Genomic DNA, 72,089 nt, shown 5'->3' on the forward strand with positions numbered 1-72,089 from the left:
CAGTCCTGAAATATACCCAACATGAATTCATTAAGCTGAATTTATACTTATCTTAAAGTTACAGGTTTATTTGACTTTCGCCCAGGTACTGTGCATAGATATATAAACACTTGAAGCCTTAAATTAATTCCACATCTCCTGATTTTTCCTGAAAATGACCTAATATTTTTTTCACAAGTTCTCCCTATGTGTTGTTTTTCATGGTACATGACATTAGAATTTTGTTGGCATTTTTCTTCCTGGCTTCTTGTTTTAATTCGAAGAACATTTGATCAGCCATTGATAGATTATTATTGAGAAGCATCAGTGAGCCTGGAACTACTTTAAGTAGTTTACATATATTATTCTACATTTTTACAACAACCTTACCAAACAGGTATTAGTAAATTAATTTTATACCTTAGAGTATATATATGAGAATATTGGGACTCAAGTTAAACGACATTCCAGACAACATAGCTATTAAGTAAAAGAACGATTAGAATTAGGTCTGACTGGTTCCAAAGCTTGTGCATTTCTTCTTCTAGAACTGTCCACTCTACCCAGCTAGTTAGTCAGACAAATAATTGGCATTATTTTAGGACACACTGAGGTGACATAACTTTCTCAGCTTGACTACACAGATGAACAAAACCAGCATGAATGTCAGCTCTTGGTTCTGCAATGGGATATTCAAATGGTGACTAAAAGTACGGTGCCTCTTGAAATACTATTTTGGGAAAAACCATGGCTGCCAGCAGGAGCTCCACAGTGGCTTTAAGAACATCATGCCTAGCTACACACTTTATCTTCACGATGGAAGACAGAGGGACAAGATAAAAAAGCAGAAGGCAGCTCACCTCATCCTCTTCCCTGTCCCAGGAAGAGGGTAAGAGAGAATGATTCATTCCTCTCTTGACTATTTTGACCTTGCCTGGACCGTAGTTGCAGGGCTATTGACACCAGGAATAGTCTCAGCCTACTAGTCAAGCAAGCAAGAAAGATATTTTTTGTTATTTTTATATAATTCAACCTACATATTATTTTGACCTCCTCCTAATCTGCAGGAGTGACAAAAACTGGATCGTAGTTATTTTAAGAATTCTGATCTCATTTCCGCCCTTCTCTTAGGGCTGGGTTTAAGTTTCTGGGATATAAATAGTACTGACATTGGGCATGGGCAACCTTATGGTCTATCTCCTCCTCCCTATCTTTCAGCCACATCAGCCCCTGTGACCTGTTCATCTCCTATCTGGTCCTCTGTCAGCAGTGACAGTACAGAAAGCCCCACGGAATCCTTTGGGGTAGAGATCTCCAGGATAACTTTTGCTACTCTTGGATACTTGTGATTTACTCTGCTGCTCACATACCATGCTTCAGGAAACTGCGAGGCTTCCTAGCAACATTATGCAGCCATTTCTCCTCTGGGATCTTGTTATTTCCCCAGGACCATACCTGGGGAAATAACAGGGGATCATACTACTTATTCAAGTTAGTCGCTTACAATCTAGGAAGGACATATATTAAAAAGTCGTTAAACATGTATTGACTCTTAATAAGTTCTAAGAGCTTTCCATGTATTAACTCATTTGATTCTTAAAATATTCTTCGAAGGATGATGCTAGGAAAAGACATTGTACTCATTTTATAAGTGAGGAAACTGAGACAAAAGGAAGTGAAGTAACCCAGGCAGATCTCACTTGAGAATACAGACTCTTTAGCCATTATGATGGATGTTCAGAATGGGGTGGTATAAAATAGGAAAGAGGTAATTCCAACTAGAGAAAGAGGCTGAGGGACAGTGAGAAAAATCCTCCATAGGATAAGAAGCCCTCGAGTGCACTCTTGAAATACGAGTGTGTAAGTATTCCACAGGCTAGCACCATAACATCTGAGAAAGAAATCACTGTTTTAGTTCTCAGAACTTTGGTCTAAGCAACATTTTTGAGCAGTACAGCTGGAAAAAAGGAAAGGCCAAGCAGTAGGAGACAGATCCCAATTCAATTTACCGCTGACTGCTCTGTGTGTCTGCATGAGTCACAGACTCTTTGGTAAATGAAAACGTTCTCGAAGATTAATGAGGCTGACTACAGTGACAGTGAGTCAGGAGCTAGATGTCTAATAATCTCCTTCACTAGAGTTTAAATAATATCAGGGGAAGGATGAGAAGAGGGAAATTATTTAGGCAAATGTGACATGAGATAGGGACTGTCACATTAACTCATCCTAAGGACTGGAAAAGTCCAAAAAGAGGAGGGAATGCAAAGTCATTTCATTAGACTTTGTTAGCTCACGAGCCTTCTCTCCAACATTAGCAGGCGTGGGCTTGGGCTCTATAGAGCACAATGAAGACTGAAGTACCATTTGGACAGGATTCAATTATTTGTTCAGTTCCACAAATTTTTCCCCTGACAACGTGAACAGCATTTAGAGATGTGGAAATTGTGGCGCACAAAAGAAGTTAGTGTGAAGGAACACGAACACAGGAGATATTCACCCCGGTTTCCTCCCTCAGTGATTATCCCATCAATCTTTCCCCAACACTGTAGTTTTAAGGAAGTCTCCTAGCCTTTCCTTCCATCCCCTCCAAATCCGTTGCCGTCTCATTCTTAATACCCTGCTGTTGTCTATTACTGAAGGGTACCAGGGACCTGCAAACCACCGGATGGGACGACCGCTCTCAGACAGGGGTTGCTGGACTCTATTTCTTCTACTTCTATCCTTATTCGATCCCACTCTTCTGTTCTCTAGCTTTCTGTCTCCTCAAATTCAAGGTATCCCCTCAGGAGATGGTCCCCGATTTCACTCTAAAGCAGCCCTCAAGCTCTGTCCCAAGGCTGTATCATGGCTTTTATGAGCCCTGGGCACTTTTGCCTCTGTGGTTCCTTCCCCCATAAAAGTATACTTAAACATTATATTTTACAACTTCATTGGTATAAAGACAAATATAAAACATTGTCTTTGACCTAAAAGTTGTTTTTCTTCTGATTTTAAAATAAATGGGGAATTCCCTGGTGGTCCAGTGGTTAGGACTCCCCACTTTCACTGCCGAGGGCGTGGGTTCAATCCTTGGTCGGGGAGCTAAGATCTCGCAAGCCAAAAAATAAAAAAAAAAGTAAAATAAGATAAAGTACTAGGTGGTCAGTCCCAGCACATCAGGGAGCCCATTACCTTATACACTGCTCTATTCCCAGCATGAGGAAGAATGCCTGGTGCATCAGTCATATACTTTAGCCAAGGGAATGTTTTAGAAAGAAATGTAGCTATTAGAATAGGGAAGGGAAAGACAAGAGACAGTAGAGACTGGTTGGGAGGCTAGTGTGTTTGTACCAGCAACACTTACGGAAGGTCTAGGCCAGGGTAGTGGCCAAGTGGAGGTGAAGCAGATGCTCCTGGAGTGGCACGAGCAGCGTCAGCAAAACTTGGACCCAACTTGGATCTGCTGTAAAGCAGAAGGAGAACCTGAAGGTGACGTCTGTCGCCTAAAAAAATATATTCACAACCTAGAAGCTGTGTTTTCTTCAGTGGGAATTTTTAGGACTTCAAGCCCAGGAGGTAGCAACTCAAGTAACCCTGAGAAAACTGCTCTGAGGAGGCGAGGGGGGCAGCTGAGATATATAGGAGTTTTGCGACAAAGCGCAGGTAGTAGGAACAAAAGACAACCGTCAATAAAAGAAAACCAGACACCTCAAGTTAAGGAACTTAGCGCTTTTCTCTGTATGGGAAGATGCAAGCGTCGGGACTCACTGAAATCACTCCTTTGACATGCATCCCAGCTCTCTGGGGCCAGTATCCCGTGTTTTCACATCCTGAGTTCCCTCAGGGCTCACCTAAGGAGTGGCTGCAGTCTGATGGCTGCTAGATGGCAAGTATTCTTTGTTTCCTTCCTGAGTTCCCTGAGGCTCAACAGCTCACCAACGGAGGTGACTGCAATGGCTGATGACTGTGACATCCTTTGTTTACTGATGTGGCAGGCAATATTCCGTTTCTCACCTCCATTCTTTTTTCAGACTACTCTTTCTCCCTAGAAGACCACCCCCATCTCCCAATATACGTGCATCTGAATGCACCACCTGAGCACAAAGCACTAGCAGGTAGCCATTCCACCTTGACTCCGTGCCCTCTCTGGTACTCCTTGGGCAGTATATAAAGGAGAACATTAGTAGATGTTTATTCAGTTGAACTTAAAATGGACAAAAGGAAAGCGTATATAAAGGGTATCATAGTTTATGTCAAAAGATGACAATTTTAACTTCAGAACAGTAAAAGCAATAACCAAAGAGCAGTAGTCAATTCAGGTAAATCTACTTAGCTCAGTATAATTCTAAGCTTTACAACCATTTAGCATGACAAACTCGCAAAGCTAATTTCAACCTGGATGAATATTTCCATTTCAGAGTTTTAGTCTAATCAAGCAGAGTAAATTAATCAGAAACATCTGCCTTGTCTCAGGAAATGCCTTGATCACTAAACCAGCCTTAATGAGACAAGCAACTAATTATATTATCCTTCTAATACAAGACAAGGAAAGGTTAGGGTAAAGGAGGAATAATGTGCTTTCATGTAAGAAAACACAGATAACGTGCAATGATAATTCAACAATCTAAGGATTTAGAGATGACCTTTGTAATAAAAGGTGTTCCTCTTTTTGTTAAATTTGAGTTTTTCTTATTTTATAAAAAAAAAAAAGCCCTTATGGTTAGCAAGCGGGAAGGTGGGGGGGAGGATGAATTGGGAGATTGGGATTGACATATACACACTACTACATATAAGATAGAAAGAACCTACTGTATAGCACAGGGAACTCTACTCAATACCCTGTCATGACCTAAATAGAATAGAATCTAAAAAAGAGTGGATATATTTATATGTATAACTGATTCACTTTGCTGTACAGCAGAAACACAGCATTGTAAATCAACTGTACTCCAATAAAATTAATTAAAAAACAAAACAAAACAAAACAAAAGCCAGCTTTTTCAGTAGAAATTTTGTATAGCTCAAGCAAGTTAAACTATGAAAATGGAACTAACAGTAATCACACCTCCCAGAGAAAATCACTGTTTACATTTTGTTTTAGAGATTTCCAGTCATGGTTTTTCTTTGCCCTGTGTGTGTGTGTGTGTGTGTGTGTGTAAGGTCATATATTTTTCTGTGTGTATAATAAAATTTCGATCGTAATGCACATAATATTTTTAACTTCTTTATTTTTTGACAATATGCCACACACATGTTCCTATGTCATTAAGTATACTTCTATAACATTTTTAATAGCTTAGTTATCCATTTCATTATTGTGCTATACTCAGAATGTTTTCAGTCCTTCACTGTTATAAATAGTGCTTTGAAAGGAGACTTACACTTAATTTTATATGGACATTATTTTTTTATTCCATTAATGTACATTCCTCTGTGTGGAATTTCAAGACCAGAGACATACAAGATATTAAGTCTTTTAATAAGTATGGTTAAACTCTTCACAAGATCTTTTGATAAAATTACGTTGAGACTGACATTCCATGGGTTGGTCTGCATTCTCACAACCTTATGAATAATGAACAGCAAACATATTTCATAGGTAAGGCTGAGTTATTTAATATGCTCCTCGTCATTTGTTTTTTTCTTTTGTGAACGTGTTTGCATATCATTTGAATATTTTTCAACTGGGAATATTTTTCTTTTCCTCTTTGATGTGAAGAGCTTTTCATATTCTTCTTATCATGAAATACTTCAAATGTTAAGGCACGTTCGTGCCCACCATGTACAGTGAGCCAGACAAACTGAAACGTCGGAGTTTGGATCAGAGAAAGGTTTACTGCAGGGCATGTGAGACTCACGCCTTTACAGTGGCTGATGCCCTGAAAGCTAGTGCTCCCTGAAGGGTTTCCGCAAAGCATTCTCTTTTTTAAAAAATTAATTAATTAATTAATTAATGGCTGTGTTGGGTCTTCGTTTCTGTACGAGGGCTTTCTCTAGTTGCGGCGAGCGGGGACCACTGTTCATCGCGATGCGTGGGCCTGTCACTATCGCGGCCTCTCTTGTTGCGGAGCACAGGCTTCAGACGCACAGGCTCAGTAGTTGTGGCGCACGGGCCCAGTTGCTCCACGGCACGTGGGATCCTCCCAGACCAGGGCTCAAACCCGTGTCCCCTGCATTGGCAGGCAGACTCTCAACCACTGTGCCACCAGGGAAGCCCTCCGCAAAGCATTCTTAAAGGCCAGGTGAGCGGAGTCACAAGGTAAGTGATCAACTTGTGCACAGTTCTCCGATTGTCTGTTGGTGATGTCGCAGGGTGATGTCACAGGCTTTAACATGATCAGTCCTTAGGCTCCAGGAGGCCTGGGGCTCTGTGCTCAGGGTCTCAAGTAGTTAACCTCTTCCACTTGCTGGGGGGTTTTGACCCATAAAGAACTCAGGAAATGTTCATCAGATACTGTTATCCGGGTACTTGAGAGAGGCGCTACAGCAGAAAGGGTCTGTCCCTGGAAGGCCCCATAAGGTCCTGCGCGGTCACACAAATAAAGCATAAAGACTAATATATAACACCTTTAAATCTACCATCCAGCTCTATTAAATCTGAAGAATTCAGAATACTTACTTTCTCCAGTCTTTTTGTTTTTCAAGCTACAATACATTACCCGTAAAGTCAAGCCCTTGTTTACCTCCAATCTGAGATACAAATTTCTTCCCGCCTAAAGGGAGTCATGTTCTTGGACCCAAGTGCTTTTGATACTAATACCACAGTTGTAGGTATTTATATACTTAGAAATTATAAGGTTTAGACAGATAACATATAAATGTACAACCGTTAAAGGATTTGAGTCATTAGTGTCTAATGTAAGATCTTACATCTATATTTGTAAGTGAAATTGTCTTATACAAATCTTTTCTTATGCTTTCATCTTCTGGTTTGGGTATGAAGCTTATACTAACCTCATAATTAACTCAGCTGTGGTTCCTCCCCACTTCTCTATAAAATATTTTATTTAAGAAATGGATTATCTGTTCTTTGAAGCTTTGACAAAAATGGACCTATAACATTGTCTTTGTTTTATGTGTAGCTATATCTGTCCACCATTCAAAATATTATTTATCCTTTTTCTCTCTTTTACCTGATAATAGAAGTTCTTCCAGTTTATCTGGGATATTATCTTTTTATCTGTCCTGTGTGTTACAAATATTTTTTTCTAATTTGTCACTCAAGCATCAATTTTGTTTATGGTGCTTTTTCATATAGAAGAATTTTTCAATTTATATCTTTGTATTTGTTTATTTTTAAACTTTTATATATTCTCTAGCACTATTTATTTAAACATTTAGTATACATAAATATTTTTTAAAAGTTAGTTTATATTGGAAACTACAGACCTCCAATAACTTTTTCCCAGTGTGTTACCAGTATTCTAACATTATTTATTGAATTTTTACTCCACTAATTTGAAAAGCCAGTTTATTATTTCCTAAATTCTATTTATGTTTGACTCACATCTATTTGAATTCATAGATCTGTCCTACTGCTTTATTATTTTATATTTTATAATTTTTTCATATGAGTGAAAGGAAAATGACTGCCTGCCCTATTTTCTTCTTTTTTTAAAATTGTGTGGTCTTTTATTCAGACTCACCTCGTAATCATTTTTATATTCCAACCAACTTATTAGAACTTAATCTAATTTGCCTCAAATATATTGACCTAAAAATGTATTCAGACTAATGTTTTTACAATATTAAGTTTTCACGTTCAGGAAAGTAATGTCTTTTTCATTCATTCAGATTTTCTCTTTTATGTTTGTTAATAAGGTTTCGTTGCTTTTTTCATAAATATCATTTAAGTTTTCTGTAAAATTTATCCATATATATTTATTTGATATTTTCCCAACTATTGGAAATGTAATTGTTTCTTTTGTTTGCTGGTTTATTTGTTTTCACTCATTTTCATACATGGTCCAAGTACTTGTTTTCATTAAGGAAAATTTTAAACAAATTGCAAGTAATTATTGACATATATTCTCACCTGATTAAATTACTTGAAATTGATCTTTTATCTCACATTGCCAAAATTCAGCCATGGCAATTTTTCATTTGCAGGTGGTTTTGTGACTTTACTAAGTGGGTCTTGGGGTGCCTGGTGAGCTTGGCTCTTGGCTGGGGGGATGTCCCATCCTTTTTCAGCCACTCAGTTCAAATCTAGCTTCGTATTCAGTTCTGCTGTGTGCCCAGTACTACGCCTAATGGTTCCATGTCTGCAGTCATCGTATCCTAACAATAGTCCTGTGAGCTGGAAACATTTTTATCACTCTTAGGAGAGCAATCTCTGGTTCAGGAGGGGTAACAGTGTCAGACCAAACTTCTTGTCACATGAAATAATTTGGCAACTTCATCCATTGCTTTAAAGAACCAACAGAAAACATAAAGGGTATCTTGAGTTCTTACATGGGGTTAAGCCTAGCTTAATGCAGCAGATTTACTACCATGAGAAACTTGGGAATTTAAAGTTAGTGAATTTAGAGAATTACATTTAGAGAATTTAAAGTTAGAGTGTGTGCTCAGAAAATATGCAGCACAAATATTGCCACTGAACATCAATTAAAAATTTAAAAAATGTAGCTCCAGCCCATTAAGAAGAGGTCTTTTAGTCACTTCTGAACAACTGGCATTCTGTTCCCAATTATACTACTGGTTTATTGAATAAATAAGCATTAAAGTCTGTTTGTCTTCAATAAGAACTAGTCTTATGTTCATACATGGCAAATTATATTTGTGTATTCTCTTTTTTCTCCAACTCTAATTGCTGGGTGAATGTGGTTTGAATCTATTTTTTTAAGAACACTGCTTTATATGTATCATATTTTAATGAGAATCAATGTGATTTGAATCTGTATTTTTTAAGAACACTGCGTCATGTGTATCATATTTTAATGAGAATCACTAGAGCCTGACCTTTAAGGGCTTGAAGAACTGATCATTCTTTTAGAGAGAATAAAGCTAAAGTGACAAATCCATGAACATGGAAGAAATTGAGTTAGGGAGGGTTATTTAATTTTTTAAATCAATTCCATATCTAAAAATATTATTAATGAAATTTTGAAACATTAAAAAAAACTGGAGCACATAGAAGAATAGGGTCAGCCTACATAATTTAGTTTCGGTGGGTTGAGGGTGGAGACAGCTCTCCAGCTTTGAAAAAGAAAGTTTTATTGTTTTTTCCTTGTCAGGTTCTTTTTTTATTATTAATTTTTATTGCAGTATAGTTGCTTTACAATGTTGTGTTAGTTTCTGCTGTGCAGCAAAGTGAATCACTTATATGTATACATACATCCCCTCTTTTTTAGATTTCCTTCTCATTTAGGTCACCACAGAGCACTGAGTAGATTTCCCTGTGCTCTACAGTAGGTTCTCCTTAGTTATCTATTTTACACATAGCAGTGTATATATGTCAGTCCCAATCTCACAATTCATCCCACCCCCCTTTTCCCCTTGGTAACCATAAGTTTGTTCTCTACATCTGTGACTCTATTCGAAAAAGAAAGTTTTGTCTACTCAGCTGTTTATACCCACTGTTTCTGTCACTATGAAGAAGGAAATTAATATCACTGAGCACCTCTGTGTACCAGAGCCTTTCAACACATCTTTCCTCACTAGATCTTTAGGATCTGAGACTCGCATACCCTGCCCTTGGTGGGGGAGAAGAAGAGGGAAATGGGATACCTTTATGGTCCTGGCAACCAATCAGTCTAAAATAGAGGATGGGGCAGTGTATATAGATAATCTCTACTCTGTGTCCAGCAGTCATGGCCCCTTTTCATACCGTATAGAACCGTATAGGGTCTTCGTTCAAACACAGCTATACTGGACACGAAAGAGAGAAGCCAAGCCCTGAGATGTGAGCCCTGAATTGAAGCCAGGGGCAGGCTGAGCTCACATGGGGAGCCTGAGGACCACCGCACGGAAAGCCCAAAGCTGTGGGGACTCATAAGCTCACCCAAGACCAGAGACTGCCAAGGTCTGGGCCACGCACAGTAGTCCTTCCCATGCTCACCTTCCACAGCCAGTACCCACTCTGAAGGCGTCCTTTGGGAGGGAGCCAAGGAGAGAGGAGAGGTTTGGGGGGGGGTGGAGCCCAAGAGAGCTGCCCACACTTCCTGGGTTTCCCCGGACTCCCAGGGATGAAGGATGAGGCATGAGGGGTTGTTCTAAATGCTTCCCACCAGCCTGAGGCAGTGGGGATGGTGGCTAGAAGCTGACAGTTAGAAACTCATCCAAAAGATATTTGTATACAAGCCAAGTCCCTGAACCAGAAGCCACAGATTTGGGAGTCCCAGGCAGGGTCCAGGTACGGGGCACAGCAGAGCCAGGGAAAGTCAGCACACAGTGTGAGCCAGGCATGCGGCTGAGCCCAGACAGAGACCAGCGACCTTCCCCGAGGGGGCTGGACAGGCCAGAGGCCAGGGGTCCTCCCTTAACCCTGGGTCCCCCACGAAAGGGTGGGGAAGTGGCGAGGGAGACTTTGGACTTACTGGGTATTTATCCAAGAGACACCAGTTTAAACCAGAAGTGACTGAGTTATGTTGAAGTGGCAAGGTTTTGCCGTCCAAGAAATGGAAGCTTCTGGGTTAGATTAAGTTCAGCCACAAAAAAACAACAAAAGCTTTATGTTTGCCCTGATAGGTTTTTAGTCCATGAAATCATACCTGACTGTATCAGATAAGAAAGCTCTTTCCTTAGTAAAGCAGGTTTTCGTGGCATTTCTATCTCATCAAAACCACACAGCAAGCCTCAACTATTTCCTTTATTTCCTCATTCAAGATATTTCTTGAGCAGGGACTTCCCTGGTGGTCCAGTGGGTAAGAATCCACGCTCCCAATGCAGGGGGGCTGGGTTCAATCCCTGGTTGGGGCAAATAGATCCCACATGCTGCAACTAAGAGTTCACATGCCACAACTAAGAAGCCCGAGGACTGAAACTAAGACCTAGTACAGCCAAAATAAATAAATATTTAAAAAAAAGAAAATTTCTTGAGCAGCTAATAAGTGTCATAGTTGGTGTCCTCAAGAAGATCAGTGAAATGAGATTAGTAGAAGATTAAATAGAGGACAGTGGTAGTTCCCACAGAAGAGGGTACGATTTGAGCACAAAGGAAAGGGTAGTTAAACCCTTATTAGCTAAAAGAATAAAGCAGTAGGACAGATGTATGAGTTCAGATAGATAGAGTCAAGCATAAATAGAATTTAGGGATTAATAAACCAGCTTTTCCAATTAGTGGAGTAAAAATTCAATAATTAATGTTGGAACACTGGCAACACATTTGGGAAAAGTTATTGGAGATACCTAGTTTCCAATATAAACTAGAAATTGAAAAATCTTTGCACATATTAAATGTTTAAACAATACAAGGATGTATTGTACAGTATGGGGAATGTAGCCAATATTTTGTAATAACTGTAAATAGAGTGTAACCTTCAAAAATTGTATAAAAAAATAAAAAATTAAAACAATTAAAAAATTAAAAAGAAAAAATACATTTGTAGTATCAAAATAAGTAAAAGAAAATATATAAACAAATAGTACTAGAGAATATATGAACACTTAAAAATGAACAAATATAAACAAAGATATAAATTTTAAAATTCTTCTTCTATATGAAAGAGTAGCATAAACAAAATTGATGCTTGAGTGACAAATTCGAAAAAAAATCTTTGTAACATACAGGACAAACAAAAAGATACTATCCCAAATAAACTGGAAGAACTTCTATTATCAAGGAAAAGAGAGAAAAACGATAAATACTATTTCAAATGATGGACAGATATAGCTGTAGGTAAAACAGAGACAACATTATAGGTCCATTTTTGTCAAAGCTTCGCAGAACAGAGAACCCATTTCTTAAAGAAAAATTTTTATAGAGAGAACGGGAGGAAGGGGAAGAGAAAGAAGGCAGCTAGTAGTGAGCCAGCCAATACAAGAGCAGTGGGGTCCCATTTCCAAAGGAAGAACCAGCGTTTACAGTACTGAGAGGCAGCAAAGGAGCAGCGGAGGCTGGGGTGGAGTGACAGAGGCGGGTCGGGGTCCAGGAAGCAAAGACGGAGTGTGCAGTCTTAGGAGATGCAGGCTTTAAGTAGGCGGCTGAGAAAACCAAACACTGGGCAGTGCAGAGAAGGAAGTGGCACCCTTACACTCCGCTCCACGTCGGGTCCCTGCGGCTGGGCAGGAAGCATCCCCTCTGCAGCAAGCAGCGCTGCCTCCAATGTGCGCTCACCACCCTGCCTTTCACCTCTCTGGGCATAAGTTCTTTGCAGAGAGATCTTGCTCTCCTGTTTTCTCCCCGGCAACCCCCGGAAATGGCCTTTTTAAGGAACATTTAGTTGATTACAATTTATATTGAAAAAATTATGCAGGTTTGTGTGTGTGTGTGTGTGTGTGTGTGTTTTATTTGGTGGTATTTTTTTGTTTTATCTAGTGTTCAGCGTTAAAAGATTTCAACCTACTTCTTAGCCTTGGAGGGGTTTTGAGACTCTAAAGTTTTGCCTTGCTCGTTCTTTACAGAGTAGGGAAAAGATCCCACATATTGGAAACACAGTGGATCGAAATGTCTAGTCTCTAAAATAGAGATGAGTTGGAAAATTGTCAAAAGTGCTGGTGGAAAGTTTGTCCTGTTCTCGCGTCTCGTAAACAAACACTTATGAACTGTGGTGTGTGTGCTTCAAGGTGCTTGGAGACTCTTAGCATGTTTGGAGTTTTCCCTTCGCATCTCTTTCCCTTGAGAAATACACAATATTAGCCAAAGGGAAAGCAGACTAGACCGGATGAGGGTTAAAGAGAAGAGCAAACGTTCTCAACGTACTCAAAGTGGGGAAGAGGTAGTTGACAGAGAGACAGAAGGTATCCCCTCCTGGTTTGGCCCCAAATCCAAATAAAAATGCAACCTCGTTTCTCTTAAGTATGACAGAAGCCCCATTTATTTCTGAGAATCCTCTAAATCAGAATTTGAAATAACTCTAGCTCACAGGGCTGTACCTTTGTACTCTCCGTGAAATAAGAACTTACAAAGCAATCTAAAAATGTGAGCAAGGGTAACGCTTAAAGCTTGAAACTATTTTAGGGAATTTAGAAAACCACTTTATACGCAAATTTTGCTCCTGAACACTAAATATCCTCATAAATTACCCACTTATTAATGTATCCACTTACCCAGAGTTCCCCCTATCCACCCACACGCCGGCATCTTCACAGGGTGCACGTCGCGGATTTCAAAGGAATTGAATAAAATTTCTTAAGTTTCCAAAATCAATTTTTTCCCCTTATCACACTGACGGTGGCCAAACTTCACTCTGCAAAGAATTTTCAGTTGAGGCCATAGAGAGAAAATGGATATCAGGTCAGTAGGTGAAAAAGTGCACAGCTCACCAAAGGTCTCTCCTGTGTGTGGGGGTTAGAGACACACCAACCACAGGACGGCATGTGAGAGGTTTGTAAAAAAATGAATGCAACCCAGAGGTAAGCTATTCTAGTTGTTGAAAATAGTACTTGTTTATTCTGTCAACTATTTTGAACTTGTGTTAAATAATAGTAGAGTTTCCCATGTTGTCAGTCTTTTGGCGATTCATTAAATGTCACCACCGGAAGGGACTGAGGGGATTATTTGGTCTGAGTGTCCACCAGTCCATTGGTAGTGGGTAGAAGGCTGCACCTCAAAAGCTCCATCCATGCCCTAGTCCCCAGAAACTGTGAATATTTCCTGGATATGGTGAAAGCGTGAATATTACCTTCTGGGGTCCAAACTATGTGATTAAGGATTTTGAGAGGGGTCTATCCTGGATCATCAGAGTGGTCCCTAAATTTAGTGACAAGGTGCTTACAAGAGGGAGGCAGAGGAGGTTTTCATGGACACAGGAGGAGGCGGTGATGTGACCACAAAGCAGAGACTGCAGTGGTTCAGACACAAGCCAAGGAAAGCCAGCCACTGCCAGAAGGTGGAGGAGGCAAAGAACAGCTTCTCCTCTGGAGCGTCCGAGGAACCGTGGCCCTGACGACACCTTCATTTTGGACTTCTGGCTTCCAGAGCCATGGGAGAATATGTGTGCTCTTTTAAGTCACACAGTTTGTGGTCCTTTGTTTCAGCAGCCCTGGGAAACTAACACAATGTCTCCCCTCACGGGGGAGAAAACTAAGACCCAGGGAGGATGGCTGCCTCAAGCCAACAAACACCAGAGACAGAGGCAGAGGTGAAAGCAGGCTCCCTCCTCACCTGGAGCTCCAGGTGGGCACGGACGCCACCCCAGTGCCCTCTTGGCCACTATCCTACCTGATCTTTCTACCACGTTGGACACCACTGGTCTTTCCTCCTCCTCCTTTCTTGGATCTCATGGCACCAATACCTCCGATTTCTCTCCTTCCTCTGACCGCGTTTTGTCTCTGTTGTTATTGTTTTGCTTTGGCCTGTTTTGTTTCCTTGTCCACCGTATATACGGTTCACCCGAAAGGTTGGGCTCTCAGCCTCCTGCCCCCCCGCCCAGCGCTTCCCTGGGGACCCCTCCCGGTGCCACGGTTGCGAGGACCTCCCGTAACTGTAACTCTTAGCTGTGTTGTCACAGCCTTGACTTCAGGGTTCCGATGTGAACCCCCCAGCAAATGGAAGAGGTTAACTCTTGAGGACCCTGAGCACACAGCCCCCAGGCCTCCTGGAGCCTAAGGACTGGTCATGTGAACCCCTGTGACCTCACCATCAGCCATTCAGAGGACTGTGCACGGACTGATCACATACCCCATGACCCCTCCTCCCTCACCCGGCATTTGAAAGTGCTTTAAGGAACCCCTGGGGGGAGCTCAGGGTTTTCTCGGCATGAGCAACCCTTGCGTGGCCCTGCAATAAACATCCCCCTGCTCCAAACTCTGACGTTTCATTTTGTTTGGCCTCACGGTGCGTTGGGCACACGGCCTTGTGCTCATAGCCACAGCATTAACCTGGAAGCAGCGCCTTCGTGGCGTCCCAGGTCGGCAGTGGCATTTATGGGTCCGGAGCTCAGAAGCTGAGTCAGGGCTGGACTAATGAACCCGGGAAGGAAACGAGGCATTCATGGATTTACCTGCTGACAACCGCATGCCACAGGGCCCTCGGGCGGCATAGCACCTCCCGACTTGTCTCTGCGATCGCTCTTGTGGGCTGGGTCTGCGCTTTCACCCGTGTTGTAGGGCTGAGGTTGCCTTGCCCAGCCCCATATCCTGAGGCCAGGTCAGGCGGTGTGGTGAGTTAACATACCCCTCAACCCACAGGGCATCTTCACAGCAACTCAGGGACTATAGCATCTGCTGGAAAAATCCTCCTCGTGTCCAACCTTCCAGCCTAAAGAAGGAGAGGAGGAATGAGATGCAGGAAGAACTCATGTCGTCCTTTAGCATTTAGCCATTTCCGTGTGACGTGAGGCCACACAGCTGCAGGACAGAATACTGACCCTGCATGCGTGTGTGTCTTACAGAATTTCAAATCGTCACACTTTTGCCTCATTTTCCACATGAGAACACAGATGAATAAGATTTTGTCAGTTTGCACAGAGACAAAATAGAAGCATGTCCCAAACTTCATGCCTTCAAAGGCTAACCTCACAACACCAAGTAAAGAATGAAAATAAATCCTGTCACCTTCTGGAACAGCTGGTGTTCTAGGTACAGGCTCAAGTGATCTGAATGGTCTCCAAAATGATTCTTCAAGAGAATGTTTTTCTTTGTAAAGTGATTCTTTCAGACAGCCTTCTGCTTTAGCTCTTGGATGCAGCATTCATCCAAATCAGTTTTCTTCCTTCAAAGGCTTCTTGTCTTTTTTCTTCCCCTGCCTACTCTATATTCTGCTAGAAGCCGTGGTCATCGTGATATCCTGGCATCTCCACCCTCTTAACTACCCACTCCGGCAAGGCTTGTAGGACCAGATGAAAAGAGATGAGCAGTTTCCTTTAACAATACAGCTTACTCAAAACAGGATTCTTCAAATGAACTTTTAAGTTAGAAGGTTATACCTGCGGAATTTCAACCAGCAGCAGAGGTTTATTACATTCTGTTATTTTCAATTCTAACCTCAAGGTTTTGAAATTCACCCCCAAACTCAAAGCAGCGCTTGTCTACTTGAGCACAGACAGCGGTGCTCTGCTGCCCTCGTGTGGCGAAGTTCGGTATTTCACCCCAAAGAAACCAGATTTATAGCCAAAACAAAAGGAGGAAGAAGCAAGCACTGCCAAGAGGCTTTTTTTTTTTTAATTACCCATATCTTGATTTTCTTTTACGAACAAAAGGCTAGAGTCAAAAAGCAAACAGCTATTTTATAATATGCTTATAGAATTTTTTTTTAGTTCTAAATTTCAAAAGCCTTCTACGACTGTAGAAATAGAGAACATTATTTAAGGTTGCTTTTTAGTTCATGCAAACTGACGTGGGAAGCAACAAGAGATATAATTAAAATAATAATATCTATGTGACTAAAGTGAAATTCCTATTCATCAGAAAATGATGTACGCAGCCTGCAGAAAATTGAAGTTTAGATAAGATCCTGGGTGTAGGGACAGCGTCACCTCCCTGGGAAGTCTTTGTCTGGAGCCCCCGAGGCCGAGGGTGGGTGACAGGGCCTCTTGGATGCTCTAACCTGAGGTACAGGCGCTGTGGCTGGAACAGCACTCATGGCGGAGACCCAGGGAGAACCACACAGAGAGATAGACCCTTTTCTGGGACCTCGCTCCTCTGAGCGTGTTTCCTGCACCAGGAGTCCCCTGGGACCTTCTGTGTCTCAGCCGCACCCCGGACCCTATGGCGCCAGGGGCTGCATTTTTAACAGCATCCCGGGGGAGTTCATGCACATTAATGTTCGAGACCCACGAGGTTAGAACAACTGAAATGACCAGGACCCGCCAACTGGGAGGGAGGTGTGGTGGTCAGAGGGGGCAACCGTGGGGACGACGTGAGCCCCAGACTAGAAGCGCCAGAGGCAGGGACCCGAACGGCAGGTGGCGGCTTGCATCGGTTTCCTAGGGCCAATGTGGTGACTTCCCGGGGAGTAGAAGCAGGGCTTTGTCACTTAGTGGTGGTCACTGGTGCTCCTGAGGCACCCCACAGGGCAACCTGGAGGCGTCACCATTAAGAACAGCCGCCGTGGTAACAACAACAATGGAAATTCTGACGGTGACAAACCCAGTGACACTTTGAGTCGCCAGGCCCTGTGCTGAGGCCTTCGTGCATTGTTTAACGGGATATTCAACAACGATAGAGGTAGAGAAATGTGTGCCAGGACATAGGTTAAGCTAACGAAGCAACGCTTATACTTTAGTGTATACGCGAAATATCCTTAGGAGTGTGTGAACATGCAGATTCATGGGCCTCGAGGCTAAACCTCTGAATCGGGGAGTCTACTGTAGGTCCCCGAATCTACCTCTTAAACTGTGATTTCTGGGTGGTTCTGAGGCAAGGGGTACAAGGATAATATTCAAAGGAAAACTTCCCAATGACAGGGAAGGATGTTGGCTTTAATCTGTTTTGTAGATTGAGTTTACATTGTAAGATACTATTTGCACGAAAGGTCCTGCAGTTCAAAGATGTTGAAAACTGACTCAGCTCCTGCCGGGCTCAGCTCAGGACACGGAATTCCACGGGGCAGCGCTTGTCTTTCCTAACAAGTTGGGGGAAGAGGCAGGAACATGTGAGAGTTGAAGGACCCTGCAGATCTGAGTGTTTGCTGTGGCTTCCTGTCCACAGATGCGTTCACATCGGGCTTTCGTAAAGAGGAACACTCACTACTATTTTTCTAATATTCAGTCTCTCATTTTAAATTAATTGATATTCATCTAAATATGCCAGTATGACTTACCCCCAAAAAATACAGCAAAGTCCATTCATTTAATAAATAGGCTATCTCAGAGCATTTAAACACTAATTGAAAACATAGCCTTTTCAAAAGTCAAACGCGTCACACGCTCTTAAATAATTGTAATTCCTTAAAAAGCAAACAAAACACTCATTAAGTCTTACAAAAGTTAAAAAATGCTTTAGTTGCACTGAAAATGCTACTATCATGGATTTAAAAGTACTTTTTCATGATCTCTATTCCATTTCATCTCTTTATTCTATTTCTTCCTAGGTGTATTATTGAGTCACGTTGTTTTCCCCCCAAATTTCTATGTCCTAACCCGCAGTCTCTCATAATGTGACCTTGTTTGGAAATAAGGTCTTTGTAGGTGTAATTAGTTATGATGAGGTCAGAGTGGTGAAGGGTGGACCCCTAATCCAACATGACTGATGTCCTTATAAAGGGGGAAATTTGGACACACACAGAGAACACCATTTGGAGATGAAGGCAGAGGTCAGTGATGTACCACAAGCCAAGGAAAGCCGAAGTTTGCCAGAAAACACCAGAAACTAGGGAGCACCATAGAATAGAGTCCTCTTCACAGCCCTCGGGAGAAAGCAATCCTGATGACACATTGGTTTTGGAACTCTGCTCCGGAACTGGGAGACAGTACATTTCTGTTATGAAGATACCCAGTCTGTGGTACTTTGTTACAGCAGCCAAAGCCAACTAATGTAGGTGTAATTTTACTCACTTTAACCAGAGAAGTCAGGGCAAAGACTCAGACCAGCCAGGGCTGTGGGTACAGGTTGGCCTATGACTGAGGCCAGGAAACTGAACAAGATACTCATTTCTAAGCAACAGAGGATAAGGGGAACCTCCCTGGAATTTTTGGTCCTAGATGTGAAATAATTTTGTGATCCTAAAAATTGCTGATGCAGAGGTCAAGGATGTTAAATAAACAAATTCATCACCAGGTTTTTTAAAATGCTTTTTTACTTGCTCATTATAATAGAAAATTCTTAGGATTAGACAATTTTTTTAAAAAATCATTTCTAAATGTTAGTACTCTGAAAGCACAGAAGCTTTTTATTTTATTTTTTAAATTTATTTATTTATTTATTTTTATTTTGGGCTGTTTTTGGGTCTTTGTTGCTGCAGGCAGGCTTTCTCTAGTTGCAGCGAGCAGGGGCTACTCTTCATCACAGTGCACAGGCTTCTCATTGCAGTGGCTCCTCTTGTTGTGCAGCACGGGCTGTAGGCGCTCAGGCTTCAGTAGTTGTGGCACGCAGGCTCAGTAGTTGTGGCGTGCAGGCTCAGTAGTTGTGGCTCGTGGGCTCAGTAGTTGTGGCTAGCGAGCTCTATAGCGCAGGCTCAATAGTTGTGGTGCACAGGCTTAGTTGCTCCGCTGCATGTGGGATCTTCCCGGACCAGGGCTCGAACCCGTGTCCCCTGCATTAGCAGTCAGATTCTTCCCAGGCCACCAGGGAAGTCCACAGAAGCTTTTCAAATACCAAGGACACCCAGTAGGGAGCAGGCCATCTGCCCCTCACGCTACCAGAGTAGTGATGGCTTTAGCCTGGACTCCTGGAAATCTACAGAAGAAGAAGGATCAGGGAACTAGATAGGGATATGAGTTTTAAGCATCAAAACAGGGTGCAGTCCAATCTGTGGCCCACCTGCCCCTCGCCGACCCAACACCCCCAGAAGAGCAAGGTGCCGGGAAGAGTGGCCGGCTGGGCTTCAGGCAATGGAGGAGGTGCCTGTGGCTGCCGAGCTCCATCTTGTTGAGACCCGGGCCCCCGACCAGGAGACAACAGTGAGAAACCCAAGGACACGACAGTTGTCAGCGCCCTTGACAGCCGGGCAGTGACCTGGGATGGGTCCCCTCACCCCATTCTCACAGATAAATCTTGTTGATTGGATTTTTTTTTTTTTTTTGGTCGACCCTAGTTCCCCGACCAGGGATCGAACCCAGGCCCCCTGCAGTGGAAGTGCAGAGTCTTAACCACTGGACCTCCAGGGAAGTCCTTATTGACTGGATTTTAGTAGCTATGCTTTCCTCTGCCTAACCTCCTTCCTTCTTTTCTTCACAGATCCTGTCTTGCGCCTTGGACAGGAGAGTTTGGGACAGGTGAGGACATATGACCCAACCAAATCAATCACATTTCTTTCCGGGACTTTCTGTACGGTGAGTATGGAAGATCGTTCCATGCATGTGGGCACTGCTGGAAGAATGTGAGTCTGGGCTCCCCATTTTGTGGAGAAAGAAGGTCTATCAAAGGAGAGAAGGAAATAGCACACCAGCAGAGAGGAAGAGGGGTTGAAGGGGAGAGGGAGGGATTGAGAGAGAGAGATATGACCACATCATTTCAACAGCTGACCTTCTCAGCCCTAACCTTCTTTCTTGGGCCCTTGAACCAATGAATTGTTTTCTGTTTAGGTGAATTTGAGTTAATTTCTGTCTCTAGAAAGTCCTGTCTAATAAATACAGCATGGAGTAAAAGCCTTCAGATCAGACAGACATAAACAGGGGCTCAGAGCGGAGATGTTAATCCTTAGGCGCTGTGTGACTGTTCTAAAATCCTCCCATATTTTATCTCATTTCATCCTCATGACAACCCCATGGTTGGTACCTTGCCCCAAATCACGCAGCTAATAAGCAGAGGGGTATTCAAATGCAGGCACTGCTGCACCCGAGTTCTGGGGGCAAATTTTCATACTCATCACCCTTCTCTCTGGAGATTCCTAACTCCTGTCTCTGACTTGCCTCTATGGTCAACTATTCTTGAACTTTTGCGTTAAACACAGACCACTGGTTTAGTACATCCACCCTGCCACTCTCCAGGAGTCCAGGGCTGATGGTGACCTGTCACTACTGGAAATTCACTTCTTGCTGTTAGTGCGGTATCCTTTTGTTGTCTGACAGACCTTCCCATTGTCAGTGTTTCCTCTTGTTGGTGTATTTAATCCTCTGAGGTTTTCCAAGACTATTTGGCTTGAGGTCCAAAACAACTGTTTGAAGAATGTTTTATCTTTTCCCCAGAGAATAAAAAGTGTATTGGAGAAAGATCCTTTGTCCTCCTGTCCCATGGCACTCCACTGCTTACCTACCAAGAGCAGCTTTGGGAAAAACTATATCCACTATTGAAAACATTTTCCATGACAATGTTCTCTTTGAAAAATTAGGTCTGGTCCTCTGCCAGTTGGAGATTGGATGTAACCAAAGATCTTAATCCAGCTAGAGAACTGAATTCACTGAAAACAGAAAAACTTTCAAATGTGAGCTGTTTGCATTCCTGCTGTGAAATAAAACGTGACCCAGGACGTATCTGGGAAGATCTCCCGTCAGAGCTGTGGAAATCGTGTTTCACAATCGGAAATCTGGTTTGAGAAAGAAACCACTCTGCTCTCTGTTCAACAAGATGTGATCCATTGTTTCCTGATGTTCTCATGTTAATCCCCAAGGCATGATTGGCGGGCCAACAGCACTGGCTGGGAGGAAGGCCCAGAAGTTCTAGAGAGTAGATGGAGACCACGGGAGGTACTGGACTCCACCAGTGAATTCACTGTGAATCATGTTTCCTCTTCGTTTGCTCCAAGCTTCAAAGTGTTCCAGCAAGACAAATTCATATTTGTGCAAGCGGCAAAAAATAAAAAATCAGATGTGACCTCTGAAATGTCACTTGGTCACAGGATCACCCCTCTTTCAGGAAAACTTGAATCCATGTTGAAGCACTTTGGAAACTCTGAAATGATATTCTTGATAAGAGCCACCCAAAAGACTTAAAAGGGAGGAAGAAAATAGTCCTTGCCGTTATTAAGCGCTGAGACTTTTAAAAATGGTTCTGTGCTTTCAAAATACTCAAATTCTAGAAGTCTTTTTAAAAATAATGGTCTACATCTCAATTTTTAAATTAGGATGTAGAATAGAGCTCTCTATTATTTACTTATATGAATAAATAAAAAGCATTAAAAAAATTCAATTATGAAGGGTGGTGGTGGTATGATGAATTGGAGATTAGGATTGACATATATACACTAATATGTATAAAACGAATAACTAATAAGAACCTGCTGTATAAAAAAATAAATAAAATAAAATTCAAAAATTCAAAAACAAAAGAAGAAGGTAAGAGGACTTCCCTGGTGGCGCAGTGGTTAAGAATACACCTACCAATGCAGGGGACACGGGTTCGAGCCCTGGTCCGGGAAGATCCCACATGCTGTGGAGCAACTAAGCCCGTGCACCACAACTACTAATCCCACGTGCCACAACTACTGAAGCCCATGTACCTAGAGCCCGTGCTCTGCAACTAGAGAAAGCCCATGTGCAGCAACGAAGACCCGACGCAGCCTAAAATAAATAAATAAATTTATTTTTAAAAAATCTAGTTATGAATTTGCTTATTTAATGTCTTTGACTTCTGTATCAGCTGTTTCTAAGAACATAAATCTCCAAAATGCAAAAGCATATTACATTGAGTTTCATGTCCATAACCAATAAATTCTTGGAGACATCCTTTATTATCTGTTGCTTAGGAATTAATATTTTTTTCATTTGGAGAGATACCTTTGTGGCCTTTTTTGTCAACCTGTGGAGAGACTAGTCACCTGGCTTCGTATCAGTGTCATATGGCAGCCATGCACTGCTGAGAGAGGAAAGTCCTCTGAATATTTTCTCCCTGACATCTGGCATCCCCTTCAGGTATATATGTCTTAGTTCAGAATTCCCTGTCCACCTGTAAGGCACATACGTCTCCTGCCCACAATCTTCAAATCCCCTTGTTGACACGCTACTGAACAGGGGAGTCGGCCATGACCTTATTGCACTATTTGAGTCAAACATTTGGGGCCACAATGTCTCAAGAACTTCCAGTGTGTCGTGAAAGATCAGGAATCCCAAGGCCTGGAAAGGTGACATGCAAGCTCTCCATACGTGAGACTGGCCCAGGACCCAGAGCTGAGTACCAGCTGGACACCAGCCCCCAGCACCCATGGGGCTACCCCTGCTGATGGCCACAGCGGGAAACTCAGAAAACTAGCATCAGATTAAATACCACACATTCAATTCATTTCTATTTTGGTGGCAGTGATAGTAGCACTAAGAATAGCCTTACAAACTCTAAATCCGTCAGGGGAGAAAGCTGTGCAGTTAGAGCCTTCATAAATACTTGTGGCCCACTTGGTACTGAAATATTAATTCAAAATACTAATGTGTGTACATACAAAATTGTCACGTGTAGATATTTTTCCATGAGGAGAGGAAGAGCTTGCACTACAGAGTTTTAATATAAAACCAAATTAAAACCCAAATATGCATCAGCTGAGGAATGGATAACGAAAATGTGGCATATCCATACAATGGAATATTATTCAGTCATAAGAAGGAATGAATTACTGATACATCCACAGCATGGATAGATCTTGAAAACATTATGCTAAGTGAAAAAAAGCTAATCACAAGACTGTGAATTGTATGATCTCATTTATACGAAATGTTCAGAACAGGCAAATCCACAGAGATTAAAAAATCAGTGGCATTGCCTCGAGCTGAGAGAGCTGGGGGTTGAAGGGAAAATGGGGGAGGATCCACTAGAGGGTTTCTTTTGGGGGTGATGGTAATGTTTTAAAGGCGATTGTATTGATGGTTGTACGACTACGTGGATACACTAAAATCCACTGCATTATGTACTCTAAATGGGCGGTCTGTATGGCATGTAAATAGTAGCTCAATGAAGCTGTTATATTAAAGAGAAAAAAAGATGACCTAGGGGTTTATATTTAACGTGGACTCCAAACCGGTGCTTCTCAGATGTGAGTAGGCATCAGCATGAAACACAGATCGCTGGACCACTCCACCACCACTGCTTCTGATGCATACTCAAGTTCCCAGCGGATCCTGATGCCCTGCTTGGCAACCACTGCCCTAAAACGGTGAACTTATGAGGCCAGAGAAGCGCTTGCCACAGACAAATCCTTACCTCCTGTTTCTACATGGCTCTGGATGAGGATAGGCTGACATCTGAGGGGATAAGAGAACTTGTAGAGCATCAGCAAAATCAAATAATACTGCAGGTGCACTAAAACCCATCCAGTCACATATATACAATGGAATACTACCCAGCCATAAAAAGGAACGAAATTGAGTTATTTGTAGTGAGGTGGATGGACCTAGAGTCTATCATACAGAGTGAAGTAAGTCAGAAACAGAAAAACAAATACCGATGCTAACGCATATATATGGAATCTAAAAAAATAAATGGTTCTGACTAACGTAGGGGCAGGACAGGGATAAAGACGCAGGCGCAGAGAATGGACTTGAGGACACGGGGAGGGGGAAGGGTAAGCTGGGACGAAGTGAGAGAGTGGCATGGACATGTATACACTACCAAATGTAAAATAGATAGCTAGTTGGAAGCAGCCACATAGCACAGGGAGATCAGCTCAGTGCTTTGTGACTACCTAGAGGGGTGGGAGGGAGACGCAAGAGGGAGGGAATATGGGAACATACGTATATGTACAGCTGATCCACTTTGTTATACAGCAGAAACTAACACATCATTGTAAAGCAATTATACTCCAAGAAAGATGTTTAGGAAAAAAAAAAAAAAGCAGACGCATTCAGAGACAGAAAACAGTATAGTTTTTACCAGGAGGGGGGAATGGGGAGTGACTGTCCAAAGGGCACAGGGTTTCTGTTTGGGCTGAACGGGTTCTTCAAATGGATAGTGGTGATATTTGCACAACACTGTGAATGTAAATGCCACCCAATTGTACACTTAAAAATGGTTGAAATGGTAAATTTGTTACGTATATTCCATCACAGCAAAAATTTTTTTAAAAAAGGAAAAAAAGTAGATGCAGCACACCATCTTTCAGACATGACCAATTTATTCAGAAAATTCAAATTTCAGTTTGGCAAAGTATATCCAGGGGCAAAGTTTGGGATGATCATTTCATCGGAGGCAACCACATTTTCTAGAGCTATTTGGCCATGGGGTAGTATCCGAAGGAAAGAAGACAAAACTTTAAAAAATAATTTAGGGTGTGAGGGTGATAAAACATAAATATTTGCGGAGGAAACCAAACAAGCAGCTTACACAACTGAGGCATGAGAAATGCTGATGCTAGTAGAAACCCTTTTTTCCATTTAGTTCGACAGACAGTAAGCACCTAATTTGTTCCAGACACTGGGGTAGCTGCCGAGGCTGAGGTGGAAGTACAAAAATCACCAAGACGTCATCCCTGTCCTTAAGAAGTTTACAAGAGCACATGTAGAAGTCAGGGCTACAGGTGAGGTGCCCAAAAGCGTGCTCAAAAACCTGGAGGGAGGAGAGTTTACCTTTACTTCTCAGTAGAGGCTGAAGTCGGGACCCTCTTAAATTAGGCGGTGTGGGTGAGGCAGGGGATAGTAGGCCGAGCAAAGAAAACTCTGGTGTCTGAGCATGTCTTGGCAACAGGAAATGGTCTAGTTCCTCCACAGCCTTCAGTGTGTGAGAGGGGAAGGGGTCTTCAATGTAGTTTTATTTTAATCCCTCTCATCATTAGCCCATTATAAGAGACTGACTAAGACGTGAAAATGATTACAAAACACCACATCCAAGTTTGAAGAGGCAGGGACATAGATGGGAAGTACCATTTCATAGTGTTAGTGTAGACTCAACTGCTTGTGTATACCCATTTGGTAGCTTAAGTAAAACCATCAAACGAGGAAGAAAACCCAGTGGCGGCATCACAGTTCATCATGGCGGAACAGCCTCCCCCGTTAAGACTATAAAGCTCGTTGTGGCTACTGCCAAGGGTGGATGCGAGGGCACAATGGAAACTGAAGTCCATAGTTTACACACAAAGTAAAGTCTATAAACATTTCCAACGTAACTGAACATAGATGACGAACAGGGCTTAAGAGGTGATTTGGGGAGACAGATGAACTCTTTGCAGGCTGATCTCAAGATGACTTGGGGTGCTGTATCTCCTATTTTAAAAAAATACAGGATGAACAAGCCTGAACAATAGTTTACCATATGTATAAGATACACCGCAAAAAGAATTCTAATGCAACATACTACTCATCAAACATCACAGTTTCTGCTTTTGCAATTTACACAAATTACCTGAATTTTAATACTTTAGGGAACCCTTACGAACACAATGCACAACAAGTTGTAATATTATTCATCATCCTTAACTTCTGAAAGTTTGGGTGGTATTATTTTATTGTAAAGGAAAACTAATATTTATAAATCTCATTTTCCCACAGAATTAATTCATATATCATTTTAAAAAATAATTTTTAAAAAAGAAGCTTCCCTGTAAGCCTTTATCAATGGTAAATTGGAATGCAAACACCTGCCAGGCTTTGATGAAATAAAAATAAACGACTTACTATGACCAGCACCTCATAAAACCAAAACCTCCTTTTGAAGTACAAAGTTCAGTTCTTCTTGCCCTCTTACTAAATGCTAATCCGAACCCTCCCCGATCTAGGAACCATCCTGGTTCACGTCACATACATACAGTATTTTTTAACATTAAGAAAGTCTTGACGTGATACCATAAATACTTGTTAGAACCAAAGTGACTCAGAGTACTAGAACAGATATAACAGCACACTGAAATAGTTTAAGGGTAAACTTAAAAAAAAAATCTATCATGGTCTTATTAATTCAAATTAAAAACCAAAGGATGGGGCTTCCCTGGTGGCGCAGTGGTTGAGAGTCCGCCTGCCGATGCAGGGGACACGGGTTCGTGCCCCGGTTCGGGAAGATCCCACATGCTGTGGAGCGGCTGGGCCCGTGAGCCATGGCCGCTGAGCCTGGCGTCCGGAGCCTGTGCTCCACAAGGGGAGAGGCCACAACAGTGAGAGGCCCACATACAGCCAAAAAAAAAAAAAAAAACCAAAGGATGAAGTATCATTTCAGACCTATATACATCAAGATGCCAGTTCTTATAAAAATGCACTTTAGTTGTATCTGCAAAAATAATTTTATATTAATTTTAACTTTAATGAATTTTCCCCAACTCTAACATTAAAAACATTAAAAGAACTTAAATCTTAAGGGCAAAAGTTCCTGTTTTCCCCATCTATTAAAAAAAAATTTGTTTTCCCTTATTAACATACAATGCCCTGTTGTTAAGGCACAACTTTGTTTAGGATAAAAATGAAACCATAGGTTTATTTTACACAACAGTTACAAGGCAGACTTTTGCAGGCATATGCTGAAAATAATTAAATAAGTCTTACATTCAAACCAAGATCTAAACTGAAAAATCACTGCTTCTATCCACAAGCAGTCAACACATAGCCAAGAGAAGTAGTTGCAACTAGATTCCAAACAGTTCCTGTTTTAAACCTGCCAGAGCTTGTCTCCAGAAGGCCATTTTCAAGCTGTTATCAAGGAGAGGCAAGCTGGATATTTTCTTTTCTGAGGAATAGGGGGTGGCACTCCAGCTTTCTTTACTTATGTTTAAGCTATGAGAGACAGCTGTCACCTTCAAAGCCCGAGTAAAATCCAACTTTTGAATTAAACATCTGAGACGGGGCAGATGCTTGCTTGGCATCCTCCCTTGGCCACCCTTCCCCTGGGCTTTCTCCTCCCCTAGTCTCTTCTTAGCCACTGCCCCTCCCACTGCCTCTGACTCAATTTGCACAACAGTCAAAGGAAGCACCCAGAAAACAGGAAGAATTTGCACAATAACTCCTTAAAACACACAGACCAGGACGCTTGTTACTTCATTATACAGCCATAAACAATTCAATATTTAGAATCAAAGAAAAACTCTAAAATCGGGGAAAGGGGACAATTGAATGACAAAGACAAATATGACCCATCTTGTAGGCTCTGATATTCTCAACTGAAATAAGGATACAATATGAAAACTAATAGAGAAAGCAAGCTTTCTCCAGCAGGCATAGCCAGCCACCTCTCGTTATTTTCTGCATTTTCATTCTTTGAAGGATGTATCAGAAGAAACGCTCTGTAAAGACAGAGGACTTGCGTCATACTTGACAGTTACTTTGTGGTTTTGACGGTGATCTTCCTTTACTTTCTGAGGAGTCTTTGAGAAGTAACAGTCCGCTAGGACTATGCCAGGACGACCCTCTCCATCGGAACTTTATTAGAGTCTCCATTCTGCCCTAAGATTTCAGCAACCAATCGTGGAGATGTAGGTCTACTAGAGAATTCGGGGAGTAAGTGCTGGGGAAGAGGATACTGGTGAAGAAAGAGAAACAGAAATAAAAGGAGGACATTAATCAACAGGCTAGGGTGATAGGGAACAAGGTAGAGACAAAGAGGGGCTGAGGAAGGGGACAGTTGATGGATCCTGAGGTTATCAATGTCAAGATGAGGGAAAGGGATACAAGGAACTGGGGAGGTGAGGATCACTAAAAGTAAACATTTTAGAAATAATTGTATTTATGTCATTCTTGGGAGATATTATGTCTCACTTATTCATGAAGGTGTTTTACTGGTATGTCCTAGCACAATAATGTCTTACATAAATAAATATAAATACTGTTCTTTGTACTTACATTAGTTCTATAATGTATACTGACTTTTAGAAACAAAATGTTTTAAAATGAAATTTTTATAAAAGCACTTAAAAATCATTAGTACTATACTATACCCAACAAATCACAAACATAATGCATTTAACTGTCGGCCAATATCTTAACTTTTGCACACAACAAAGCCCTTCACAAAGTCATTATCTACATGTGGTTTAATAAAATTAAAAATAAAACCAAAGCACCATGCTTGCTAATATGAACTAGTCCCATTTCCTAATATGCTAGTCCCTTTTCCCTAAGTTTGACACATTACAATGAAAACAAATGCTTGTACTATAGGACTCTGGAAACAGCATATGCCTTTGCCATCCTTCCTGAGAAAAAGGATTTCCTCATCTCGTTGCAAAAAAAGATGCAGTCTCTAATATTCTGCTCAGAATTCCTAAGTCCTGTTTAAATATCAAGTGTTCCAACTACCAAAACTTTGAATGAATTTTCATGAACAAAACCCTACCTATCAAGGCCCATTACCCTACCAGATTGGTGACCAGTTGCTAGAGACCGGGTGGCAATGTGTGTATCACACTAGGTCCAATTCCCCAATGAGGAATAAGGACCTTGGACAGTGTAATTTGCAAACCTAAAGTTGTAAGCACATTCCACCAGGTGAGGATGCCCATCTTTTGGTCAACTTTACCTCCAAGATAGGAAAATAAATGGAAAGTTGATTTAGGGTTAAAAAATTTAAAGAGAAAAAGAAAGAGAGAGAGAAAGAGAGAGAGAGAAAGGAAGAAAGATATAAAGAAAAGAAACCATGAAACCATAAGAAATCCCTCTCCTTATCAGTGTGTTATGGAATAAAACCATAGCAAAGTCACGTGAAATAACGCTACCGTTTACCTGAAATTTCCAGCTATCACATTGAGAGAAATCAGACATCCCAATGAAAGATATCCTACAAAGCAAGGTTCAAATTACAGTGACACAGTGAATATGTCACAACCTTTCTTCAAACCAGATTCTGCACACTTGAATAGGAAAAAAATTCAACAAAAAGTAACTTCAATCTTCATTTTTTTAATCTGAAGGAAAGACACAAAGTATCTCAAAAGTTAATACTTAGTTTGGTTAGGTTAGATCCATTTATTAATGGTAAAACTAACCACGGCAAAAGCAACCTTAACTTATTCTTGATAATGAGAGAATCTCTATATACAAACCTGGCAAATTTTTTAAAAAGTACTATAACAAGGCTTTTGAATAAAAGCTAGCTCAATTCACGTAATGTCAAATAACTTTCAGTTAATAAGAGGATCATTTATATTTTTATAATGCCTTATACAGCATATTTTATCCCTAATGAGAAAATATACCAAATTCTAATGCTAACCCTGAAACCTTAATCCAAACCTTACAAGTTAAAGACTAAATGCTGGTCAAGAGGGAAAGGATGGAACCATGCACCACCGTCCATAGGGCAAATGAAAATTACCAGCAAGATGGCAGAAATGTTGAACCCATAGGTACAAACACACTTTTCTTTATAAAAACAAAACAAAACACACACACACAGAAATTACAGCTACAACGCAACCATCATATATCTATATTCGCTACTAGCTGGTGAACCTGTTATTAAAATTTCAAAGAAAAAAACAATTTAAGCTTTTTCTATTTTAATCCATAAGAAATATATTCGGTAAGCGATAGAGAATTTGTGCATATTAATGAATTTGTAGCTTCTTGTGCTTTCCATCTGAACTAGGGGTAAAAACCCCCAATTATTTTATTTTCAATGAGATATAATTGTAAAGTAATATTAAACATCTACACAAATCAATCCTTTCTTCAGCCCAATTCTACATGAAAGTACTAACAAACAGTGAAGATTCATGATATTGTGTGAAAACGGTGACTCATAACAATGTAGACTCGACTATAGATTTTAATTCACAAATATATATATATGCGCCTTGTGTATGACAACTGTACGAAAATAGTCTCAAAAATAAAGACAGTACTTGAGACAGGAAGCAACCCATTCTCCCTGATCTTGCATCCTATTACAGGGAAAATAAGTCTCTGATGCTTCATAAATACTTTAAAAAGTTCGGGATGGCCTTAACCATGCAGTCTCCACCGATGCTTTGAAGCCTCCAGCGTTCCAGGCTGACCGTTCAGCTCTGGAGTAGTGGTGACCTGTCACCAGCGTGGCTTATTTATGTCCTGTCTTCTCTAGGCTGGGGAGTTTTCTGACCAGAGCTTGGTGGTTCATCCTGATGCTGGCGAGAAGCCCTCCTTCAATGCCGTCAGAACCCGTGTAACTGATTTCTTCCCCACTCAGGGTAGTCATATGCCCCCCAAGGGCTTTTAAGATGGCATTGCCAGCACATATATCCCACTTTTTGATATATGTCACATGGATATATAGATCAGCTTTTTCTTGACTCTTATCAGGCACATCCAAGAGTGCTAACACTTTATAACCTAGAAGATAAACATAGAATTTAGGTTATTGTCTGAAAGATTTGAAGAAAGGAGCTTACTGTTTTGAGTACATTGTTAAAATAACAGCACAGGGTGTGCAGGAGCTCTCTGTACTATCTTTGCAACTGCTAAGTCTAAACTTATTTTTTAAAAGTTTTTTTTTTAAGTAATAGTGCAGACATTAAACCCAAATAAGCCAAAAAAAGTAGTGCAAAGTAATTTATTAAGCTGTTCTTAAATATAAACAAATAGATGTCTATAATTTTTTAAATTTAAATCTACTTTGTGCTTGTCTTCTACGGGGTGATACCTTCAACATGAATCGTTTCCTATGGACTATTACACTAAAGCTAAACACCCACAGGTTTCCCTTGAGTCTCCAGGAAGGCTGGATTTGAAAGAAGGAAGCACAAAATAATGCTACTATCTTAAGTCTTTTTTGTAATGAGGCAGAATTTTAAAAATAAAATAATAAAACAAACCCAGAAGAAACTGGGTCTAAAATCTAGCTTATCCCATTCCTACTGGGCATTTTGGATATCACCTTTCCTAACCAAACTGAGAGCCTGTAAGAAAACAATAAAGCCATGTTAAGAAAGACACGTATAGGTCAGCAGTAAACTAAAACTATTAGGCTTAAAGGTTAAAAACACTACTTTTCCCTTTATTACTTTGCTGAAAAGGTTTTCAAACACAAACGTTTCTGACTATAATCTGCTATTTGTTTGAATTAAAACACTTCTGTCATATTAAACAACACTCAAAACAAGGGTGGGCAAATGACCCATGAGCTAAATCTGGGCCATGGCCTGCTTTTGTACAGCCCTCAAGCTATAGATTTTTTTGGGGGGGGGGCTATTTTTAAAGCACAGTTAAAAAAAAATCAAATAATAGTATGCAAAAGAGATCATATGTGACTCACAAAGCCTAAAATATTTACTCTCGGGCCTTTCAGAGAAAGTCAGCTGACCCTGAGCTAGAACATAGGGAATGCAATAATACAGAATCTACATTAAGCTGGATGGGCACTAGACTCTGTGGCTCCTCCCAGACATGAAAGCTGAGGAGTTCAGGGGCGTGAACAGTGACCAAGGGGTTAGGCATTCTAATAACACTCCTGATGATTCCTGGCATCCTGCTGCTAAATAAAGCATTCTGATGTGCTGGATCTTTCTTTCTCTCCTTGCTATTCTTACAGTTAAACTAATAGCACAATTATTTCACAATCAGATCATACATATAACAACCATCAATGTCAGAAATACATTTTTGTAGTATTAGAGGAACAGAAATCACCATTGTGAGACTGTTTCTATTGTGAGACTGTCTCTACCAAGGAGGCACGTGTGACTGAATCCCACTCTTGAGATCACCAAGTAGGAGACCACGTCTGTCTTGAAAGCCCACTGTCCATTCTCACTTTCTTCCCAAGGAGGGGACAACCAAATCTGCCTCCTGACATGGCCTTGGCCATGCAGGGAACACTGCACAGGCACCGCAGGGGAGTAGGAACATACCAGCACCGCCCGCCGGGATGATTGTAGTCTGGTTTCCGAAAGTCTGAAGAGCAACCTGCTTGACCATTCCTGAATGGGAGCGAGACACAACGATCCTCGGGGTCTTCTCATTGTAAGAAGTGCGGGCTTTCACATTTGACCCACGGTCTACCATCGCCCAAGCTGGAAAGAAAATGTAATAGCCAGTAATGGCACTGAAGCTTTTAAAACCAGAACTCAAAGTACCAAGAGTGATTGAAAAAAAACTTCTTCCAAAGAATTACTCATACATTTTTCCAAAACAGGAAGCTTTCTTTTTCTGAGCACAAGAGTAATGTGTTTATTTTTTTATAATAGTCACATATTAAGACAAAACTAAAAGAGGCTATGCAATCCTGCCCAACCAGAAACAGTGACTATTAACTCCTTGGTTTAAGAAAGCCCAGGCTCCAGAGCTCCCTGTAGGGTAGCTGCCGAGTCTTCACTGGGACCATGCTGCAACTCAACTTCTCCTACTTCCTTCCCTCCCTTCCACAAATCTGATCCCAAGAGCACTCTCTAGTAAACATCCTGCACTCTAATCGCCACCCCAAAGTCTGATTCCTGGGCAACACAACCTGCGGCAACCTACGACATAATTCAAAATTTAAAAATGCCTTTTCTTCTATACTACCTTTTCGTCTAATATATTCACGGTTTCAATTATTTGTATATTGGCTCAATTTCCTAATGAGCTTTATAAATATAAAACAGTCAAAGAGGTGAGTTAGGTTTACATACCTCCTACGTCAGAGTATAAAAAGAAAAAGCACTAGATTTCAAAGTAGACCAGAAATTTTTAAGAAGGTGAGGAGACTGCAGAGATGGCTTGAAATGCTTTTCTTGGTTTCGAAGTTTTCTTTACTGACTACCAAACTATACAAGAAAACAAACTTACTCAGAAATATCCCAATGAGATTACTGTTCTAGTAGTCACTCACTGTGAGATAAAATATAGTCCACCACAGCTAGCAATGTAGGCAGCTACGTTACCACTCACTCCTGGCAGCAGAAAAAAATTTTATAAATGAACTGAGTCTAGGTTTCTGAGTTCCCCCAGCTGATGGCTGTCTCTCAGATTCTTCTCACACGTCTTTCCAAAACCACACACAGCAACAAAGAGAAAAACAGAGTTAACTAATACCTAAAGAATAAGTAGGAGACAGAGGATAGCTATAAACACAAATTTATCCGAAAGAACGGGAGTAAATACCAAAGACCAGCAGAGTAAGTACTGTGGCTGACCCTGTACAGGGAACATGGCAGGAGCTTCGTGGAAGTGCCAAGACGTCAGTGGTGGCCAACTCAGACAGCAATAGCCAGAATCTCTGCCCAGAAGGAAAGGTCCCATCTAAAATGAGAACTACTGAAAGGAGGCCTGAGACTTGGCAACAAAGCAGTGAGTAAAGGAGGCCTGGAGAAGACACGGAAAGAAAAGGGACGTCTCAAGAGCATACTGGAAGAAGTACAACATCTCTTAGGACGTTTCTCTATGAGAGACAATTTGGAAGACAGCAAAGAGGACTAAAAAGAAGGAAGGGGTTGAATGTAAGGGCCCTACTGAAACAAGAAGGGGTCAAACACGAAAGAAAAAATGTGAAAACAACAAAAACAGATGCCTACTAATAAAGACAACGCCTTCCTCACACTAACATTCAAGAAAGCTCGGGAACCAAGAATCACCCAAACCTCTGTCCTGCTACCGCCCTTCCCCCAATTCCACAGAAACTGGGTCAAACAGAAATAAGAAACATAGAACCGCAATGTCTATTGAGAAAGAAGAAAACATAAGGAACGATGATTAAAACATTTCAGGCTACTTGAAAAGTTCTACAAAGCAGAGTTGAGACTATAAGGCAACACTGCAGCATAGTTAAAAATAAACAAGCAACAAAAAAATAAAAAGAATGCTATGGAACAAATAAAAAAGAACAAATCATAAGAGATAAACAATAGGAAGACATGAAATGGGAACTCATATAACACAGGAAAGAAACTGAAGGAAAAAAAAAAGGACAAAATCATTAAAGGCTTAGGGCTAAATCACAGGATACACGAGGGACAACAGAATTGCCCCAAAGCACAGAAAGCAATAAGAAAAACAAAAAATAAATGAAACGAGTAAACACATAAAAGGGACCAGAGTAAAACTGATCCATATGGAAGCCAATGAAAGAAGAGTCAGCATACATACATTAGGAGTCCGTGAAACAGAAAAACAAAGTGAAGCAGAACTAATCTTTAAAATGTCCTTGAAATAAAGAGAACCTAAATGTCCACATTGAGACATAATATGGAGACAACTGCCCAGAATGCCAACTCTGAATCTGAGATAAGTCATAGTTCTTTTATGAGACTCTAAAGATAACGTTCGTTGGCATTCCAGGCAAAAAGACCAAGCTACTTACAAAGAACAGAAAATCAGGCTATAAGCCTTTCTGTCAAGATTCAACACATGCCTACACAGATGTCACACCAGTTCAAGAGTTTATACCATTTAACCAAGAAAAAACGGGGTATAGTGGGTTGAATAACGTCCTACCAAAGTTCAGGTCTACCCTGAGCCGTCAGAATGTGACCTCATTTGGAAATAGGGTCTTTGCAGATGTAAAGCTGAGGTCGTAATGGATTAGAGTGGACCCTAAATTTAATGACTAGTATCCTTATAAGAAGAGGAAATGCAGAAATACAGAGACAAAGAGAATGTGAAGAAGGAGACATGAATTGGAGGGAAATGTCTACAAACCAAGGCACGCCAAGGAATGCCTGGAGCCACCAGAAGCTGGAAGAGGCAAGGAGTCTTCTCTTGAGCGTGACACTGTCAACCACTTGATATCAGAAGAGGCAAGGAAGGAGTCTTCTCTTGAGCGTGACACTGTCAACCACTTGATATCAGACTTCTGGCCTCCAGAAATATGAGAATACAGTTCTATTGTTTTAAGCCACCCAGTCTGTGGTAATTTGTTATAACTGCCCTAGGAAACAAATACAGTTTTAAAATACATATGTTTTATAACTAGCCAAGTGGTCTTTCCAAGTATCAACACTATAGAAAAAGCTTTTCCCATGTAAGAACTCAGGTAATTTGGCATTCATGAGCTAGCTCTTCTAAAGTAATCTATTAGAGGACAGGCTTTATCCAACCAAAGGATGACTGAGGAACTCTCAGCGGAAGTACTGCTGGTAAGCACTGAATAAGTGTAACTGTGGATTTAAGAGAAAGACAAAGATAGGAAAAAAGGTGTAGAAATGTCACCTCATAGTTGATTACTGATAGTTGAAGGACACCATTTAAATCTGAAGATTTGAATAGTGGAGTAGAAAGATAAACATCAAAAAAATATGATTGACTAAAATGGGATAGTTGGTCAAGAAGGCTAAACTAAGCTAATTTAATTGCTGCTGCTAGGAGAGAACCAATAGGTAATACCTGAAGAAGATGACTATATAGTGGTATTTAAAGAGAAAAGTATATATTAAAGTGTTAGTAAAAAATGCAACAGAAGAACAAATTAAACTTAAAAATAATAACTGTAGTTTGAAACACATTGAATATATAAAAATCCAGGAGACAGGATATTAAAGAGAGAGAATGCCTACTCTTGCCCCAGAATAACATCTGTTTGCACCGGAGGTGGTTTTTACCCTAACCCTAACCTGAAAATTGGTAAAGGAAAAAAGTATGGTGTCTTTGAGTAGACACCATGTTTTACGGTAAACAAGTAACCCCAAGTTGATGGAGAACTTTCTCTACAGAACTTCAGCTAACATATGTAGAAGAAAACAACAGAATTGAAAATCCCATTTTACATCTTAAATAGATCTTAAAACTATTATATGGAAGGTTTAATGGAATCCTGATTTCAAATGATGCCAAAATCTCTCTCTAGATTATCTGCTGATACCAAGAGAATCACTATAATTTTATAACTGAGAAGTCTGGTCATGAACACCTTAACCATCTTATTAACACCATTAATAGCGAGATGAGACATATGTAACGTAATGTGATGCAGTAGGAAGTACATGAAGAGTACCTAAAATGTGTTCTTAAGAAAAATATTTAACCTTAATCCAATCAGGCCTCCAGATCTGTTACCCTTCATAAGAAAAAGAAGATGAAAAATAAACAAGTTAAATAACAGCCTGGGAAAATAATCAGAAAAATCCAAAAGGCAGGACATTCTATGACAAGGGACCTGATCTCCTCAACAAGTCAATGTCTGGAGATAAAGGGGACTGGGGGCTGTTCTAGGATCTAGATTAGAAGAATTTAACACAGCAACCTAACAACCAAAAGACTTGCTTGTCCTTGACTGGATTTTGGTCTGAGGTAACAGGTTGTAAAATCCAATTTAGGAACAACTGGGAGAAATGTGACTATTGGATCAATTATGGAATAATTCTTAATTTTATTATTATATTAATAGTACTGTTCTTGTTTAGAAACGTGTTCTTTTTAGACATGCATATTGAAATATACAGGGGTAAAATGTCACGTTCCTTGTAATTTTCTCTAAAGTACGTAGGCAAATAAATAAATAAATGAATAAATAAAAGCAAATATATAAAAATGTTATCAACTGTTAAATCTGGATGGAGTACAGGAAAATTCATTATAATTGGTTTTTTTAATTATTCATAATAAAAGTAAAATAAGAAATGAGAAGCAAAACAATCCTCTAAATTGTTTTTAGAGGTGATCAAAAAAAGTTTTATTAAGAAGTGAATTTACAATGCTGTATCTCTAGAGGTCAGTATTGTGTAAGGGAATAAAGACTATATCTCAGTAGATAGTACCAGAGTAATTTTAGATAAGGATTATTCATTTAATATTAAAAATATATATTTCAGATCACATAAACTCAAGACATTCAGTCATAACATTTATATGGACAAAATTATTTCAAGCCCCTTAAAAACATACAGTAGGTGCTTAAATAAATGATTGATGTTGATGATAAGGTAGTAGTGATAAGCTAAAGTAGCAGCCAACAGAATATGTTTAGTCTCTCTATCAGACATGCTAACAAGAAGTCCAGTAGGAAATAAAAAGTGGTTGGCACTTTTCGACACATACTTCAGACATTATAACTTCTTTTTAATAGCCACAAAATTCCACTGAGTGGATATGCTACACCCACTTATATATTACTTCATTAAAATATGTACTATTCTAGTATCTCTTGCTTTTTAAAGTATTTCACTCAGTGAATTAATTCTACTTAAGTCTGAGAAGAATTTTGATCAGCTTTGTTCTACCGGTTGCCAGCAACAATCATATCTAGCTCCCATTATAGTCAAGTGTAGCTAAATTCCGGTAAATACCCAATACTTGACAGTGTGTGCTCTGCCAACATCGGTATACAGTCTGGATGTGAAAACAACAGTCCCAAGGAGGGCACAAGCCAAACACACCTTCCACCGGGAATGGAAGGTCAACCCACTCCTAATGAAGGGCCTACTGAGTCTTCTGGGATGTTTGCTGACCAGCAAGCGCCTTATGTTCCTAAGCCTATGAGGGGGGCAGATCATATATTCTGATGGAATGAAGGTTTTGAAAAATGGAGGTTTTATTATCGCCCTTCTCCCTCCTAACATGAACAGATGTGGAGACCTGGACCTATCGGCCTCTCTGATACCAACTTTCTCTGCATTTCCGCTATCCCAGTTCTAATTCTCTTTGGGCAGCAGGCTCTGTTGGCAGCTAAGCGTGCCACGTGACATTTGGTCAATGAGACGAAGCAGAGGGCTTCAAAGTCAGTCCTTCCAAATAGAAAGAAAATCTACGATAGATCTTTTGTCCCTCTTCTTTGCCCTTTCTTCCTGCCTGGAATAGAGCCATGGTACCCGGAATCGCCCATTTTTGTGAGCACGCAAACAAAATGCCACCTTCTAAGGAGAAAAAACAAAAAGAGAGGAGTCAGGCATTTAAGAGAATCAGAAAGACACTGAATCACTCCTACCCTGTGGCCGTCTTAATTAGGTGAGAAAAATAAAGCCCTTACTTGTTTAATCACTGCAAAGACGGTTTATTTTATACGCAGCTAAAGGCAGTCCTAACTGACAGAAACAGGCATGAGGGACGTTGTCAGAAGAATGAGAGGATCTCAAAGACCTCAGCCCTGTACATAACCTTTATGTGCCTGTTTTTATTAAAAGAAAGTCGCCTATTTCCTATTTTATATTCTTTCCAGAGTTACTTCGAGACTGAAATGAATTTATGTCAATACACTTCACTAACTGTGAAAATACTAAACAAATGTAAGATACTAATAAGGAGTGGTTAGCTCTTACAGTAACATTTTAAACTGTATGGTTTTCTCGATGAGAGCTGCCTAAGGCCCTTTTCTCATCTACAAAAAAGACAACATTGAGCTGCTAAAGCCCTTTTCTCATCTATAAAAAAGACAACATTTTTCTTTGTCACCCAGAGTTATCGAAAGGTTCAAATGAGGTAACATAAATTTCTAAGCACTATACACGTTGGGAATCATGGCGTTATAATTACACAAGTGGTGTGTGACACACCATTTGCATGAAACCCCTGGGGCTGACTCCTCGACTTCAGCTGGATGACCTTGAGGAACATACCAAATTTCTGGGTCTCATTTTCTCACCTGTAAGTGCCATGCTAGTAGTAACCGCGTCCCTCCCTCAGGAGCCGGACGAGGTGTAGCAGTACTGCTACATTACACTCCAATATCTACTCTCCCTGTGTTCCCTGAGGGACGGAGCCCCTGAATTTCAGCTTGGATGGCCACTGAAAGTAAAGACTACATTTCTTCACCTCCCTTGTGGCTGGATTCCAGCTATGTTTTGATCAATGGATGTGAGCTGAAGTGATGTGTACAACTTACAGGTCAAACCCTTAGTGGGAAACATCTTCCGCGTCTGCCTTCTAGCCCTCTCCACTGCTGGAAAGTGGATGCAGCAGTGAGCCATCCTCAGTCATGCAGATGAGGGCAACTAACGTTAGTACAGCAAAACAGCAAGAGAATTTGTGTGAGAATTTGGTACCAGGGAGCTGCCATGGTCTGCTTACATACAGGCTGCTGGAGAAGAGAGAATTAACTGTTTTGTTCAATCTCCTATATTTTGGTGCAGATTATTACACAGCTTCAGCTAGAAGTCTAACCTGTATAATAACTAATTTGGTAAGGATTAAATGAAATATGTGAAAGCAATCTGTAAACCATTAAGCAATTATATCATTAATCTTAAGGCACACTACCACAGTAATGGCATGAAGCTTTTGTAGCTCATCAAACTGTCAATTGAAAAAAACTACCTGAATTATGAAAAGGAGTTAAAAGGTCCGATAACACAAAGCAGATTTCATTTTGAAATGCAGACCCAGTCCTCATATATATGTTTAGCCTATCTCAGAGCAGCTAGCACCCGGGTACAAGGTTATTCTGCAAAGCAGATAATCTAGAGTAATAAAAAATCAACTTTGTCTCTATTTCTCTCCACTTGACAGACAGCATTTTTATGCAGTGTCAGCCACACCAATGAGACACGATGGACGAGGCTGGAGTAAAAGATCAAACTATACGGATGTCCGAGGTGTTAGTTTCCTAGGGCTGCCATAACACATTACCACAAACTGGGTGGCTTACAATGAGAGAAATTTATCTTCTCACAGTCTGGAGGCCAGCAAGTCCAAAATCACGATGTTGGCAGTGTCTGTTCCTTCTGGAAGCTCGAAGGGGGAGTCTGCTCTGTGCCTCTCTCCTGGCTTCTCGCGGCTGCCAGCAGTCTTTGGTGCCCCTCGGCTTGCATGCATCACTCCAGGCCCTGCCTCCTATCACACCATCTGACCCCTGGTATGTCTGCGTGCTCTCTGTTTCTTCTAAGGATGCTCTCATTGGTTTAAGGGCCCATCCTAATGCAGGATGAGCTCATGTTGATATTTACCTTAATTACATCTGCCAGGACCTTATTTCCAAAAAAGGTCACATTCTGAAGTTCTGGGTTGTTATGAGTTGAACTGTTTTCCCCCTAGAGATATGTTGAAGTCCTGACCCCCAGCACACCAGAATCTGCCTCTATTTGAAAACAGGATCCTAAGTTACTAGCAGATGTAATTAGTTAAGATGAAGTCATGCTGGAGTGGGACAGGCTCTTAATCTACCATGACTTGTGTCTTTATAAGAAAAGACACACAGACACAGACACAGAGGGAGACACAGCACACACCGATGACAGAGGCAGAGACTGGATTTACGCCAAGAAACCCCGGGGATTGCTAGCAAACTACCAGAAGCTAAGAGAAAGATATGGAAGGATTTTTCCCTGTAGGTTTCAGAGAGTATGGCTCTGCCCACACCTTGATTTTGGACTTCTAGCCTCCAAAACTGTGACAGGCTATATATCTGCTGTTTAAAGACACACTGTTTATGGGATTTTTAATGGCAGCTCTAGAAAACGAATACAGGGATGGACGTGAATTTGAAGGAGACGTTATTCAGCCGACTCTAACTGGCCATCAGGGCTGCTTTCAATATTGGCAAAGTAGGTACTGTCTCCATCAAGAACTTCATCATCTTAGAGAACACTGGCGCCAAAAGGGCCATAATCCTAGCCTCAAGTTTCTAATGGGACTTACCAGTGAAAAGTATGAGGATTCCCTTCGGACTGTCAGCAGTACTGCTCATACCACTCATTGTTTCCCTCCACTTCACCACCCTGAAAATTCATGGTGTCATCGTGGACTTGTAACCCAGAGTGCACACCATCACTGACGTCTGGAAGACCATGACTAGCCTCTCTGGCAAACTGCAGACCCCAAAATGTCATCCCAGGATTCATTAGCTCTGACAAGGCTTTGGGCAAGCTCTTTGGCATGGCCTTCCATATTCCCCCTCCCAACACGACTGTCATGGATCTGACCTGCCACCTGCAGGAAGCTAACAAACATTACTGCATCAAGAAGGTGGGGAAGCAAGGGTCTAAAGGAGCTCGGAAGGGCGTCCAGGCCTACAGAGGGACTGGCCTGATTATTAAGACTTTCACAGTGATACCACCCAACTGTAATGCTGAGACTGGCACTGCCCTTAACCACCACAATATCAAGCTCATTTCCTGATATGACAACAGGTTGGGCTAAGTCCACTTCACGTGGTGGATCTCAGAATCCAACGTGTAAGAGCCCTGGACCTTATCCCCAGCAACAGCATGACAGAAGCAGAGAGGAGCTCAGCTGCCCGGAGTCCATGCCCAATTGTATTCCCCGACACACTAAGAATCGTTCATCTTCATTTAACACAGTTTCTATTCTCTAAACAAGGTTTAGAAAGCTCTGTTTTGCCATATGTTATTAGTACCAACAATAAAATCCTCACTGTATCCAGGGAGAGGGTGAGGTAGGGTAGGGGGCTGACTTTAACAATTACTGAGCTACAGCTGAGATTCCAAAAGGACAGTAAATACTACAGACAAATGGTTTAATAATGTTAACTCTTGGAAGCTCTAGCATATTTCTTACCTGTATATTCAGAAAATGGCTTATGTATTACTCCTAGCACAGGTTTACCATTTACAGCCACACACACCATAGTAGTAACGTACTTTCGAAGATCCTCTACAAGGAAAAAAAAAAAAATCCAACAATAATAATTTTAGGATTGAATTTAAAAACTCAATTTTTAAAGCATTTAGAATTTTAAAAAGCATTTAGAATAGTCCCTGTACAAGGGATGTGCTCACTAAATATCATTATTATATCATCAAATCAATTGCAGTCTAGGAAAAACTTTTTACAAACAAACCCCTCAATATTCCATATTTGTACTATTTTTGCAAAATATTGTTTTATAATTTCAGTTACTATCAGATATACACACCTAGTGTCTTCTCCCTGTTCTCCAAATAGTTCTGTACTGAGTGTCTGTTTTGGGCCAAGTTCCGTACTTAAGCGCTAGAGTGCAAAGGTGAAAAAGCAGAAGCCTCCACATTCAGAGAACGTACCGTTTAGAAGAACAGATCTATAAGCAATCAACTTTTATGTACCAAGAGAACAAAGCAAACAGAGAAAATTATATATCTCTGTGTAAGAAATAAGGACTGAGAGAAGATCCACAGAAGTGAGACAGGAGCTAGGACTAGGTGAAAAGAGCAGCAACAGGAGGTGGGAGAAGTAACTCTGTTTTGCTGGTTACTTGCTCCCTGGGTGCCTAGGATTTACTATCTTGAATTCCAAGAACAGATGCATATGGAATAAAACCTAAATTCCAAAAAATCACAAGTGAATATTGTGTTCTGGCTATATAAATAAATACCTCAATAACGAGCACCTCAATAAATAAATCAATATGTAAATCAACACTTCAATAAACTGGGGTCCGATAGGAACTATTTTGTTGTTGTGACTGCTAGAAACATCCCTTCACTAAAGAATCAGTGACATAGTGAGAGGAGGATGCCATAATACAGTGGTCTGAGGAAAAAAAAAAGGTTGAGAATAACTGATCCACTCCAGAAGTTGCATATACCACAGTGCTTTAATCCAGCTCTCCATCTTAAAATCTAATTGGAAAAGTTGTGTCAGGTTGGTAAAGTACTTACCACCAGGAATACACCACCTGCCCTTGTTCTGGTTCTCCGATACGTAATGGCAACATAAAGTCTGAGATCAACTTTAATTTAAAATTACCCGTATATTCCTGTGTAGCATCAAGGGGGTCAATCCAGACAGTAACACTCTCTGCTGGTACTTCCTGAGGAGTGGCTATTTCCTTTAGGATGTCTTCAGGAATTTTACGATCCCATAAGATAACCTCCTGATCAGTTGCATCCACATGTTCCTCAGTATTTATCTGCATTAAAAATAATTGACAGTTAAAAAAGTTTTAAAGTTAGAAAAAAATCACTACCTGGAAAAAACAGAATAGAGAAAAACAATTCAGACAAAATCCCATAAATTGAAAGTAGATAAGTATTTTTATTTCAAGGAATGCCACTGAAAACTGAAAATATGTAAGAAATTCCAGCGACATTGTCTTCCAGTGCTTTCCAATCTAATATTCGAAATTAGCTTGTTGTGTAAGCAGGACAGAGAATCTAAACATAGAGAAAAATAAAAAGAAACTAAACATCAAGGAAACAAGCTATTTAAAACTTAATAATATTTAGGAAAAATAACAGATCTAAAAGTGTGAAAATGGACTGACAATATTATGGAACACTGAACACAAGTAACTATAAGAGTCAGAAAAAGTGACAATGGACTTAAAATTATGCCTTAAAAACAATATGACTTAAAAACAGTGATAAAGATGTCAATTCTCCCATCTGTAAACTGTAGATTTAAAGCAACTTCAATCAAAATCCCTACACTTTTTTTAACCCCTTCTTGGAAACAGAACAATCCATTTTGGGGAAAAGGAAAAAAATATATATATGATATATCATAATATATATGTGATTGATATATATATATATGTATATAAATATCATGGTGGGGTGACTTTCCTTGACATATTTTGGCTTTTTCCCCCAGCTTCACTGAGGTATAATTGACAAAGCTGAATGTATTTAAAGTGTACAACATGACAAGATGATATACACATACACTGTGGAGTAAATACCACAATTAAGTAAATTGACGTATCTACCACATCACGTATTTACTTTTTCCTTTTGTGGTGAAAACACTTAAGATCTACTCTTGAAGCAAATTTCATGTATATAATTCAGTAATATAAACCAGTCACCTTGCTGCACATTAGATCCTCAGAACTTATTCATCTTAGTTATAATTGAAAGGTGCTTTTTTAAAAAATAAATTTATTTATCTAAGTTTGGCTGTGTTGGGTCTTCATTGCTGTGCGCGGGCTTTCTCTAGTTGTGGTGAGCAGGGGCTACTCTTCGCTGTGGTGCGCGGGCTTCTCATTGTGGTGGCTTCTCTTGTTGCGGAGCATGGGCTCTAGGTGCACGGGCTTCAGTAGTTGTGGCACGTGGGCTCAGTAGTTGTGGCTCCTGGGCTCTATAGCGCCGGCTCAGTAGTTGTGGCGCATGGGCTTAGTTGCTCCATGGCATGTGGGATCTTCCCGGACCAGGGCTAGAACCCGTGTCCCCTGCATTGGCAGGCAGATTCTTAACCACTGCGCCACCAGGGAAGTCCCTAATTGAAAGTTTATACACTTCACCAACATCTCCCCATTTTACCCCATCTCCTAAACTCTGGCAACCACCATTCTGCTCACTGTTTGTACAATTTTGACTTGTTTTTCTTTTTTCTTTTAAGATTCCACATATAAATGTGATACAATATTTTACCTTCTCTGTCTGGTTTATTTCACTTAGCAGAGTTCCCTCCAGGTTTATCTATGTTGTCCCAAATGGCAAGACGTCCTTCTTTTTAAAGGTTGAATAGCATTCCACTTTATGTGTGTGCATCACATTTTCTTTATTCATTCATGCATAGATGGACACGTATCTATCCGTTGTTTCCATATCTTAACTATGACGAATATTGTTACAATGCACTTGCAAGTACAGATATTTCCTCCAGATACTGATTTCATTTTATTCAGATATATATCCAGAAATGAGACTGCTGGATCATATAGCAGTTCTATTTTAAATTTTTTTTAAAGAAACTCCATACTGTTTCCCATAATGGCTGTACCAATTTACATTCCCACCAACAGTATAAAAGGTAGGAGCTCCCTTTTCTCCACATCCTTGCCAACACTCATCTCTTGTCTATTTGATAAAAGCAATCTTAACAGGTGTGAATTCATATCTCACTGTGGTTTTGATTTGTATTTTCCTAATGATTAGTGATACTGAGCACATTTTCATACATCAGATGGCTAATTAGATGTCTTCTTTGGAAAAATGTCTATTTGGCTCCTTTGCCCATTTTTTAATTGAATTATTTATTCTTTTGCTACTGAGCTGAGTGACTTCCTTACATGTTTTAGACCTTAACCCCTTATCACATATATGGTTTGCAAATACTTTCTGCCATTCCATAGGTTGCCTTTTCATTTAGTTGACTGTCTCCTTTCCTGTGCAAAAAGCTTTTTAGTTTGATGTTGTCCCACTTGTTTATCTTTGCTTTTGTTTTCCATGCTTTTTGGTGCCTTTTCCAAAAAAAATCATTGCTAAGACCATGCTAAGGAATTTTAGGTTTTAGGTGTCACACTTAAATCCTAGTGTATTTCGAGTTAATTTTTGCTGCGTGGTGTAAGATAAAGGTTCAGTTTCATTCTTTTGCATATGGATAACCAGCATTCCCAGCACCATTTATTGAAGCGACTATCTTTTCCCCATGGTGTGTTCTTGGCACCTTGTCAAAGATTAGCTGGACGTATATGCACTGGATTATTTCTGAACTCTATATTAAATTCCGTTGGTCTATGTGTATGTTTTATGCCACTATCATATTGTTTTGATTACTATAGCTTTGTAATATAATTTGAAATCAGAAAGTGTGATGCCTCCAGCTTTGTTCTTGCTTGGCTACTCAGGTCTTTTGTGGTTCCATATGAATTTTAGGATTGTTTGTTCTAGTTCTCTGAAAAATGCCATTGGAATTTTGATAAGGATTGCACTGAATCTGAAGATTGCTTTGGGGAGTACAGATATTTTAACAATATTAATTTTCCCAATCCAAGAACAAGCAATCTCTTTCCATTTATTTGTATCTTCTTCCATTTCTTTCATCAATGTCTTTCAGTTTTCAGTATATAGGTCTTTCACTGCCTTGGTTAAATTTATTCATATTTTATTGTTTTTGATGTTACTGTAAACAGGATTGTTTTCTTTTTTCTTTTTTTTTTTTTTTTGCGGTATGCGGGCCTCTCACTGTTGTGGCCTCTCCCGTTGCGGAGCGCAGGCTCCGGATGCGCAGGCTCAGCGGCCATGGCTCACGGGCCCAGCCGCTCCGCGGCATATGGGATCCTCCCGGACCGGGGCATGAACCCTTATTCCCTGCAGCGGCAGGCGGACTCTCAACCACTGCGCCACCAGGGAAGCCCAGGATTGTTTTCTTAATTTCTCTTTCAGATAGTTCACTGTTGTTAGTGTACAGAAATGTAACTGATTTTTGCATATTGATTTTGTATCCTGCAACTTTACTGAATTTGTTTATTACTTCAAAAGTATTTTGGTGGAGTCTTTAGGGTTTTCTATATGTTAGATTGGCTCATCTGCAGAGACAATTTTACTTCTTCCTTTCTGATTTGGATGCATTTTATTTGTTTTACTTACCTAATTGCTCTGGCCAGGACTTCCAGTACTATGTTGAATGGATGTCGTAAAAGTGCGCATCTTCGTCTTGTTTCTTAGAGGGAAAACTTAAAGCTTTTCACCATTGAGTACATTAGCTGTGGTCCTGTCATATATGGCCTTTATTATGTTGAGGTATAGTCCTCCAATACTTAATTTGTTGAGAGTTTTTATCACAGAAGTATGTTGAATCATACGATTTTTATCTTTCATTCTGTTCAAGTGGTATATCACCTTGACTGATTTGCATATGTTAAACTGTCCTTACATCCCAGGGGTAAATTCTACTTGATCATGGTGTTTAATCCTTTAAATGTGCTGTTGAATTCAGTTTGCTAGTATTTTGTTGAGAATTTTTACATGTATATTCATCGGGGATGTTGGCCTGTAATGCTCTTTTCTTGTAGTGTCTTTGTATGACTTTGGTATCAGGGTAATGCTGGTTTCATAAAGAGAGTTTGGGACTGTTGCTACTTCTTCAATTCTCTGGAAGAATTTGGGAAGGACTGGAATTAATTCTCATTAAATGTTTGGTTGAGTTCACTGAAGAAGTCATCTGGATCTTGGATTTTCTTTGTTGGGAGACTTTTGACTAATGATTTAATCTTACTAATTACAGATCTGTTCAGATATTCTATTTTTTCCTAGTTCAGTCTTGGTAGGTTTTTGTTTTAAGGTATTTATCCATTTCTTCCAGGTTATACAATTTGTTGGCATATAACTGTTCATAGTAGTCTGTTATGATCCTTTGTGTTTTGCAGTATCAGGTGTAATGTCTATGCTTTCATTACTGATTTTATGTATTTGAGTATTCTCTTACCTTAGTCTCGCTAAAGGTTTGGCAATTTTACCTTTTCAAAAAACCAGATCTCAGTTCCTATTTTCTATTGCTTTTCTAGTCTCTTATTTCTGCTCTGATCTTTATTATTTCCTTCCTGCTGCTAATTTTGGGCTTAGTTTGTTCTTCTTTTCCTAGTTCCCTGAGGTGTGAGTTAGGTTGTTTGAGATTTTTCTTTTTTCTTAATGTAGGCTCTTTTCTTTTTTGTGTATAAATTTCCCCCTTGGAACTGCTTTTGCTGCATCCCATAAGCTTTGGTATGTTGTGATCCCATTTTTGTTTACTTCAAGATATTTTTTTCATTCCCCTTTTGACTTTTTCTGAGTGTCGTTTAGTTTTCACATATTTGTAAATTTTCCAGCTTTCCTTCTGTTACTGACTTCTAGTTTTACATCACTGTGGTCAGAAAAATGCTTGACATGATTTCAATATTCTTCAATTTGTTAAGACTTGTTTTCTGGCCTAATATGTAATCTATCCTGGAGAATATCCTATGTGAGTTTGAGAAGAATGTGTATTATTCTGCTGCTGATGAAATGTTCTGTATATGTATGATAGGTCCATTCAATCTATGGTGCAAGTCTATTATTTCTTTCTTGATGATCTGTCTGGATGATCTGTAACTGAAAGTGGGGTACTGAAGTCCCTACTACTGTTGCATTGCTCTCTTTCTAGCCTCAGATCTATATTTGCTTAATATATTTAGATGCTCCGATGTTGTGTGCACAGGTATTTACAACTGTTATATCCTCCCAACGAAATGACCCTTTTATCATTACAGATTGACCTTCTTCGTCCCTTGTTATAGTTTGCTTTATCTCAATCCCCTAAAGCCAGGCCAAGTGCCGGGAGCCTCTCTTTTGTTTTCTCTAGGGTGGTGTCCTGAAATGCTCAAGTCTGTGAGCCTTTTCCCCATCCCAGAGTCATGGTGACTTTCTGCATTTGTTCACTAGCCATCTGCAAAGGCTTAATCTCACGGTCTGTGGGAGCATGTGCCAAAATCAGGCCAAAGCGGGTGGGTGGTGTGGGTGAGGCGTGTATTGTTGGGGGTGCTCACAGGCCACTTGGGGGGGTTTGCAGGTAAGGAGTCCCCAGTGGCTTATGGGCAGGCTTCCTGATGGCATTTGCCAAGAGGTTAGTGGCATCTGTTTGACGAGTTGAGTCCTGATTTAGGTGTTCCCACAGTTTCTCCCAACCCCTCAGACGTGCAGATCACCTCAGTAATCTAGGTGAGGTGAAAAAAAAGTAGGCCTTTTGGCCAGTGTCCTGCATCGCTAGAAAAGCCAGGCAGTCACTCACACACTCCTGTGGGTGAAATCACAGGCTGAAGGGGTCTGTCTCTCCTGGCACTGAGCTGTGTTACCTTGACAGAGGGGCAACATAAGAAAAGTGAAAATGTTCCTTTTACCCTCTTCAATGCATCTATTTTTGGATTTTTTTGTCTCAGTAATGTGCTGAAACTTCTCCGCTGGACTCCCAGACTCCCACAAAGAAACTCCTGTCCATGGGTGACTGCCAAAATCAATGTTCTATAAGGGAATGACAATAGAGAATTCCTATACTACCATCTTGCAAATATCACTCTAAAGTATCTTGGTTATAGAGCCCACGCTCTTAATGACAATGCTAGGCCACCTCAGTGAATGAATGCAGCAGTAAGAACATGCAAACACCAGAATAAACTTAAAACAAATAATGGATGTGACACCAGGAAAACAGAAGCAGTTCCTGGGTCTTGATCACTCTAGTTTTACAAAAACGGTAGTGCCAAGTCTGAGTGGCAACGACTGTGCCTTTTTTTCTGCGTTTTTTTTCTTTAATTAATTTATTTAGTTTTGGCTGTGTCGGGTCTTAGTTGTGGCACACAGGATCTTTCATTGCGGCACATGGGCTCTTTGTTGCTATGCATGGGTTTCTCTCTACTTGTGGCACGCAGGCTCTGTACTTGCAGCACACAGGCTTCTCTAGTTGTGGTGCGCAGGCTCAGTAGTTGCAGCACGTGGGCTTAGTTTCCCTGTGGCATGTGGGATCTTAGTCCCTGACCAGGGATCGAACCTGCGTCCCGTGCCTTGGAAGGTGGATTCTTAACCACTGGACCCCCAGGGAAGCCCTATCACTGTGCCTTAATGATTAAGATCTTTGCGTGGAGTTCATCAGCTTCTTCATATTCTTTCAACTGAGTATGTGCTAACATGTTAGAGAACTTTATTTGAAAAGATTTTCACTGAGAGTCAGGTAAGGGAGAAACACCAGCACAATTACCTGATCTGTTTTTTCACAACAGCTATTTGTTACCTGCTACTACCACGTCACACCTACAAATTTAATAAACACTCCCACCATTGTAAACAGCCTTACCAACGGTTGTTAGCGTCAAAACCAGTGTAAGTCTTCCTCAATTATTTTCCACATTCCACCAGCCAGTAAGCCCTGGAAATTCTAGCTCTCGATTCTAAATATCTGTCACTATGTATACCAAGAAATATATCCTGAACCACCCTCGCTCTCTCACTTGGATTCCAAAAATAGCCTTTGATTGCTCTTGCCTCCAATCGTGCATTCACTGATTCATTCATTCATTCAACAACAATTTAATGACTACATATTCTAAACTGCTTTGGGCAAGGGAATATAATAGTGAACAAAACAGATCAATTACTGCCTTTCTGAAGCTTTACTTCTCAACCCAGCAACCTGACATCTTCCTAAATCACAACATGTCACTCCCTGCTTAAAACCTTCCAATGGTTTCTCATTACATCGAGATAAAATCCAGACTCCTTACCATCACCTACAAGGTTAAGTCCGGGATGATCTGGCTCCAGTAACCTTTCTCTATTTGTGCCCTTATTTACTACACTCCAGACTCACTTGCCCTCATCTGGTCCTCTGGCCTCAGGGCCTTTGCACCTGTACTCTTCTGTTCATCGACACTCTCCCCAAACCTCTGCATGATGGTCTGGCTGCTTCTCGTCATTCAGTTCTCAGCCCCTATGACAGGGCCCCAGAGTGGCCTTCCCTGACCACCACGGCCAGAGCAGGGCCCCACCCCACCCCACCCCTCTCCCTACACAATCTTATTCTCTTCAAAGCTCTCATTAGTATCTGACGTATGTGTTTATATGTTTACTATCCATCTTGACTCACTAGAACATAAGTTCTGTGAGTTCAAGGACACAGTTTCCTTCATTACTATAGCTCTGTCCCCAGTGCCCAAACCAGGGCCTGGCACAGTAGGTGCTACATAAATACTTCTTGATTGACAACATTATTCTTCATCAATGCAGTTTCGTTTCTTCCCTGTAAGACCTTCCACTCAATCTACTCTCATCACTACTGCCTATCTGTCTCAGTCCTCACCAAGGAATTGAAGAATAAGAAATCAAGACCCTAAAATACAATTAGTGCCATTCATATGACAGTTCAGTTATTCTGGGATCAAAGAAACTGTTGGTTAATGCCTTAAGAAGGTAGCATTTACTGCATTTCTCCCTAAATCATTATACCCTAATAAGTGTTTGGATATAATGCTTCACCCCGTGCTTTCAGTAGGCATTCAATAACTATTTTCTAAATGGATATACATAGCTCTCTAGCTGTCTTCTTCTCCTCTTACCTACAGAAGCCTTTTACTGCCAGCTATTACCTCTCAAATATACCCCTATAAATAAACATGCTCTGATGTCTGACACTTTAAAAACAAACATATGAAACAAAAAAATCCACAGAACCTTCTCTTAGTCCCACATAATACCCTAGCCAAGTTCCTTAGAGCCCAATTTCTTGAAAGACTTGTCTTTACTTAATGTCTCTATTTCCTTACTTCCCATCTTTTTAAATTTTGCTTCCTTCTCATCAAGACACCAAGAGAACTCACAAAATTTACCAATGACCTGCACACAGAACCATTATAAAGAGTAGGTGCTTATTGCTAAAAGTGGGTGATAAATATACCTTCCTATAGGGTTCTTTGGCTGAATCAATGAAATACAACAGGCAAAACAAACAAACAGCATAGTGCTTAACACAGGGTAAGCACTTAATAAAAGCTGGCTGCTAGTATTCTTACTAAACAATTATTTTCAGTTTTTGTTATTCTTGGTCCTAGGCCCTGATCTTCCCCTTTCACACTATATTCTCTCCTGAAGCACCCCTGTCCAAAACTGGTTTCAATGAATATTACAACATTGATGACTCACAAATGTATATTTCTAATTCAAATGTCTCTTCAGAGCTTAAGACCCATATATTCAACTACCACTTTAACAAGTCCCCTTGGACCTTTCAAAGGCAGCTCCAACTTAACTAGTCTAAGATGGCATTCATCACGTGCCCTCTTGTACTTGTCACCCTCCACTGCCCTTCAGCACCAGCAAAACACCAACTGTGAAAGCCAGAAACAGAAGTCACTTTTGACACACATCCCTAGAAATGCTCTCATATCCTTCCACATATATCCTCTCTACAACCATGACCCCCAATTCAAAATGCATCATCTCTCACTTGAGAAAGCCTCCTAACTGGTCTACCCCCTCCAAACCATTCTCTAAGCATCTACACCATGAGCTCTTTCAACCTTTAAAAAACTGTAGTTAAGAGGACACTTTATTTGCTACTCCTATGCTGCCCTATACACAGAATTATACAGACCTGAGATAATTCCCAGACCATTAAGTGAATCTCTGCGAGCCTAAGATGATTTTCTACCTGTGTAACCTTTGGCAAATTATTTAGCCTCTCCAAGCCTCAATTTATTTACCTGCAAAATGGAGGTAATAGCACTTAACCTCCTACGTTGTTGTCAAGAGTAAATTAATAAATGGTAAGAAAACGCTTAATTCAGGGCTTGCCACTTACCAAGGACGAAATAAATGTTGGCTAGTAAAACAAGCTGAGTATAGCTTTCCCATTGCCTGAGTTTGGGTCCTCATCTCTCACAAGGTCTATTTAAACAGTCTCCTAACTGGTCTCACTCACCTCTCAATGGCCAAAGCCCAAACAAAGTATGGCATCATGTAGGCTTCAAGAAAAGTCAGGTAAATCTGGCCTTCTTTTAGTACTCCAGGATTAAACTAAAGATCAGATTCAAACTTCTTTGAGACTAGCACAGGATCTAGCCTCTGCCTACCTTCCTAATTTCTTCCACAGTAAGGCTCCCACGTGCATCTGTTTCAAGCTCATCAGGCTACTTGAATTTACTACACTACCACCTCTATACCGCCTTTGAACTTGGTTTTATATATATATATATATATATATATATATATATATATATATATATATATGTATATACTCTTTTGAACTTGGTTTTTCTCTGTCTGTGATGCTTATGTCTGTATTAATTATAAAATTACTAGTTATCTCAATTTTATAGAAGAGGAAACTGTAGCCCAAAGAAGTTAAATGACTGGCCAGGATCACCTAGCCTGGTGACAGGACAAGACGTTAAGGCAAGTGTTCTTTGCACTATATTAGCACTTCTCAAACTTTTCCAGTGAGTACTCCTGTTGAGAGAGAAGAGTCTCTCATCCCTGAGGTCAAGGAAGGCTTTATCTTCAAATAAATCATTGTCAAAAACTTTCAACAAATTCAGGACAGGAGCCCATTAAAAAGAGAGTTCTCTGTACATTAAATCAAAACTATAAATCTAAACGTGTTCTGTAGTGCAAATCCACTCCAAAAATCTATCTTCAGCCTTCATTTTTATCATTATCCACAAGCATACAATGAGAGACAGTGTCATACAAATGGCTGCAGTTACTATTATTTTCACACAATGAAATCAAGCATTGACAATGCATTTAGGAAGAGGAGAAAGGCTGCCCTGAGAACTCTCCCAAGATCCCAAATGTGAGAAAGACTGAAGACAAAAGGGAATCCAGAGATCCTAGGCCAAACTTGAGTTTTCTTAGGACAGCACGCACCTTTGTGTTTTTTTGGCCACGCCAGGCAGCATGTGGGATATTAGTTCCCCACCTGGGGTCAAACCTGGGCTCCCTGCAGTAGAAGCGCTGGAAGAGGGGAGTCTTAACCACTGGACCGCCAGAGAAGTCCAACAGGCACTGCTTTAGAGTAGGGCTTCTCAACCTCGGCACCAATTGAAAAATTAGGCCAGGTAATTCTTCATTAAGGGGGACTGTTCTGTGCATTATGGGATGTTTATCCTCTACCTACTAGATGCCAAGAGCATTTTGCCCCCAGTTGTGACAACCAAAAATCTCCAGACATTGCCAAATGTCCCCTCGGGGCAAAACTGCCCAGTTGAGAGTGAGTGACACCTGCAATATTCTCTTACTAAGGAGTGAACAATTAAGATAGGCAAGTTCAAGCCTCTGACTCCAGACAGGGAAGTCATGGGAGAAAGGGACCTCTCTCCATATGCATAGGGCACCAGGATAAAAGAAAAGAGGATCTGTGGTTTCTCAATGCTAATTTTCCATGGGGACATAAACTGAGTGGGATTCGACTTAAGATCTTCACCAAAAAATTTCAGGTGCAGCTTCAAAAACAACTAGACATTTAAGACTGTACTTCTGGGTGTTGGAGGAAGGGAAGGAGACAGGAAAGAATGTAGGGCTGAGTCACTACCTAGATGGCAGTAACATCTGGCCTCTAGTCTAACAACTTACTGACAAAACGAGACAGCCCATCATGACACCATTCTACTGTGACACTGTGTAAATGAACATAACCTCCTCTATTCCACTAATCACTATCCAACACGAACACAAAAGACACGCAAAAGACGTACATGCAAACATTCAGTCACGAGAAAACAAAAAGTTATTTTACATAAAAGCAGACTTCAACATCTGTAAAAAAGCTTAGTTTTTGTGTTTTAACAAAATGCAGCTCATCACCCTTGGCAGCTATTCCCCCAGCATTTGTTAAGAAGGGAGAAAACAAATGCAGAATCCTGTGGAAGTTACCCAAGGCAAAAGTTTGGATAGATGTGCAGTGGGGTGGAGTTCACATTTGAACACACACGTACATATGGATATACATATTCAATATTTGAGAATATTTTTGTACTGGCCTTTTTTAAAAAGTCAACTCTGCTGCTATATTTCACTATTATTGCCTTTAAGCTTCTACAATTTTACATTTTCCCCAGAAAATCATACTACAAGTTTTAAGTAGCCTCCTAAAGGTAGTTCATATAAACTGTGGAGCGGAGTGTCATGAGTCTCAGGTCCCCCACGTGGAAAGTGGGAAAATAAAATTTACTTCTTAAAGTTGCTGTGAGGATCAAGTTAAGTCCTATGTAGCCAGGATCTGGACACCTAAAATACACTCAATAAATGGTTATTATTACTATTGTTATAACTAGCATATATCAACTTCTCTGAAATTCCCGTTTTTTTCCACAAACTCTTAGGGAACACATGTGCTTCGGAGAAGTGAAAAAGAAATTTTACAAGCACATCTTACATCCAGAAGCAAACACAAGATAAATATTATTTGTGATGATAAAGCACAGCAGGGCAAAAGAAAAACCTGAAATGTTCTATGTTTTGCTTGACAGCTATCATGTCAATTACATCAGGTACCCAGCAGCTCGTGATACGAGAGCCAAAGTTCCTTCCCACTGTAAACAAATTTTTAAAAAGACAAAAAAAAAAAAAGTAAGAAAAAAAGACCAAAAAAAGAAAAAGCAGTAATACAACAGACTGGAGAGAGGGTTTAACAAGATATGTAATTCTACAATGACAATACTCCTAAGTCTTACATGAACAACAGTAAAAGGTCAGATACCTTCCAAAGAAGCTGGGGTTTACATATCACTGTTTACCTAATCAATAAAATTCCACTGGAAACAATTTTTCTTCCCCGTCGCCAAAATCTACTGTTAGGTGAGCTAAAACGTAGAAAGTACCGCCACACTACGGCAGCTCTTCCTCTGGATTGTAATACATTTTTAAAAGCTTTATTCATTCAACAGCAGCTGCGCTGAAATGATGAAGTTTAAAGTATTAATAACAAATCCAAAATGTCTGGATTTCCCTAAGAAAATGTCGATTCCTTCCCCAGAAACGTTCTTCAATCCTTACTCTTTGGAGTAAATAAGGGATAGAAGGCCGAAGTCGCTGGGAAATATACTTCGAAACACTTCCTTGAAGGGCCCCCCAAATACATGCCAGTAAGAGGGTCCTGATGAGACCACAGCTAAAGTAAATCGTGGGCACACCAGCCACAAATGTCCTGCACACCCAGAGCTCTGCAGCAAGACGTCTACCGTGGCCTTCAGCTGGTTCCTGGCAGGTTCGCCAGAAAACGTGTATTTTACAGTCACGACCCTTCCAGCAATTAGATGAAAGGAGGCTAGAGGGCCTTGGGGGTGCTAGTCCAACCCTTTCATTCGACAAAAGAGCCTGCGGCAGGGAGCGAAGTTAACTTTCTCTGCCTTTGGAGAGCAGGGCCCACCCAGAAGCCAAAGCTCCAGATCCCAGGTGCCAAGCGGGCGCGCACACCTGGGGAGGGGCCAGGTCACGCGCCCCGAGTCGGACGCCCCGCGACCTCACCCAGCTCTTCCACGAACTCTCTGTTATGACCTTGAGCACCTAAACCTGTGCGTCTCCATCTCCAGATCTGCAAAATCGGGAGCCAGAGCCGGAACGCCTGGGGCTGCTGCAGGAGTCGACGCGCCGGGACCCGCGCCCAGGCCCCCGCTCCGCCCCCCGCCCCAGCGCCGGCTCGCGACGCCCACCTGCACGTTGGGGAAGGCGGTCTTGAGCAGGTAGAACATCTTGCGGTTGGACAGCACGTCCCCGCTGGTCATCTTGTCGTCGGCCCCCTCGCGCGTCTTCCCCTTGGACTTCTCGTGGAGGACGTTGCTCTCGCGGACGCGCCGCACTTCGTCGCCGCCGCGCACGGCCGCCAGCACCGACACGGCCAGCATCTCGCGCAGGTCCACTGTGCCCCCGTCGGCCGAGGCCGCGGGCCCCGCCGCCCCGCCGCTCGGCTCGCCGCCCAGGCCGAAGAAGCTGAAGCGGCCGGCCAGGAAGCCCGAGTAGAGGTGGTAGAGCACGCCGAGCCCCAGCAGGCAGAACACGGCCACCCCCAGTGGGGACAGGCGGATGCCCATGGGGGCCATGGCGGGAGGCCGGGCGCTCGGGGCGGCAGCCCTCACAGACCTGCCCGCGCTCCCGGGTCGGGCAGCGAGCGGACTACACCGGCGCCCGCTCCCTGGCGCCCGCACGCCCCATCGCTCGCTCCCGGGAAAGGCCGAGCCGCGCCGAGAATCCCCTCGCCGCCTTTCCGCACGCCCGACTCCCCCGAGCGGCGCGCTCCCAGTTACTCAGCCGGCCCGCGCGCCTGGCTTACACGTTAGCCAACGGCCGTAAGGTGAAAGGGGAGCGTGGGTGTGTATCCGGGTTACGCAAGGGGGCGGGGCGCGGGTGAGGGGCGGGGGGGGGTGAGCCAGGCCCCTCCCCCTGGGCGGGGCGACCGGAGGCGGGGCGGCCGGCCGGTAGCTCCGGGCAGTGCTGGACGGCGGCGTCTCAGCTATTCCGGTCGGACGGCGGTGTTTGGGTTTTCAAATCACTCCGGGATGTGGCGGAGCTACTTCCCAGGCACGGAAGGATGCTGAGTGCCGTGTGGAAATTTAAATTAAATCTCTCTTTGCACGACAGCGTATGGCTGAAATAGAGCCATAGGGACAGTCTAGACGACCCATCACTCTGATTATTGAGGAACGGAGGACGTTGCAATCCGTTTTAAGAGAAACCTATGCTTTTTTTCCGTCGGCGCTTGTGTAGGCAGAGCCTGCAGCTTTAAATCGCCTCTCGGCGCTCTTCCAGGCGGAGCGGGAGTTGGGCGGGGATGGGAGGAGTTTTACTTGACTCTTTATTCTTTCGGCGCCCCAGTCTAAACGTTTATGCATTTGTATCTTGTATGTCTGCATAGATTTTTTTTCCCTTTACCTTCACCCACCAGAATAAACCATCCTCTAGGCAGGTGAAGAACTTACCTTGATTCTGGGCTTTCACGATGTGAGAAAACACTCCGGGCTTGCCTCGGTGCCACGTCCACCTTACCCATACAGTGCCTTCCAGAGGCTGAGGGGCAGAGGAATGGCCGGCGATATAAAGGTTGTCTCAGGGTGGCCCGTCAATCTAGAGTATGTAATCTCTGGGTCAAGATAGGCCCTTCAAATGTACTTGCAGAAGCATTTAACAGAAGTAACTGCCTTCTACTATGCCACTGATTTTAGCAATAATATGAGTCCTTACTAAATTTTAATAAGTATTATAATAAGCGTTAGTAAGTTTATCCTCCATCTTGAAAGTGAATATTCAGGTGAGCAGTATCATTTTAAATGTTAGAATATTTACACAAAATCAACTTAAAATGCAGCCGGTTTTACTGTTCACAGCCAAAAGTCATTGGTTTTTTTTTTTTTAACATCTTTATTGGAGTATAATTGCTTTACAATGGTGTGTTAGTTTCTGCTTTATAACAAAGTGAATCAGTTATACATACACATATGTTCCCATATCTCCTCCCTCTTGCGTCTCCCTCCCTCCCACCCTCCCTATCCCACCCATCCAGGTGGTCACAAAGCACCGAGCTGATCTCCCTGAGCTTTAATATTAATGACCTTAAAAACTTTAGGTATATAGAATGGATTATGAACATCCATTGCTGAGCAAGTTGTTAGAGACAGCTGACTCTTACCACTTCCTCTGAGTTCAGAGCACCTGTAGAATTTGCTTGTGGTTATACAGATACAATAAACAAAGACTATTGATTGCTTGGTTTCCTCGCTTATAATCACAGCACAAAGTCACGTACAAATACAAATCAACGTAGGAACAGTTCCTGGAGTGTTGACGGCACCATATCTTAAGGAACTGGCACCGTCTTTGTCAGCTTTGGGGAGCAACTTCACAATTAAGCAATGCTGCTTTCCAAAGAAATCTGAAGGTGAAGGTCACACAGGGTAATTATGGTTACCAAATCCAGGGATAAATATAAAAACCAGGGTTGAAGTGAAGGCTTCATTCAGCTCAACCGAATCACCTCAAACTGCACCATGAGATCAGCAAAAGATGTGAGTTGCATAGTAGTTATGAAAATATTAAAAGCATTATTGGAAAGTCTGGCTGAGGTTTGTAAAAATAATTAATAGTATATTCCAAGGATAGTGGAAAGGAATACTGGGCTATGCTCACTGTGGCACTATACAAAGCCTTCGTGAGACACACAGATATTAAAAGCTCTGAGGCATTTATACTGCAGGAAAGGGATTAAGACTTGAGAGAGAAGATGACAAGGCACATGCAAAGAATGAGAGTGAGTTTAAAGGTTGTAGTTCCAAGTGCTTTAGTATTCAGGTAACAACTGATAATGGATATTGATAAAAGACAGCATGTAATCCTTAGGAGAAACTTTATGACCAGAAGAACAATTTACATGCGGGACAGCGATATTGTCTTAGAACCTTCATAGGAATTTTAAAAAACATTTTTATTGGAGTATAGTTGATCTACAATGTTGTGTTAGTTTCTGCTGTACAGCAAAGTGAATCAGTTATACATATACATATATCCACTCTTTTTTAGATTCTTTTCCCATATAGGTCATTACAGAGTATTGAGTAGAGTTCCCTGTGCTATACAGCAGGTCCTTATTAGTTATCATATGTATAGTAGTGTGTATATGTCAATCCCAATCTTCCAATTTATCCCTCCGCCCCCCCTTACACCCTGGTAACCATAAGTTTATTTTCTACATCTGTAACTCTATTTCGGTTTTGTAGATAAGTTCATTTGTACCCTTTTTTTCTACATGCCACATGTAAGTGATATATTTGTCTTTCTCTGACTTACTTAGTATGACAATCTCTAGGTCCATCCATGTTGCTGCAAATGGCATTATTTCATTCTTTTTTATGGCTCAGTAATATTCCATTATATATATGTACCACACTTCTTTATCCATTCCGCTGTTGAAACTTCATAGGAATTTGATTGAAAGAAACTTGCGTTTTCAGTAACAAGTTGCTAGAAGCTTGAAAAACTGCATACATACTAATGAAAATTATATGAAAGTAAATGTAAGATAATAGGTTTGTGAACTGAGGCAAACTGATCTTTCAAAAATAATCTTTTCTCTAGGAGTCGAAAAATATGAGGACTAATATTTCTTCTGTATAAGTGCTGATGGCAACGAGCATTGACTTAGAGCAGAAACTTCTTTAACCACCGTCCACTTAACTGGCTTCACACATACTCCTCTCTATGTGCTCACACCTAGTAAGGGTATGTGCTTTTGGGACACCTGCCCCCTTTCACTCCCACTAGTAAAACTTTATATACACCGTAAGAGTTAGTTTTGTTTATTTCAACCCCATTTTGCCATTGTGGTTATTATTATAATTACACGTAAATTAAATATCATATAAGAGAATCAAACATGAGTATAAATATAAAGCTGAAAGCGTTAAATATCTTGATTAAGGCGAATCACCAAAAACAAAAATTTCCATCAAATTAGGTGTTGGAGCAAAAACTGATTGTGAAGAAAAAGAATTGTGAAAGTTCAAACTGATGCTGAAATCAGATTGCTGAACTTAAAGAAACCAATCTGGTCATCCTGTGGACAATGCGTCACCCATATAGTTGACACTGCAACAAGTGCCAGCAAAGAAAGCCCTGCCTTATACTAAAAGATAGACAAATGATGATATATTTACATCTTCTAATTGCCTAAGATGTCTAATCTGTTCTATAATTCCCCACTTTGAGTTTTCTCAGTTAACCGACTTGCTACAGTCCTGAGGACGTCAGACAAGGAGCTCTACTGAATGCCTGGGTGTTGTTACTACCTTCTTCCTACAAGCACCACCTCTCTTTCTGCTCTGCAATGTGTGTGAAATAAGTCAGACCCATTTATGAAACGTTATTAACATCTTAAATGATGAGCATATTTTGGTTTGTCTGAATGACTCCTGACCCCCACATTTACCTTGGAGAAACTTAGTGTGTTTTTGGTAAGTCTCTGCCAGTTAGTTTCCTTGTATTTTTCTTTTTTTGTATAAAAGTGCATTTTATGGGGACAATTAATTAAAAGTTCAGGCCAGGTGAACCCTAGGTAACAGTGGTTTTACTACTTTTCTGAGAAAGCAAAACAAAACAACAAACTGATGGTATTTCTTCATGTTTAAGTATTAAACTTCCAAAAAGAGTATTATTTGTATATTCTTCCCTTAAATGATTTAATCCTATAAAATCAATAATTCTGTTTTTTAGTAGATCCAGTGATATGGTGTTTGCTTCTGCCACTAAAGTTCTCTCTTTGGTAAATCATACTATTCTTGGGACAATGTCTTGCATATGTTAAGATTGTGGATGGTCAGTTTCTGAAACATGATCTATGTCCATTCTTAAAACTGATTTCCCCCAAGATTTAGAAATACTCAACTAAATGAGTAAGTTTTTCACTTCATATAAAGTAATATGTTAGCATTATAACCCTTACTGCAGCCCTTGTCTTAGCAATAATAATAGTTAAAACTTATTTAAAATAGAGGCAATGTTGTAGGTATGTACAATAGAAAACTGGATATAATTTCTACCCTTTGAAATTATAATCACTCTAATCCATATGATCAACATGAAGCCAGGTAGGTATCTTACATATCTTTATATCTGTTGACCTAACTCAGATCTTTTGCATGTGTGAACTCAGTAAATATTTATGAAACTGGATTTTTAACAAAATTTTGTCTATTGTGTGAAGTGTTTTTTTTCAAATATTGAATTTAGCAAATACATTAAAGACCCAACATTCATTTTGTCTGTTCAAAACATTCATTTCACAAGGATACAAGTAAGCTGAAATAAATATTAGCTTTGGAGCTGTTGAGAAGTCAAATATTTGTTAATTTTTGTGTGTGTTCTTTATTAAATCCAGTGCTTGGCAAAGCATCAGTTCAGTTCATAACGTAAAATTTCCAACATTATATTTTCTTCTGTAGGTAGTCTGAACTCATATTACACATTTTGCCCATTATCAACCCAAAACCTAAATAAGGTAAAATCATCTTCTTAAAACTCCATTTAGTTGGGTCTCCCCTGGCGGTCCAGTGCTTAATACTTCACCTTCCAATGCAGGGGGTGTGGGTTCGATCCCTAGTTGGGAAGCTAAGATCCCACATGCCTCGTGGCCAAAATAACAAAACATAAAAGGAAGCAATATTGTAACAAATTCAATAAAGACTTTAAAAATGGTCCACATCAAAAAACTCTAAAAAAAAAAAAAACACCAACCCATTTAGTTAAAAAAATATTTAGTATCTGGAATGTTCTGATTTGCAAAAAATAGCATTTGAATGTGTTTATCAAATATGATTAGAATATATAGTCTATGGAACTGTGTTCAAAATTTATATTACAGAAGAACCCCAATGTAATACACGTTACTACTGCACAGATTACTATAATTCAAGCCAAGTCATGTCACCCCGAATGTAAGAACTCTATAATTTAATATCTTAGCCTATGTGTCTCAAACTTTTTGCCAATGAAAAAAAGGTAAAAAAAATTTTTTTCACTTTATAGCTATAACAAAAGAGAGCTTCACTAAACAGTGCTTACCCTATGACCTGACATATCCTTCTGTGGTTTTAAACCCTCTAAATCTATTTCATGATTCTATTCATGGGTCACTGTTGGGAGACAGTTCTCTGTGAGTCTCTGTGTTTTCTGTTTGTCTTTCCCGCAGAGGCACTGACTCCCTTTTCAAGGATTTATCTTTGCAAGGATGATTGTACAGCAAAGAGCTTGGAAAGACAGAGATGGAATCTCCCTCCAGGGAAAAGGACACATTTGTTTCCTGTACATTATTATTTGTTTCCCCTACAAAAATAATGGCAGGCACGCTTACTACCAATTATAAAAGATTCAGGGTCCCTAAGTTCAAAGTTCCTCTCCTGTTAGGCAAGCCACTGTGCATGCGTGCAGGATTCTTGACCCTCTAAGTGTCACCCCGTGGGAATTGGGGCTTGAGAAACAAGTGGGAATGCTGACACTCTGAATGCCGCAATTGCTTTGTCTCTGAGCCAGGAGTCTCGTATTCTCCGCCAGCTTCCATGAAACTGGCAGGCTAACTTAACTAGCTGCCAGTAGGGTGAAATCTCAGACCCTTCACCGCTTTTGACTGTCAATATCCCCACATCGTCAATTAAGTCATAAAGCCAATTTTCACAACTTGATTTCTTCATCTAAATCCAAAAGCAAATAGAAAATACATTTTTCTGCAGCGTGAACTTACTAAGGATACTATATTCTGCTACAAAGTGTCTTCCAGAAGCACCTATCGTTTTGGCAGAACTAAGTCTCTTGCTCATCTGTCTTTACCCTAGAGCCCCATTCACCCTGCCTGTCCTCAAGGCTTTTGTAGTTAGAAAAGGTGAGGCACACCCAGATTGCTCTCGGTGATAAGGGTTTATGTAAGAATATCTGCAGTCATGAGGAACCCCAGGACCTTCTCAGCAACTTAGAGTCATTCTAAAACTGGAATATTCAGCAGATCACAGAGTACTTCAAGGATGACTCACAGTCCTGTAGAATACAAAGCCAGCTCCAGTGATCCACTTTTTCTTGCCTGCCTCATGTTCACACCAGCCTGAAGGGATCACTCATACTAGCAGCGTTTCATGCCAAGTTATTTCTCATGGTGTAGTTCTGTAATACATCTACATGGGTGTACTTGGCGCTAGTTGAGTCATTTTAGCCAAGGTAGCAAGATTACTTTCATTTGACATCCCCACACTTGATAAAAGCCATAGTTACTTGAAAAACAATGGCCCGATGCTTCCCTTTGCGGAGGGCCATGGACAGCTATAGCCATTATGACCCATCTACTACAGTCCCTCAAGTAACATTTTAACATCCTCATACGTCATTATGAAGTTACAAGTTCTTCCATCCTTGGGAAGGCAGCAAGAGCATCAGCCCCTCAAATGCAGAGCCTGGCTTCTCAGCCCCTGCCACAGTGCCTGCGCCATTACAGGGCACGATCTCCCTCTGCCACACCCGCCATGTCTTTTAGAATTTAATTAAATCATTTTAGATTTGCATATAATCTGATTCAGATCGCACTTAAAAATTTTTCTCACTTCTTGAGCGCTTCTGAATGATACCACTTAATTTTTAATATTTTCCAATTTCTACACTATGAGTTGCTTACTACCATGAACAACCCTGAAAAACAAATCCTCGGGTTTTATACTCTGCATGTTCTTCAAGCTTGATCTTAGCTATCACAGTGCCCAGGAGGTGTCCCTGGACTTCATGCTCTGTGTGCTCACTCCCGTAGCAAACGGGGTGCCTCTGTCATTTTGTGCATTTCATCGTATCATCACTGCCTGGTGACCTGGCTGCCTCCCCTCCTGGACTGTGAGCTCCTTGTGGGCAAGACCCACAGCCTATTCTGGGTTGGTGTCCCAGAACCCAGCACCGCGCTTAATGCATACTCAACAAAGAATTTATTATGTGTTTTGTTCACCTCCCCACGCCAACATTTACACAGCCATTGCCTGTCCCCCGATTCTTCACTGGGCCTTGTTCTCAACTCTTATCTGTTCCTCTTCCCTTAGGTTAGTAGAATAAGGGTAGCCATCTCTCAGATCTAAAACCTTATCTAAATCAGACCAAAGGGTAATAGGAAGCAAGGGTGGAGGTAGAGTTTACTTGATTTAGTTTCAGATGTGCATTTCTTTCTCTTTAAACTCAGACTGCTCTTTCAGCCTCTGAAGAGATGTCAGTTAGAGCGACATACCTTTGGAAACATGGAGCAAACTTATCTTTGATATACATGGGGCAAGTCAATGAAAGTGGTGAGTTCAGCGGGTGCCTCTGAAGAAGTGGGCGAAAGGTAGACAGATTTTCAGGATTCCTGATTCTCCAGGATACCAATTAAGAAATGACCGGCAAAATGCAATTACTGTAGATAAAGAATAGGAAGCCCTAGGGGACTTTATGCCGCCATGCTCTTTATATACTGCTCACATCCAGGGGCGGGCTAGCAGGAGGAAGTTGACTGCAAGAGACCCCTAGGTGACAGAAGTGTTCTCTAATTGTGGGAGTGGTTACCTGATTCTATACATTTGTTAAAATTCAGCAAATCAAACTCCTAAAATTGATGAATTTTATGGTATATAAATTATACATTATAAAACTGATTTTTTGCAAGAAAGGAAGGAGGGAGGGAAGAAGGAAGGAAGGACCGACAGGCCAAGTCAAGAAACAGATGGTGCATATCATGCCAGTGTGACTCTTTCGAGACAAAGTAGGGTGGGGGTAGAGCTGACATCGGCATTTCTGCCATGGTCACGGGCATGCCATACTGCCTGTCCCAACAAGATTGCGCTGGTGAAATGTTCTAAGAGGCCAAGAAATATCTTCAATTTCTGTCTTGCACAATCTGCAAGCTCATTCTCCCCACTGACTTATGAAGGTCGAAATAAACACAGAAGAATCAAGAGAGAAAAGACAACCCTTCCTTTAGTCAACCTAGAATGCAGATGACTGGGGAATGGGTCACCCTGTATTCCTTTTGAAGGAGCACATGGCAAATGACTATCAATCATGCTGGTGATAAGGTCCCCCCATCTGGTGGATTTGTGACTTGGGGTCCTACAAAGATGAACCTGAATAAGAAAAACAAGGGCATCATTTAAAAGTGAAGCCAATTGTCTACATTAATCACAGCAAGGCTATGGCCACATAGAAGGAGGGGACAAATGCTCACTCCAGAATTGGGAAAGGTGCTCCTGTGGCATCCTAACTGAGTGTTTAATGTTACTTCAGCCAAAGCTGCGATGTCCGGGAAAGGGCTCCTGGGGCTGAGACTAGAGGGAACAAAGATGCAAAAGAAAAGCACAGTGTTTTGTTTCTGTGGAATAAGAGGATGAGATTGTTACACGGGGTGTTTCTTTCAGTTGCTGAAGCTATTTTCCCTCCCGCTGCGCCCCAAGTCCCAGCAGCCCCCTGCCCCATACAAGTGACCCTCATGCCCCTCCAGCCTCCTCCGTCAGCCCATTCTCTATGGTGTGCCTCACCTTTACCGCTCACTTTAGAACTGCGTTGTCTTCCTAATTATGCATAATATTCATAACTCTCCACCAACATGATCCAGTCTCATGCAATCAAAGAAACACACTCTGGCCACCAAAAATTCTCATTCTTTACCTGCATTTCTCAACACTGTGAAGACCACGTTTTACTCTTCTTCCATCCACTTGCTACAGGCGCTTGGCAGACATCGACTTCCTGGGCTGTTTCTGGCTAAGGAAGCTCTTTCCCTGTGGACTGGGAACACTGGTGGGGCAGCTGGGCCCCCCTGGCCCCTGAACTGGCTGACACAGGGAGGCCCCTGTGTTTGCACTCTCCAGGCTCCCCTGTGGGACAGGGCCAGCTGCCCATGCCCTCTCCCTTTCCAAGACCCTTCCCTCCCCATGCCCTCTCCCTTTCCAAGACTCTGGCCTTAGGCCACTGTCCTGTGGCTGCTGAGGAAGACTCGAGGAGGGGGTGACATCAGCTCCCACCAAATCCCCTCCAGGGGCTCTGGCCTCAGAGGCAGCTCCTCAGCCCTGCTTTCCTGTGCCTGGTCTGACCAGCCTAATTGGGCTGTGCCAGCTGGCATAGGTCTGCTGTTGACTAAATGTGTTTTAAATTAAAGCCATTTGTTTTATTTATTGGGATGATTATGTGAATGAAAAATGTTGCCTGCCATATCCGTAAACAAAGGATGTTGCAGCCATCAAGCCATCACATTACAGCTGCCCCAATGGTGAGTCCTGAGGGAACGCAGGAAGGAAAGAATACCTGCCATCTAGCAGCCATCAGACTGCAGCCACTCCCTATGGTGAGTCCTGAGGAAACTCAGGTTGAGAAAGCACAGAATACTGGCCCCAGAGAGCTGGGGTGCATATCAAAGGAATGATTTCAGTGAGCCCAGACTTTGCATCCTCTCATACACAGAAAAGCGCTAAATTCCTTAACTTGAGATATCTGGTTTTCCTTAATTCACAGTAATCTTTAGATGTTCCAACTACCTGGTCTTTGCTGCAAAAACTCCTATATCTCTTGGGTTCACCCTCCCCCCACCACCTTGCCTCTTCTGAGGAGTCTTTCAGAGTTATCTGAGATGCTGTGTCAGGGACTTGAAGTCCTCAGAATGTCCGGTGAATAAAACGTAGCTCTCAACTTTTAGGTTGTGCTTTTTTATTTTTTCAGTCGACAGTTAGTTCTCAAAGCCTTGTAACCTCATCTTCCTTCGTAACTTCCTCAAGACCTGGCCCAGACCTGGCCAGATTAACAGTTGATGACATGATGCCTGGTGCCTGGAAAAAAAGAGGGGGCATTGACCACATGCAACAGGAGGTGAGACATAAATTTTCTCACTGTCTTGGAGTTTTGACAGGTTCCAAAGCTGAGAACAATGGGAATGAAGAGCCCATATGGTCTCAAGAAAGAGGCTGGTCAGCTCATCCCCACCCCAGACCGGCTGTCAGGGTCCCCAGGGAACCAGACTGACCTTGCCTTTCACACGGACCAGCAGCACGAGCGGAGGAGGGGATGGTGACGATTCCCTTAAGCTCTCTGCTGGATGCTGTCCTCCTACCACCTCCTCTGCCTTAGACAGAACGGTAGGGGTTTGGATCGAACCTTTCAGAGAGAAAAAACATTTGTGCCCTAGAGTGGGAGGGCCCAGGGAGGAGAAACGTCTAAAGATGAGAGGTTGGTGGTGAGACCTGGGAGACCAGGGCTGAGAGTGAGGCCTGCCCAGAGCAGCCTGAACTCATGGAGTCAGACAGGCAAGGGGCCGGTGTTCTGCCCTAGACCACGTGGTTGCCCAGAAAGTGGCCAGGCCAGGGCTGAGTGGAGGTGAGACGGTCCGTGAGGCCTGTGTGCTTGTCAGGCCACAGTGACCAGGACAGAGAGCCTCTGGGAGATGAAGCTTCCCAGGCAGGGGCTGGAGAGCATGTCACGCTCAGCAGGGAATACATCGACTGAAGGTCCCCTGCTCGGGGTGGGGGTGGGGGATGGGAAGCTCCAGAGAACCCACAAAAGTGCCCCAGGAGAGACGGAGCCAGAAGCTGGGCTTCCATCACCCAGAGGCAGCAGTGCCAGATCAGGACACCATCATAGAAACGCTGCTCTCCTCCCTCTGCCGCAAGAGAGGGGTCAGAGAATGAAGTCCACCTGAGGGCCCCCAGGGGAGCCGGCCTGACTCAGGGGACTGGAGAGGTTAACCTCGTGCAAGAAGCACTTCTTTGGATGCACATTTTCTAGTTCATCCACAAACCGAGGAGCTATTTGGCCGGCGTGCATTTCAAACATATTAAAAAAATTTTAAATATATAGGTTTACATGTGCACCATGTTTCATGTACATTGGTAGAGACTCTATGGGGAAAAGGAAGAAAGGCAAAACAGAGCGGGGAGGAGAGGAAAGGGAGCCTGAAGCGGGTAGGAAGGCTAGAGTTATAGCTAACGCTTTGGGGCTCAGCTAATGGTTTGAGCCTCACCATTTATTTTAGTGATGCTTCTCAGCAGGCCTATTTCACATGATTGTAACTGAAGATGGGCAGGATCTAACTGTAATCTCTACCGAAGTCAGTTATTTGTGGACCTGGTTTTGCAATTTTTATACACAACTGCTTTGGTGAAGCTAAGTATTTCACCTGGATACAGAAGACATTTCCAGAGGCATCCCAAGTGCATCCATAACACCAGGACTCCATGGGAGAGACGTGACGTCTGTGGCTGGAAGAAAGAGGCAGGTGAGTGTGACAGGTCCAGGGCAACAGGGAAAAGTAAAAATATTTTGAACTTTACAAAATAATGCAGAAAGTTCAGGGCCTTTTTCTTTTTCTTCTGGATAGTCCACTACCGATGATAAGATTAACAAACACAACAGAGGATAATCCTGGCTAAAATGAAGCACCTGATTAGCACATAAATGTCCCACGTGGAGAATGGTTTTGTCTTCTTCATGCCTGGAGATAGAGGCCCTTTCAAGTTCTCTGTCCTCATCTTTTTATTTGTTGGGGTATTTATGCATTTCTCATAAATAAGTTTCTAAAATTTTCAGGTAGCTTTACCTATTTTTAAAATGTATTTATTCTCAAAATAGGAACATATTTCTTTTTCTTTTCCAATATTGTACCTCACTATACACATTTTCATTATACAGCTTTTATTTTTTTTTAATTTTACTTTATTTATTTATTTTTGGCTGTGTTGGGTCTTCGTTGCTGTGCATGGGTTTTTTTTTAGTTGCGGCGAGCGGGGGCTACTCTTTGTTGCAGGGCGCGGGCTTCTCATTGCGGTGGCTTCTCTTGTTGCGGGGCATGGGCTCTAGATGCGTGGGCTTCAGTAGTTGTGGCGTGCAGGCTCAGTAGTTGTGGCTCGTGGGCTCTAGAGCACAGGCTCGGTAGTTGTGGCATACAGGCTTAGTTGCTCCGCGGTATGTGGGATTTTCCTGGACAAGGGCTCAAACCTGTGTCCCCTGCATTGGCAGGTGAATCTTTAATCACTGCACCACCAGGGAAGCCCAGGAACATATTTTTGATGCCATATTTGCTCTGGTAAATTGGTTTCTAGTAACATTGGTATGTGGCAGGCTTTCTGGGAAGGACACTGCTCAGTAGGACAGCACCCAGAGATCAGGATGAACCCAGAAATTTATTTCTTTCAGGGTCACTGATGCAGAAAGGGAAGCTGGTTTAAGTCCAGACAGTGTTCTTTAAACAAAACACATCACCAGAGAGCTTGTGAATGTCAGTCTAGGAGACCAGAGTTGCTTGATGCAGAAGCCCTCATGCTATCAAGTGATAGAAGCTGCTCCCATTATGTCCTCTTGGCTATTCTTACAAGATCTGGCCTTGGAAAGTTCAATGCCAAGATCCTAACATCTAGACTTCTTGGCCTCCACCTTGGACCCTGTACTAGGGACCATAACCTTCACCCTTGTCCCACCAGTAGGCGTTTTGCTTGAAATACAACTCCTTGACTTCTTGCTTAAGTGCATTTTGATCTAGTCTACCAATTCTGAGATTTCGAGATTCAATCTAGACTACCAATTCTTAACTCTCAATATTCACTCATATCTCATTAAGAAGGTTCCTTCCAATTTGCGTATTACCTACTGAAGGAAATTTATATTTTAAAATATTTTATTACATTTTCTTCATCCACTTAATGAAACAAAAAAGTATCCAATGTAAGTTTAAGAACTGAAAAGTGTGTCTCAGAAATAAAAGGCTTTTCATAAAGCACCTTTCCAGGAAGAGACAAGTTTCCTTGGCAGGTAAAAGAAGAGGTGCTGGGGACAGACGGAATTAGGCACATCATCCAGCTCTGCTACTACTGAGACCCTGGACAAATTGCTCAGTCTCTTGGAATGTCAGTGTTTTCATACGGAATCACAAGGTCATAGTTGAGTTTTCTATGGGATTAAGAGAGTTCATTTATATAGAGCACTTTGCACAGTGCTCACCTGTTAGATGTCAGCTGCTGTTGTAAAATGGATCCCAGGTATCTTGGAGTCAATAAAACCAGTCTCTAGAAGAGGGATTAAGAGCCTGGCTCTGTTGCCGTCTGTCTGAGTGCCAATCCAGGTTCTACCATTTACTGGCTGTATGATCTTAGGCAAGATACTTGACCTCTCTTATCTAGGTGGGCAAACACACACACACACACAGGACACCAAGGAATCTTCAGAGAGAGCTTTGGAGAGAGAATTATAATCCAACTCAAAAAAAGTGTGGTGGGTTGGAAGTAAAATCTTTCATTTGATCAACCTGTGCCAAGAGTGATCTACATGTGTCTTTTTTCCTCCCTGAGTCCCCCAGGTGGCCCCCTCAGAGCCCTCAGAAAGCATTCATCTGACCCTCTTTAACGTCGTATGCGTTAATATTAGATAATACCTTTACCTAATGCTACAGAATAATTTCTAGATATATTGCTAACTTCCTTGACCTCCTCTCATTTTTCCTCTTTAAAAGATTTCTTTTTCAGCTTTTCTTGCTTGTTGAAGTCATCTCGGGCTGCTTTGGAAAATATGAGGATATTTTTGTAGTTAGTGCATTACATTTATAAATTGATTTAGGGAGAATCAATGTACTGATAATATTGAACTTTCTTATCCCAAACAGGTATCATTCTATTGCTCAAGCCTATTTTTGTGTCTTTCAGGATTGTTTAAAAATTTTCCTCATCTAGGTATTAGACATGCCAAGTTATGCCTAGGTATTCTATTATTAATACAATTATTATTTTTACTACTGCAAATGGGGTCTTATCCAGATATGATTTTTTTCTAACTGCATAAAGCAAAGCATTAATAATGGTATAGAAGTAAGCTTGTTGAAAAGAAAAAAGAAATGTAGTATCTATAAAGCAGAAAACTAGTCCAAAAAGAGAAATTAGTCCAGAAGGTTCGAGGAATGTCTTCTTACATGAAGTAGCAGGTTCCATCAATAAGACAATTTTATTTTTTTTATTTATTTAAAAAAATTTTAAAATTTTATTTATTTATTTTTGGCTGCATTGGGTCGTCGTTGCGGTGCGCGGGCTTCTCATTGCGGTGGCTTCTCTTGTTGCGGAACACGGGCTCTAGGCGTGCGGGCTTCAGTAGTTATGGTACACGGGCTTCAGTAGTTGTGACTCGTGGGCTCTAGAGCTCAGGCTCAGTAGTTGTGGCGCACGGGCTTAGTTGCTCTGCGGCATGTGGGATCTTCCTGGACCAGGGTTCGAACCCGTGTCCCTACGTTGGCAGGCAGATTCTTAACCACTGCGCCACCAGGGAAGCGCCTAAATTATTCTTTTTTTACTTTTTTTTGGCTGCACCGCACAGCATGTGGGATCTGAGTTTCTGGACCAGGGATTGAACCTGCGTCATGCCCCCTCTTGCGGAAGTGTGGAGTCCTAACCATTGGACCGCCAGGGAATTCTCCGATGAGACACTTTTAGATTGAAGCTCAAGGCAAAGGACTCAGGATATTCCTGGGGTGGCTCATGACCAGTCACTCAACTGGCCTTGTTCCTTAGGTGATTTTAATTCCAAAAATTAGGACATTTTGTCTGACTTTTCAGAGAGCTCAGTCATAAACTGCTTGGGCATGAGCGGGGATTTAGAAAGCAATGGTGAGGAACGTATTCAAATTTAAACTCTGAAGCGTTTTCCCCACCATTAGCATCAGTTGGACCTGCTTGTGTGTCATGGAAGCCCAGACAGGAAATGTCCGTGGCTATCACCCTCCACCTGCAGCGGCAATGATCTCTTGGAAACAGAAAGAGTAGGAGCCAGTGATCTGGCAGGTTAGAGACTGTGCTCAGTTTGACGTGAAATTTGGGTGACGTTTGAGGACATTGAGGCAGTTATGAGGGAGTTGAAGGAACTTGGGTGCTGAAGTCCTCCGCCCTGGGAAACGGCACTGACCATAGCCTTGAACTTGAGGACAGCACAGAAGGAACCATGGAGAGTCTGCAGTTCCAGGAAAATGCAGGACATGGAAACCACAATGATTCGAAATGGTCATCCACGTTGCTAGGAATTTCAGACAAAATAATTTAAAGCCCTTGTGCTAAATAATTGTACTGTCTGTGGTCCTATTGCATAATAACTCCTTGTAATTATTTACACAGTTATACAGCAA

The 72,089-nt window shown here is 41.4% G+C and overlaps 1 protein-coding gene across 1 annotated transcript; it reads right to left on the reverse strand.

Annotated features, from left to right (window-relative positions):
• Window positions 1-26,784: 26,784 nt before the first annotated feature.
• BPNT2 (3'(2'), 5'-bisphosphate nucleotidase 2) lies at window positions 26,785-56,757 on the reverse strand. The gene is made up of 5 exons (XM_081258802.1): window positions 56,125-56,757; window positions 42,996-43,158; window positions 41,829-41,924; window positions 32,321-32,482; window positions 26,785-30,803 (listed from the first exon to the last, which is right to left on the reverse strand). Exons 1-5 carry the CDS (start codon window positions 56,509-56,511, stop codon window positions 30,532-30,534), a joined length of 1,080 nt encoding a protein of 359 aa, XP_081114928.1. The 5' UTR covers window positions 56,512-56,757; the 3' UTR covers window positions 26,785-30,531.
• Window positions 56,758-72,089: the final 15,332 nt, after the last annotated feature.

Source organism: Mesoplodon bidens (genome assembly GCF_964165515.1).
Source record: "Mesoplodon bidens genome assembly, chromosome: 16".
NCBI classification, from domain to species: domain Eukaryota; kingdom Metazoa; phylum Chordata; class Mammalia; order Artiodactyla; family Ziphiidae; genus Mesoplodon; species Mesoplodon bidens.

What these genes read in the sequence shown, in the direction of transcription:
- BPNT2 (XM_081258802.1), bottom strand. Translation starts at nt 56,511, where the DNA reads ATGGCCCCCATGGGCATCCGCCTGTCCCCACTGGGGGTGGCCGTGTTC. An exon ending in CCGCCTTCCCCAACGTGCAG is followed by an intron (nt 43,159 to 56,124) that starts GTGGGCGTCGCG and finishes TTTTTAATGCAG; the next exon opens with ATAAATACTGAGGAACATGT. An exon ending in TGCTACACAGGAATATACGG is followed by an intron (nt 41,925 to 42,995) that starts GTAATTTTAAAT and finishes TTTTCCTTGTAG; the next exon opens with AGGATCTTCGAAAGTACGTT.